Genomic DNA, 72,089 nt, shown 5'->3' with positions numbered 1-72,089 from the left:
ATGTGTTTGCCCTTGCGAGATTTTGAGTGATATCACCTGGTACTGAACAGCTGTGCTTCAGTTGAATTTGAAATCATATTTTCTCCATTTAAGCAAGAGATGGATTTTAAGCTGTTGGTTCAAATAAGCCTCTTTGTTAAATCTAACTTGCCACTATTTGACAAGTTGAAGTGCTGCAAGCATTTTAAAAGCATTTTCCAGTCACTTCTGATGCTTCGACGCAAAGCAATTCCTTTTTGTGTTGGCGTTGTGTTTCAATACCAAGTAAGAGCTGAGCGACAATATGAAAAAGCACACCATTAAACTCCAGCCCGATTTCAACCAAGCGCTTTCTCCTTCAGAATCCATTTTCATTACAAAACACGCCACCATCATCATATGCGACTAAGTATTTGCGTGTACTTTTCCTCTTTAATGATAGCAAAGTGCTTTGGTAGAAAATCGTTGCTTTATTTCAGATTTTTCCTGCAGGGTATGCACCAGCAAACGCTCGTTATGTGTTATTAGTATTGAATTATGTAGCATATATTTTGGCGCTGCGTATGTGAGAGGGTGGTTAGTAGTACTTTGTGTTCACGCTTGTTAAACATTTCAATACTAGTTTTGATATGAAATATTTTTGATCGTCAACCAGTTAATTTCTTATATTCATTGCAAAAAGTTATATTTTTGGCACAAATACGCATGAAATTGGAAAAACCTACTCACATAAATGTTTGTGAATAAATCTGATATTGTCGGAAATTCACGCTTCTACTACCGCACATGTGAGAAATTGTTAGAAAATATCTTAAATAAGGGTATTACATTTCGGAGTGAATAAAAAAAGTGAAATATAGTTCTTTTATTAGCTTTAAAAAAGTGCAGTATAGCTTCTTTAACTTATATGGCAAAGTTCCAGCTGCGGCTACAAAAATTTATCTAAAGCCTGTATAAACTTAGCTGAAATTATATTTGGTTTTATTAGCAAGTCATCAGTGTCTTCTAATAAAAATTTGTATCTATCATAAGAGTTGAGAACTCGTTAGAATATACAAATAAATCTCGAGTTACTTCTTTCTTGCATGCAAAGACTGGCTCACGCTTTTATTGTCTTCTCTTGAATCGCACCTTTTTTTCAGAGCTAAGCTTAACATTAATTTATCTAAAAGTGTAGCATTCATTTCTGCTTCATATATGCTTTTATTTGCACCCTTTTCGACAGCTGCTCCAAATAAGCGCCCAGTTGTCGAATGTCGAATTTAACCTGAAAAATTGTACCCAAAGTGCTTTCCCTTTTCGGAAGTTTTTTCCTTCACTATACCCAATGTTTTTTGTTGTTACATTTTTCTTCGGCTTTCACTTTGGCCGACTTTGCATATTTTTACACGACACTACCGGCTGGCTCTACACTTTACAAAAGCTCTACTACTTTTTTATGCAATGGCACTCATCTTCAACTGCATACCTCGGCGAGTGGCACATTTCCACCTGTTGTTGGGTGTCTGGGCGTAAGACGGTGGATTTTTAAAAGTGTGTTTGTATGTACGAGTAAATGTGTATGTGTGCAAATGCTGTGCTTTCGACACTGAAGTCTTTGCCACTATGCCATGAATTGGGGTTACCGAGCCAGCTGCGAACTGCCTACCATTTTCTTTGTTGAGATACTGGGACAGCATTCAAGCGCCTACTTAAATTTTATAAATTTTTTTGTGAAGCAGTAAGCATAGTTTTTAAGGTCATAAAGTATAAGAAAATATGTTTGTATGACTTCGGCAAGTCACTTCGATGCATTCTTATATAATTATTCATAGATCTTGTGATTTTTCTGAAAATTTTTTAGTATTTTTATTTATTAAATAGGAATGCTTGAATTATTAAATATTCGGCTAGCAATGGCAGGGGAATTTCGATGTCAGCCGAATGCATTTTTTTGTAAGAAAGAGTTAGCTTTTGACTGGTACTTTTTTGTTTTTTACTTTTATTTATTAATTTTTTGTTTGTTTAATTTTTAGTACGCCGAGCCGAAGGTCTTAGTTACTCGAGCTCCTATGTTGTAGTTAGGCGATTTATCGCTTAATTCCTGTACTAATTTTTAGTAATACCTACTTGCACAAAGAGGCCTAATAGGTTTTTAATACGGGCGTATATTTGTGCGTGTATACCGAGAGAACTGCCTACTTACCAAATGTGTGGCACTCGAGAGATGATAAATAGCAATGGGCCTTTAGACAATTCAAATTGAAATATTGAAAAATTGCCTACCAAGCAAAAGCGGAAACACTTCGCAGCATTCCGCTTTCATTCTTCCTATTTTATGCAACGTATATATGTGGATGTGTATCTACAGTAAGCGTCAAAAGAAAGTGTACTTCACATATAGTGCTCATAAGTTTGGCTATTTATTTATTTATTTTGACATTTAAATTTTTTTATTTATATATAATTTATTACATATAATATATTATTATTATTATTTATGAAGAAAAAAAAAAACAAAACAAATTTTTATTTATTATTTATTTATTAATTTGGAAGAAAACCTTGTTTGTTCTTGTCCTGCGTTGGCTAGAACCAGCTTGAAATGCTTAGGAGCTCTAAAATATGAGAAGTCAGAATGCCTCTCGGGGTTAGAGCTTCAGAGTATACTTAGATTCACAAAAGACGCAGACGTATTACAAGATGTTTACTACAAAGAAACGTAAAGGTCAAGCTCCATCTGGTAACACTAAGGACCAATACGTGATGGCTCTCAGTCAGCCAGCGCAACCTAATCTTATCTAACTTATTTTGTAATTTTCATCACTTTTTTATAAAAATATAGTTCATACTACAACAAAAACCATATAGAGCAAACTTTGTATAAAATTTAAAAAAATTCGGCAAATTTTTATGAAAAATTCAAACTTTTTACTCAGAATTGTTAGAAATATTTCGGGTATGCAGTTTTATAGATCCTTAAATTTTGATGTAATAAAGTGCAAGTTTCAAGTAGTTAAAAAATCGCGTTGATTTTTGACAATATTTTCTGTTGACGGTTTTTGGGTGTTTTCTTCCAAATAAAAAAATGTGGCGTAGGCGTTAAATGGAGAAAATTCACAATACTGCCACGAATAAAAATTCAAAAAAATCAGGTGAAAAATAATTACTTGAGACTACTTATTAAACCAAATTTTAATGAGGTATTAAATTACAAACAGCGATAACTTTTACAATTATTGTTATTTTTTTTGAAATTTTGCTAAAGTCAAGTCGAAACGTGAAGTATTCATGCTATGTTTTAATTTTTGAAAAATAAAGCAATTGACTAGCAACAAAAAAATTAAAAAACTATAATTTTTTCGGGTCTCTGACTACCGATTTTTTAATTAATTATTTTAATTCTTTAATTAAAAACTTTGAAATCTTCGTGGAATTTTATAAAAAATGTGAAACTTTGCTTAAATTGTTTTTGTTGTAGTATTAACTATATTTTTATAACAAGCTAATTGAAATTACAAAATTAATACATCATTTTTTTTTTCTTCGTCAATATGTGATGTACACCTTCTTTTGACGCTGCCTGTTTGTACCATTCGTTGTGCACTCTGGTGGACAGTGAATCGTTTTCTCGCACCTCGAAAGTAGCCAATTCAAACCAATCACTTGCAATTCAGCACACGTTCACTCGACCAGTCTCTTGTCCTTTGTCACTTGAATACGAAGTCCTTCAAAAGTTTTCCATCCCAAATTCGGTTACTGGCACAAGTGACACTCGGCCACTATTTTTTTTCGATCACTCTTGCTGTGTGCACCCTGATTACAATATAATTTTGTTGTTTGCTACTGCTTGGCTAAGGATTTGTATTTGCTTTTTAACTTGAGATTGTAAATTTAGACATTCGTTACAGTTTTGCATTTTTTATTCATTTCCCATTGAATAGATAAGTTTCTGTTTGAGCCATTGAATTGTTTGAGTTATTGAATTGCTTCTTGTACTCGACACCTTCTTTTAAGGACACATTTCTGAAGCGATCGAAGCTCAAGTACCTTGAGATAAGTTCAGACAAAAAGCTCAACTGAAACATGTAGCAACGGGCCAGGAGAACTATCATAGTCGTAAATACCTTTTAAGCGGCTAAGGGTAAAGAAATAAGGAATCAAATACACACCCAGTACACGTAGATTAATTGTGCGACTCTTTTTTTCTTTAAAACTCCTTCTAAATAACCTCTAAGACACACTTTAGGTTAAATGCAATGGGACCAGACTTAAAGCAAATAACACCTGAATAGTTTTCTGATTTGAAACGATTGAGGTAGTCTTCACAGAATTCAGGTTGCCCATAAACTACTGTCATTGAAAAGGCAAACCGCCGACTAGAGAATCACACGAAAACTGAACAATCCAATTTTAGTCAATAAGCCAGCTCAACCGCTCCTGCATCAACATAGTGGTTGATAATAAAATGGAAGCCGAAAAAATTCCTCGTCTAACAACAACGAAGCCGCGGAGACTTCCATCGTAAAGACAACTGCCCAACTTTGCCTGAAAGCGAAATCACTGGAATATTTCACAGAGCTAAACCTTGCAGTATTCTGAACTTTCTATTACTAGGTTGTTCAATAAGTTTTGCGGTTCGATAAGGGAGGGCGTTGCTACTAACCTATTTTTTTTTGTTATGTTGGTGCATTCTTCATAAGAAAGTATGTGAAGTTTCATAAAGGATTACGACGTTCAACATGATGGTGGATCGCAAGATATGAAATCTCTCACTTCTCGTAGTCAATCTCCTCTTTTCGCCTTTAAGTGGTGATACTGTTCAACGAATGCGGAGATCGAGTAACCAGTTTCCCCGAAAATTGAAAACCTCGATGGAAGCACTAGGATGTAAAGAACGGAGGCGAGCCCCCCGAAAGGGACTGGTCATTAGGTTGACGTCCTAATATTAGTTTAAAAAATAACTGTCACGAATCGGATAGGAAACAACAATCAACGACAAGAAAAAAGGTCTTAGGAAAATGCGGGTGTAATGTTGGAGGGCAGTGGCTATAAATCGAGAACGATGGCAAGAAGCTGTGAAGGAAGCAATGGTTCACCAAGGACTGTGACGCTAAGAAGAAGAAGAAGAAGAAGAAGAAGAAGAAGAAGAAGAAGAAGAAGAAGAAGAAGAAGAAGAAGTTTCATTTCAATCTGATTGTTTATAAACTATTTAGTATGGACGGGTCACAGTATTTTCTACAATGGAAAAAATCAAGTATTGTGCAGTGATTGAAGGGTTTAAAAGCAAAGGAAATGAACGAATGTATGCAAGTGAACAAAGACTTTTTGACACCAATTAGTACAGCAGAAAGATGAGTTACTGAATTTAAAAGTGGTAGTGAAAGTCTTGAAGGCTACCCAACTCATGGACGTCCAAAAACAGCAACAACACCAGAAATCGCAGCAAGAATACAGGATTTCATATTGGAAAATCGTCGAGTGGTTGAAAGAGATTTAGTAGAAATCCTAGGCATGTCATTGGGCAGTGTTAGCAATGGTTTGACTGAAGTATTGGGTTTCAGAAAATTGTGCGGCCGCATTCGCTAACAATGGAACATAACCGCATTTGAATGCGACTTTCCCAGAAACATTTAGAGCGTGTTCGAAAGCATAAAGTGGATTTTGTGCGTCGATTTATCAGTACAGATGAAACTTGGGGCTATCACCATAACAACAGGCTAAAAAGAGGTACGAATCTAGTTTTTTGGCTCTGAAACGAGCTCGAGTGCAGAAATCGGCCAAGAAGTTGTTAGAATCAGTTTTTTTGGGATGCGAAAGGAATTTTGTATGTGGATTACTTGAAAACTGGTAAAATAATAAATTCAGAATATTAAAATAATCTTTTAGACCAGCTAAAGGAAACAAATCGTAAAAAAAACTCAGTTTGCGAAAGAAAAAAATTGTTTTTCATCATGATAACGCACCGTGTCAAAAGAGCATTTTGGCAATGAGTAAAATCCGTGAATTAAAGTTCGAATTGTTAGAGCATCCACCAGATTTGGCCTCTAGCGACTTCCATCTGTTTCCAGACCTAAAAAAAATGCATGCGTGGAAAGCGTTTTTCCTCAAATGATGAGGTCGCAACAGCTGTGGAAGCGTATTTTGCAGCCCTGGAAAGATTCTCACTTCAGGGATGGAATTCATAAATTGGCATCTCATTGGAAAAAGAAGAGTGTTGTTCAGGGAGACTAAACTGAATAATAAAGTTTATTTCAAACCTAAAAATTGTGTTTTTCTTATTGAACCACAAAGCTTATTGAGCAATCTAGTAACTGCTAGTCTTTGAAAGGTCGCAGAAATGAAGCTCGTGGCATCCACAATTTTCTGCTAGTCAGATAGTCCCATTAGTCACGTAGATTTTCAAGGATTATTTACGTTTTTCTTTTATTTATACACCTGAATGTGAACTGCTTCAGGTGACTTTAAAAGCATTCACAATGTTTGTACATTAAAAAATACTCATAGCAATTTAACTAGCCAGTTTTATCACCTACAACTTTTACTCAAATTAATACGGGCATACTTGAACGAACATACGCAGCCTTGGCTATGCACGAATTCTATACGAATATATAAATTTTATGATATTTCGCATAATATTACGGCTTTAGCGATGGAGAGTGGGCGCATCGGAAATGCAGTGTTCCTTGCCACTGTCTAAGCTGCTTACTAAATCAGTGTTTTGCTTTAATCGGTTTTAAACTTTCAAATTTTCATTTACATTTTTCGTTGGCATCTCCGAAATTATTTCGTATTCTGTGAAAAGCAAACAAAAGCATTTACATGCAAACATACACAGGCATATATGTGTCTATATGCATGTTCACATATATGCACATTGTGCTCCCCCGAAAAGCGTTTGTTGATTGCGTAGTCTCCGTTCTGTCTGTAGGCTTCTCAGTAGAAATATCCGCAGCCATATTAAAAAATGTCAGCCCCTTAGGGAGTTTACCGTCTGCTGTTGGTTATAATTTTTCATTTATTCCACTTTCTTAGCGCAACAGAGGCAAATTTTTCAATACAATTGAATTTCGTATTTTAATTAATTCAGAATAAGCAAATAACAGAAGTCGATCTCTGCAACTTTAATGTAGCGGGTGAGCTGACTCGGGCGCTGAATGTAGCATACCAGCAGGCGCGTCTTGAATTGGCTGCTTTAATTGAATTGAAAAAAAAGCAAAACATTTTAGAGCGCAGACTTTAACTTCCAGGTGAAACTACAATTACAAGCAATTTAAAGACTACTTGACTTCTTTGCAAAAATAACAAAAACAACAAGTATTGTAAAATTTACTTTCGACGGAAAATTACCTGCTTTCATTGTGTCTGCGTAGAGGCATTGTGCTGTCTGTTTCTGCTGCTGTTTCTGTTCCTTCTTTTGTTTGCGTTTCTCTTTTGTTTTTACTTTTATTTCTACTTTGTAACTTTCGTTTTATTTAAATGACGCTGGTTTCGATTTCATTGTAATAAATCTGTTTTTTCATCATTTTGAATTCATTCCATTGTTTTCCTTTTTGATGCTGGCTGAGTGGCACGCTTGGCCGCACAAAGCGAATTTACGTGTGCAATTGTTGGCGCACAGCGCAGACAAGCATAGAAAGCAGAAGCATCGTAAATGCGCAAGGAAGTGGTTAAAACTGGTGGCTAAATAAAACTTATGAAACTTTTTTCACTTTGGCTGAGTGAAAAAGGCAAGAAGTGGTTGAAGTTAAAAGTAAAAAATAAATGCAAAAAATATATACACGCACATACATACTATACATGTGTGGGTCTATGTGCAAAACTAAAGTTAAGCCCAACAACGCGTTAAGTAACGAGAATACTTGTTGGTGTGTGTTATATTTACTTGAGACTGCAAAGGCGAACAGCAAACGGCAAACTTTTTACGAGCACTCTTTTTAGCGTTCGCTTTCTGGCGCGTGCTTGTGCCAAAAGGATACTGTTGCATAAAATTCGAGTAAACGAGAAGTTTTATGGCTTTCACGTCGAAAGCTTGCTCAACGAGCGGTGAAATACCACTGAAGCTGAAAGTACAAACGTAAAGGGTTTTCCAATAAAGGTGAGTCGAAAGCGAGCTGTGTGTACAAGAGAGTAACGAAATTATGACCTGTTTTTATTTGAAAAGCGTTTATGTACTGCAAATGGCATAGTTCATGATTCAATGATGAATAAATGTGGATGAATTTGAAAAAATGGGGTATTTGGGTCGACTGCCGCTTAGGTTAGGTTAGGTTATGGTGATAGTCGGTCTGTACGACCAACTCACGTATACCTTACAGGTCCGTTGTGGTACCACTGTGTGACGTGGGAACCTCATTAATTTTTCTTCGTGGAATCATTTTGTGGCTCTTAATCTAGCCTAAGTGCACTAGCCTGCCATCCCAGAGGTTGTGGATTTGAGACCCACGTAAAGTATGGTCCTCGTACTTTTCCAAATTTACCTACTTTCGCTCTTTCTAATTATTTTCCATTCCAAAAACATTTTCAAACTCACTGCTCAAATCCAAACTTATCCCCTAGTAATAGCGCAGACAAACCAAATTTAGCGAAGTTCTCAACCATCTGTGCGCTCCTTCTGCCAAAAAAATGTGAAACACAGATGGCGCTCCAAGCAGTAAGAAGGCGTTGTTCCTAAGCAATGACCGGTGGGCATTCCCACAATTTAGGACTGGTAGCGACAGGCGAATCACCTACCCTGCCAGAACTCAAAACAGATTCACGAAACCAACGCAAGACTGAGTCTTGTTGAGGCCCTATGCTCCTAAGAGGAGTGAACAAGGAAAAAAAATGAAGCGCAGAATTGGTGCCATCCCCACGCCAGAAGTTCCGTAAGCGAATTGAAAAAATATTTACTTGGAAAGCCTGCTCTGATTTTAGCTAATGCTGGACAATTGCAAAGGAAACCTGCTCTGAGTTAGCTAAAGCTGGACAATTGCAAAGGAGTGCTTAACTGTTTCTTCCTCTTCCTTTTCCTCAGCTCTACAACTTCTATAACTAAATTTTTCTTAGCAGAAAACTCCTAGTCTCAAGGAGTGCCTGCCAAATAGCCACTGACCGGTTATGAAAGCCACTACCTTCGAGATATCTTCTCTTGAAAGGCTAAGTAGTTCTTTTGTCTTTTTCTTGTTTATTTGCGGCCTTAGCAGCCTAGCTGTTATGCATGTGCCTTCATCTCTCCATGCCCTATTGGACTCTTGGAAAATGTTATTCTCAATTATTTATTTGCTCGTGACCACAGATACTTCTATTTCTATCACAGATCAGCTTAGGAGTAGTACCTTTCTGGCTAGCTCATCGGCTTTACAATTCCGCTCAATGCCTCTGTGCCCCGGAACCTAAATAAGGCTGATCTTGAATGCGACGTGGACATCAATTAGGGCTGCCCGGCATTCCTGTGTAACCTTTGATCTTAGTAAAGCCGCATTCATGGATTTAATGGCCGCCTAACTATCCAAATGCGGCTTATTGGCAGGGACCTGTAACTTCAGAAAATTTTACAAATATGTCTAGCGAGATCAAATTGCACGACATCAGTGGTAAATTCATCCATTTCCGCTTGAGATTACCATCACCTCACTATAGTTTTATCATTCGCAGTTGCTGCTAGTCCTGCAATTTGGCATCAGTTATTGAATAATAAAATTTTATACAGACGCCACCAAAGCAATATGGCTGCCATATCCTGCTAACATTAAGCCCTATTTGAAAACCTTTTATATCCTTGCTCGTAAACAGATGCCCATACATATCTGTTTTTCCGGGTTTAAATGAAAGTCTTATTTTCTCTCGTAGTTGCAGCTCCTTAATAGTAAAGTCGCATAAAAATATATGGAATGAAAGTTTTTAAGGGAGTTCGAAGTGCATTAAAAAAGCTTAATTTCTGGGATTAGCTATTTCAATTACTGCATTTTTCGTGCGTTTCTCACTCCACTCATGCCATAAAAGGCACAAATCGTAATAAAAAATGTGTGAAAGCCATGACGTTCATACTTTACAGTGCCATAAAAGTGAAAAAGGGAATTTTTTAAGTAACCTCTAAAGAGGAATATTTCTTAAATTTTAATAGGTTTGTGTAAGTGCCCTTATACTATTGTGGTAAATATATCAGAGTATAGGAAGCTAACCACTAACTTTCTACAGCACCATCAACATCCTCACTTATCAACAAGTAATGAAGATCTTCCCATAAGGATCAAAATAAATCGGCTAGGCACTCATTCGCACACAAGTAGATGTAGCGTTAGAATAGAATCTTAGCTAAAAAACAAATCTGGAAGCTTAGTAACAATTCTAAAAATGGAAGGCCTAGGGTTGTATACCAACACTTATCATTAAAAAACAGAATAGTGTCCGTTAGTTACTCGTAGGTTTTGCCATTTTGGTGGTCAAAGGCGGTTATATTTAGAAAAAAAATTAATATTTCTCATACCTCACTTTTCGAGCAAACACGTTTGCTACAGTGGCCACCGTCGATTTCAATACATATAGTAAATATTCTTAAAATTCTACGGAGTGAATTTGGCTCTATATGGGGAAGTAAAAACAAACCCATTCTTTCTCGAATATGTAGGCGCCTTCAATTCGCCACTGTTCCGCTCTCTATCTCTGCGCTCTGCTCATTTAGCGAAGAATTTTGTATGTGCAAGCAACAACAAAGTTAGAGAGCAAGATTCGCTGCTAGCGAGTAAAATTACACGTCTTAAAACTGGTATTACTCTTTCAAGAGAGTTTCATTAGATCGCGTTCCTACAGAGAGACTTCTGTTGTTTCAACTTTGCGATTTCTCTTTTGATTTTTCCTCGTATTTACACACCTTGCAAGGTGGATTTAATAAGGTGACAGCATTCACCCACCTGAACTTTTCGCCGTAGGTATGGCTTACGTCAAAATGATATGCTTTGTTTGTATGTATTGGTATGTTTACATTCGTATGTTTACATTTGCTTGCTGATTTTGACATGATGCTTGCACCAAACGCAACAACAAATACATGTAGGGTTTTACTTATATGTGTTTGCTGTCACCTGTAATAAATTCGCCTTGACACCTTGCAACCACATTGAGACGAATGAGAACAGACAGTTTGTTGAGCTCTTCACGAGCACCACAAGTAACGAGTTGAAGCAACAAATGTCTCCCTGTATGAAGGTTGTCTTACTAGTACTCAATAAATTTAGTTTTTGGCCGCTCATTTCTACTACTCCCAACATATGGTTATTTATACCAGCTGCTTCATTTATTCCCCACAACCCTCGACGCATCGAAGAGGCCTTATGACTTTCGAATCAATATCTTGCGTTGTATGAGTGCGGCCGGGTTACGCCAAGATTTCGTACTAAAAAAATAACAGTAGAAGGAAAATGTGCCATATTTAAGTTTTTCTTTGATAAAAGCAAAAACTGTAGTTTCTTCGATTCTGTTCCGGTCATTTTATTGCGAAATCTGGAAAGCCAATTTTCGAATATCCTGATCCCCATTTAACATTCCTTTGGTCGCACAAAAATGGTGCAGAATACTGTTTGGAACCGCTTGAATTAGGCTGCATAAAAAAAAAAGCTCGATACATTGGTGTTGTACGGGTTAATGCAAACTAACCTCGTGGACCGCATTTCCATCAGCAAATTACTGCTGAATCGCAATAAAATTGACCCATTTTCGAAGCGGCTGGTGAGTGGTGATAAAAATTGGTGAGTAATGAGAACGTGAAGTAAAAACGGTCTTGGCTAACCAGCAGTCAAATTGTGGCCAGGCCAACTTTGATGCTTAAGAAGGCTTTGTTTTGTGTTTCACCTCAAGAGAATCTTGTGCAAATCGGCTATCACAATTTTCTGTCAATAAAAATGAGGAATAAGGATAAGTGTTTTTCGAGAGAGTCATAATAGAATTCGCTTCAAGAGCGCAAGAAGTTGTCGAATAAAACGAGGCACATTGGGTCTAAATCGGAGCATTTTAACTATGCAATCCAGATCACTGCCCTCCTCTTATTGGTACCTAACACATTTAAATCCACTATGAGCAGATTTGCAAAATGTTACTGCATCCTTGATTTAATTTTTGCAATCGAAATGAATTTATTGTGCATCATAGATTCGTTTTATTTACAAAAATTTCTTCTCTTTTTAATTATGCGTAAATATTTTTTTCCATGCTTTGCATCACAATTTTTCGTAAGAGTAAGACTTTTGACGAGAACTACTCGGGCTGCAAAGATCAATAAATTTATTGGAGTGCACCCACAAGCCCTATCTTCTTCTTCTTGATGGGCGCGATAACCGCTTACGCGATTTTGGCCGAATTTAACAAAGCCAGTCATTTATTTCTCGTGTTTATCGGCGCCAATCGAACACACCAAATGAACCCAAGTCCTTCTCCACCTGATCTTCCCGACTCAGAGAAGGCCTTCCTCTTCCTTTGCTACCCCCAGCTGGTACCGCATTGAATACTTTCAAAGCCTTAGCGTTTGTATCCATTTGGACGAAATGACCCAGCCACCGAAGCCACTGGATCTTTATTCGCTGTGCATCATTGTTCTATCGCATATGATACTCGCCGTCACCAACGTGGATAAGTTCAAAAGTCTTCAGCAAAATATCTCTTTCAAACACTTCAAGGGATGCTTCATGGGATGTTGTCATCGTTCAAGCTTCTGCGCCATACGTTAGGACGGGCATAATGAGAGCCTTGTAGAGTGTTAGTTTTGTTCGCTATCAGTTATTCAAAAATCTCACACACATTTCTCTCTGTCTTCGGTCACCCACCGCTCTCTCGAAACTAACCTTACTGAACGGCTGGAATGTTTAAGTGCGTATCAATTTCAATCACCCCTAAAGTTGCTTAAAAACTAATTTGGAAAAATATTTGCTCAAATTAGGTTTAGTAAAATTACCTGGAATTATGACTACAACAAAAAACAAAAAAAGCTAAATTAAAAAAACAAGTTGCTTGCGCTGAGGATCAGCGAATGATTTAAATTGCATACCAACGTTTTGCAGTTTCTCCGAACTTTTAAAAGAGCAAAAAACTTTTGATTTGCAATTTTACTTTTTCCCCTTGTTTGCATAGACATAACTTTTTCAACCGCAAGCTAACAATGCCGTGTTTTCTAACATTACTTTGCCGTCAGTTTTGCTGCTACTCCTGGACCTCGTTAAGCCGCTACCTCTTGTTTTCTTGTCTAAAGCATTCCTACAGCCATTCGTTCATCTCTAAGACAATTGCGCTCTGTTCCTTGCAGATTTTTATCATTTTCCATTACAATTTTTTTTTGGTATTTAATACCTAAGTGGAAAATAGCACAAAGCTGTGCAGAAGCACTTTCGTGGCAACGCTGCTGATTTCAGCTCACTGCTGTTGATTTGCGTATTCAGTGCAAAGTTTTATTAAACGATAAAGCAAAGAAGAATCAAATTACGAAAACTTTTTCCTATATTTCATAATTCTTCCAGATTTATGTATGCAAATGTGAAAATATTTTAATTCTTGTAAATTGAATATTAAACTTTTACAGCATAATTTACTTAGTGCTAAACGCAACTTCAATTTTAAGCCAGCTCTTCTTGCTTTTTCTCACTCTAAGCAATAACAAAATGTAGAAATATTATGGAAAAGAATTTATTTTTCATGCTTTATGCATTTCACTTCAAAGAATTCGAATATTTTATATTAATAAATATGTTTGCAATTTCCCAACATATTCAGGTTGAAAATCATTAAAATCCATCAAACTACGAAATCAATAAATCCTACAACGTGTTCACATATGAATGTACATATACGAGTACATATATTAGGGTGGGCCAATTGTATTGAACGATTTTTTTAAGAACGATAGCAGATTCGGAGTCTACATGAACTTGTAAGAAAAAAGTCCATAAGGGTCTAAGCTTTAGGGTACCTGACCATTGAATTATGACCGATGATAAAAATTCCATGTTTATGGCTTTGAGAGCGAATAAAAAGCAAACCGTTTTAAAGCATTTAGAAAAGTTTACATATTTGTTTTTATTAAAAACTTCTTTACATTTTTGTACTAAAATATTTATTTTAAACTAATATTTCGTGGCTCCTCCTCTTGCTGGCCACAATCCGTTAAGGCATACGGGCTACGCACTGTGTTATCTTCATCTTAAGATTTTGGCCATTATACCACTCATTTTCGATGTTTTCCTTAAACTGTTGTATTGTGGTATTATTCCGCTGGTATATTACCAATTTCAGGTATGCTCAACAATCTCCGATGGGGTTAAGGTCAGATGAATTGCTAGGCCATGGCAAAACCAATATTTCCATTGAATTCAGACAATTCATGCTCATCATGGAGATGGAACTCCATCTTGCATAAACTTGTATTCGTCTCTCGGACACTTCAGGGTTTCTAAATATGGCAGCAAAACGTTTTCCAGCTCGTCCACGTACTGGACAGAGCGCATTGTTCCCTCAACAAAATGTAGCGGACCTGGTCCCTCTGAGGTATTACAGCCCCAAATCATAACACTGGGGGGAGTTTGACCTTTGGAAGCACACAATTTGCGCACAAAATTTGCTGTTTTTGTGACCGTTTCCAATCGGCATTCATCGCGATGATCTGTAACAAGAAAAACAAAACCACAAAAAAGTGCTGTTTGACAAAGGAACCAAATGTTTTTTTTAAACTCACTTTTTTCCAATATTCCGCGTCGAAGTCTCTGTGAAGTTGTGCCCAAAGTTTCCGCCGATGCCACTTGCACAACTAACTTTTCACTTATAAGCAAAAAAACCTGATCCTTTTCTAATCGTAGCAGGCCAATTGACCGGAAATTCTTAAAAACATCTAAGAACAGGTTAAAACCCCTTAATACCCTTTTTTATTTGGAAAAGCCCAAATTATATTCAAAATTGTACCTGTTATTTGAAGTTTTCGGAAAAAAATGCCATCAGTCATAATTCAATGGCGAGGTATGTAATAGGCGCACACGCCCAGAGGATGGTCATGCAAACACATGACTTCTGCAGAAGCTGTCTAATTAAAGAAGATCTCGCAACGTATGTGCCATTGTTCTGGTCTATCAAAACGTCGGTTCGCCATTAAGGTAGACAATTCTTTATTGGGTTGGCAGATCTTAGTACTTTGGAAATCAGGGATTTTCTAAAATGTTTGATAAGTTCAAACTGGTTTTAAGAGAGATAAAGATCACTGATGATGATGAAGGTGAATATCATTGTTTCGTATGTTGTATGGGCATTTACTATTCTTCGAAGAAGCTTGATCGGCAGGCGTCGAATGGAAGTTATGTACCATTTGCCTGCACATCCACAGAATTGGATGCCTTCGCTGCAGTCAGGTTTTAAGATTTATTTCTAGATAAATAATTTATTGAAACTTGAAAACCATCCAATTAAGTAATGTAGTCTTTCGAGATTCAAATCGAGCTCATCCCGCTTTTTTGAAAAAGCCTTATGAAATCGGCATGGAATTTTAGTCCACAATACTGCGGTAAGAGAAAGAATTTTGTTCCATTATACTGCAGTATTAGAAAGATGAATCCTATTGATTGAGTGATATGATCCTGAACGTGTTCATTTTCCAAAGACCAGTGGACGCCAACGCTCCCAGTCTGACGAGCCACCCCAACTTTATCATTTTTTCAGAGATAAAGAGTCACTATTCTGCACTTTTTTCAAAAAGTTCAAAATATATTGTATTTTTTTTTTACTTATTATGAATAATACCATAAAACCCTGCCTGAATGCTAATATTTTAAGGCACAAGTAAAGAACAGGCAGCTTTTCGCTAGAAAACCCCAAAAAGGGCGTTGCTGAACGGTGCCACGCCCTCCCCTTCACCCATACCACAATGTAGTAATGGGAAGTAAGGCCTTTGGTCAACATTAATTTTCATACCAACTTCGTTTTAAAGTTAGCTTCTTTAAAAATTTGTGGGCCTCGAAATTCACCTTAAAGCTTAAACTCTTACGGGCTTTTTTTCATTATTTTACGTAGAATCCGTAATCTGATTCTGCTAAGAAAGATTTCGCAAAAAAATTGACCCTCTCTAATATACACACACACACTTTTACGCCATTCTTGTGTGAGTATCAAAATTCACGCATTCATACAAAATTGAACAACAGGTCGACTGGCTAGCAAACATACAACCATAGTCAAATTTACAAATTTACATGCATATCTACCTACGTATGTACATTGGCAGCTTCCGAGTGGCAAAATAGAGCAAAGAAAATGAAATTGTTTGCGTATTTGATTTTCCGCCATACTCGCTGTATGCCACCGCATGCAAGAGGAGTTGAATTTTGTTTACGCTACGTGGCGAGAGTGCCTGGAAATATCCAGCATATTGGCTTTGTGGTTGAACATATTTCATCGAATTAGTAGCTAATGAATATCACGAAATGACCTGACATTCTTAATCACGGGTAATGTTTATGCAGCATTGAAAACATATTTTATATGTTTGACAACTTTAATTATAAAATTTTGCGGTTGAGAAAAATATCACTGGCCATAAAAATTGTGAAACTGCACACAGAATTGTTGAGCGCTTTGGAGTGAGGGGTTTAATTTTTATTTATTTTTTTTGTGATTGTAACCATTATACAGGGCTCCATATATAGGGTTTGAGGCTGTAAAACTTTTTGCAGGGTAGGATATTTGATCGCTGGCTTCTTTAGCATTTCCGAAGCATCGAATTTTTAGATTTGCGACAAAGCGAGTATTGCAAAAAAATGCTCAAATCACATCAGGAAAATGACCATCACGACCACGCTTACAGGACAATATCCTTTTCATGAAATTTTCCATAACCGAATTGCAAAGTGGCTGCCCTATGTCCTCGATAGCCTCACGAATTCCATCTTTGAGATCTTGAATCGACCCTGGGCTGTTGGCGTAGACCTTCTCTTTCACGTGGGTCCAAAGAAAAAAGTCACAAGGCCTCGGTGGTTAAATCACAAGATTTCGGTGGCCAATTGTGATCACCTCTTCGAGAGATGACACGGTTCGGAAACTTTTCCCGTAAAAGATCAATGGTTTCGTTGCTTGTGTCGCACGTAGGTCGTGTGGCCGTTTTGTTGAAAACAAACGTTGTCCAGATCAATACCATCCAATTCCGGTCATAAAAATCGTTAATCTTCTCTCAATAGCGCAATCCATTCACCGTTAATACCTGTTATTGTAAAACCCTTTATCTTACAAATAACTAAGTTTTATTTTGCCTTAGAATGCCCTGATACAGTTTCCATGAAAAATCGGTCACTGATTCTGAAAGCTCAAACCATTTCTAAAAGTTTTTGGAAAACCTCAATTAATTATTCGCTACAATAATGTAAGGCAGGTGGAACAATATCAAGACACACACCAGAAATAGGAGAGGGAGCTCGTCCAAACACCTAACAGAAGGGTATGCGTCAATTTACGTCAAATTTACAGAAAGCGAAAATTTTGAAATCCATTTTAATAAAAAAAAAAATTCTGTATATTTTTAATTTTTTCTCGTATTTTTATAAAAAATGTGTGTGGCATCAGGTAGAGATACACTCTCAACGTAATTTTAATTTATTTATTGTTTCATTTCCCACATTTATTGCATTTTTTTTATCTACCGATTCCTCGCATTTTTTGGTCTTTGCTCGCCTTTGACAGGATACTCGCTCGATTGCTCCGAGTTCATAAGCACAGAATTGGGTCTAGTATCCAGTTACGATGCATTTAGTAATGGACAAAAATTATTTACTTATAATTATTGGTACTTCTTCAAATGAATTTTGAGGCTTTGAGAATCAAATTAACTTACAAATCGTTTACAAAACGCTACTATGAAGCTAATGTTGGTAAATACCTCGAATTTGCCACAAAACTAACAGCCTAAAATTTCTTCCGAAATAGGTTTAAATTTGATGAGCATTTTTATACCGCAACACAATTTTTGGAAAATTTTGGTCAAAAATAATTTCGCAATTTTTCACCATCGATAGTGGATAAAAAAATTTGCGGACAATTTTTCTGTTACTCAGATTTTAAGCTAAAACTTTGCATAGTTGCTTATATTTGCTGAAAATTTGTGCACACGAACTGTTAACCTCTGTAAGCACTTAAAAGTAGGTGTTAACATAAAGCTGTAAACTTACATGTAATGCGAACGAACAAAGCCTGAAATAGTGCTCGAGAAAAAGTAAATAGCTGTACTGACTTAAAAGGCGTTTGTCGACATTTGAACCGAATTTTCTCACAACCGTGATATAATGGAGAGGTAAAGAACTAACGTGTGCCAATAAAGTAGCTAGACAAATTTGGTTAAAAATAAAAAACCATACTACTGTTCAAATTGTTTAATTTTTTTTATTTATAAAACATATGATTGTTACACAAAAAAAGCATTACTTGTATAGTTCTAAAGGACCATGGTCTTCTATTTTCCGAAGCTTTGATTTGATACCTCCAATCATCTTTTGGACGACGTTCATGTCCACTTTCCTTGCACATAATTTGATCCTGTTCTTCAGCTGTTGATTTGATTTAGCTTCCCAGCCATCTTCGTACACTTTCTGGCAAAGTAGAGTCCAAAAATTTTCAATTGGTCTGGCCTTTGGGATGTTTGGTGGGTTAGCACATTTCGGAACAAATTTTATATTATTTTCTGACATCCACTCTAAGGTCTTTTTAGCATAATGACTACTTGCTAAGTCAGGCCAAAAGATGTAATTACCATCAGAATGCTCGGATTTGATAAATTTTTTAAGTTTTGTAAGGCATTTTTGAATGTAAATGTCACTTCTTATGGCAGGAGCTGTGGAATCTTGAAGATAAAGTTGAGAGAGTCCTTTGGAAGATATGGCAGCCCAAACTAAAACTTTCGGTTCAAATTTAGCTTTAGGAGCAAACTTAATATTATCAGGAGTATTCCCTATGTTGTTTGTATAAAATCCACAGTTTTGGTCTCCGTTATTCCAAGCAAACGTAAAATATTTCTCATCATCGAGAATCACCTCAACATCGCCAACAAAATAGCTACGGCGGAGCAATCTACATTTCTTTGGTATTTCTTCTAGTTGTTTATCACTATATTTTGGAACCGTTACCCTTTTGTGATAATTAATACCACTTTTCAACAAATTTTGACGTACAGTCTCTTTAGAAATACCAAACTTTCGACCTAACTTGCGGTTTGATGCACCTTTTTTGTCAATAGCAGCTTTTTGCAGTTTTTTTAATTGTTTTGCGTTCAGAACTTTTGGGCGACCTGATTTTTTCACTCCTGAGGGAGCTATCCCACTATCAAAACGTTTAAAAATTGAATAAATTGTTGAACGTGCAATATTTTCCAGAAGAAAGTGTTGCAAAACCTCTTTTTTTGAATGCTGTCCAAGCATGTCATAAATGCGTTGACGTAAATGGTCTTGGTTTGCGACCTTCATGATAAAAAACTAATTTAAATAATTTTTTAATTAAAGGGCATAAACTAATAAATAATTTAAGGATTAAATGAAAAAGATATTATTCACCACTCTTAGGTTCTAATAAAAAGGAATTTGTCCAGCTACTTTATTGGCTCACGTTAAACTCGAATTTTGTGCATCACAGGCTATTAAATGCTACTAATCACTTCCTAGTGCTATCTAACTAACCTATTGAAATAAAATTTGGTGGAGAGTACTTTTTCGAATATTTTCAGATTTTCACAACTTTCTTAAATCATTTTTTTTTTGTTTTTTTTTCTTGTTTTGAGAGGTAGGGTTTAAAATGCCTTCGTACTTACAGTAACCGTCGTCCACTGCGCCGGATGGTGTGGCCACTAAAGCAATACCTCCTCTTCTTCTAAGGAGACTATCTTCCCGGAACTAGTTTCAGCATTACTTCGGGAGTGCCCAGAATAACGTCCATGATCCATGACCAGTTCTATTCGTCCACGTTTGGGTCCACCTTGCTTGTAGCCACCTTCGTGCTATTGACTCATCTTCTTATGTCTCTATCTGTTAGGCTTCGCTTTTTTGTGTGGCGTCGAGGTTTATATTCTTTCTCCGTAATGCGCCTTCAACGTAGCTTTTAACCGCATTTCAGTTATCGTCGCGGGAACGAATTTCACGCATTTTATTTTGAGTTGTTTTTTTTTTACATAAATTTCCTACGGGGTATTCATTCATATTCTACAGCATATGTTTATCAAGTAGTTCGTGTAGCACATTTTCCAATATTTAAATTGCTTTTTTGTATTTATATTTGTGGGTGACTAATAACAGGATTAAAGATTTGAATCTCGGAGACAAAAATAAAACTGAGTGAAGAGTTGTAAAATAACTAAAACATTTTAATCGCATATTTACAGATGAAGAAGCATTTAGCTCGATTTTCAATTTTGAATAAAAAGCAATGCTATTAAATATTTAAAAAAGAATTATCATAAATGCTGTACACTTTTTTTAATATTTATAGGTACACGAATGTGGAGTGGACGTAGTTGTTGTATAATTGTTTTAAGAATTTTTGAAATTGAAGATAAATAAAAATAAAAATTAAATTTCCTATATCTGAAGCGTACCAAAAATATGGCTGCAGATATAGAAATAAATATGTAATTTCATATGGAAATATGAGACTAAAAATAGGGTGATACGTCAACAGCATATTAGCAAATATATGTATCATACTTAGTTAAGTTTAAAAATATATATATATTTACACAAGTTGAAAAAAAAATCAGAAAATTAATATGAGCACTGAGCTTACCTAATCAATAGCAATCGAAAATAGTTTGCTAAAGCATCCGAAATCGCCATGAATTGCTTCATACGCACAGTTATTATTTGTATGTTTGTAAGGCTTCTGGGCTGTTAGCACAAAGAAGAGCCAGATGTGTTATTCTAAAATTTGCCAACGCTGAGCATTCAGTACAAAAAATCCTTAAGCAATATAAAATAATATAAACAGAAAAATGCCACTACGCTACGAAAGTATTTGTATGCCACAACCATGCACATATTTTTTATTATTGCATCATTTCGATGCAGGATTGGGAAATCATGCAATTTTTCGTAATTGAAGCTTTGGCAAAACTAGAAAACCACCACAGAATGCAAAGTGAGGAAAAATTTCATATGAATTCTCTCAAAATTCGTTTGGAATTTATGAACATCTTCTTGAATGTGAACATTTCTCAGCTCTGACACTCTGGCATACAAATTTAGTTTAAGTACAAATCGATTGCAATAATGAAACTCATCAAAGAATTTTGTGTGTTCTCTCCTTTTCTTTGTTTCCTTCTCCGCTACTCTTTTTCATTATATATAGCAGTTAATTTTACTTCGTATTCCGTGTTGCAAATTTGTTGCTGTATAAAATGGCGTGAAGACAATCAAATGAAGGATAAACAAACTGAGCCAGAAACGATACCCAAAACAACGATTTAATAAATATTCCCCGAAGGCAGAAAAATTACACAAGATTTTATTTGCCACTGAGACAATTCAGCAACGCAATGTAAACATCACAGCTGCAAGAATATAGCAACAACAATGATCATAGTTGGTAATCAAATCGTCGATAAGTTCAACGCAGCCTAAACGAAAGCAATTGAAAGACAAATCCACAGCGTGCCGTTACACCGAAAATGGGATTTGAAGTAGCCGAAATAGCTGTTACTTTCGCTCAGCTAAAACTTATTGATGCCGTTGCTACATGTTTTGCGTATCTAATTGCTGCTTATCGGCGGTCAGTGGTGATCGGTTGTGCAACGTTTAGGTTCGAGAGCAACGCCTTTACCAAAGCACTAATTTATTGCAAATCAAAGAAGGTTGTCAGTTTCAACGATAATAAGGGCAATCCAAACGAAATCAGCTACAGCAATAACAATAGCAACAGTACTACTAATTGCAACATGCGCTTGCAGCGACGGAAACAACAGCAACAGCAAGAGGAATTTAGGCGAGAAGCTATAAGCAGCAGCAGCAGCAGCGTTATTAGGCAAAGCAGAAGTCAAGCGATAGAAAAAGAGGTTACGCATACGCCCCGTAGTGCTCAACATCCGCCCAAAAAGCATAAATATCAGCGAGTGTTGATTAACAGTTAAAATGTTGACAGCGCGCGAAAAAGAACAAAGCAAACACGAATACAGATAATTACAAAAACAAGTATAAACAAGGAATCTAATCAAATAGGCTTACGACAGCTGAATTAATTTAAGTAAAAACAAAACGAGTGAACACAGAAACAAAAGAAACTATTTAAGAAAATTTTCAATTAAATCAGGGGAGTTTTAAGACAAAAGAAAGGGAAAACTACGGACCTACTCATTTGGGAATAAAAATTACCGTAGAATGCAACGATTGCGCACGACTTTCACGCGTTCGCGCACACCCACCGGCGCTGAGATGAAAACCCAAAATAGTCTCGAGGTGCCGAAACAGGTGCGAATGACTTAAGGATGTAATGAGTGGCTTTTCGTTTAGCCTGTTGTGTCACTGTTTTGTCAATATTTGCGGACTGCATGAATGATATATGGATTTATTTACCTAAAGTTGATTTAGTTTGCATGCGGAAAAAAATTATAAAAAAAATTAATTAAAAAAATTAAAGAAGTATAAAAATAAAGCAAAATTAAATTAAATAAAACAAAATAAACAAATATTAAAAAATTAAGTGAAATCACAAATTGAAATAAAAAGTAACTAAAAAATTATAAATTAAAATATAATAAGAAAAGGAAATGATATGAAATATTACAAAAAGAGATACATTTAAGTTACGAATAATTAAAAAAAAAAAAATTTAAATATAATAAAAAGTAAAAAAAATAGTATAAAATATTATAAAATAAATAAATATTTATCTACTTTGTAATAGTCAAACTGATTTAGTTTTCATGCGAAAAAAATTAGTAAAAGAAACTAAAAAATAACAGACTAAAAAAAAAAAATAAAAATAAATACATAAAATAAAGCAAAACTAAATTAAACAAAATAAAAGAAATAATATAAAAAATAATTAAATTTGTTTTTGTCAATATTTTGCGGACTGCATGTATGAAATATGGACAAATACTTATCTACTTTATTTATCTAAATTTTATTTAGTTTGCATGCGGAAAAATATTAAAAAAAAATTAAAAAAATATAAAAGTTAAGCAAAATTTAATTAAATAAAACAAAACAAAAAATTATTGAAAATTAAATAAAAATATAATAAGAAACCAAAATGGTGTGAAATATTAAAAAAAAATTAAATATAATAAAAAATAAAACAAAATATTATAAAATAAGTAAATGTTCATCTGCTGTATAATAGTAAAACTGATTTAGTTTGCATGCGAAAAAAATTATAAAGATAAGCTAAGAAAAATAAAAATAAATACATAAAATAAAGCAAAACCAAAATAAATTAAATTAAATGAAACAAAATCAAAAATAATTAAAAATTAAAATAAGAAGTAATTAAAAATTAAATAAAATAAATTCAAAATTGAAATATAATAAGAAAACAAAATAGTATGAAATATTACAGAATAAAATAAGTTTAAACTAAATAAAAAAATATATGTAATACTAATTTAGCCCATTTACAAAAATTGAAAAATAACAAAAAATGTGAAGTTTAAAATTTAAATACAACAAAAAAATAAAACAAAAGAGCAGTAAATATTATCTAATAAAAAAGATGAAACACAAATGAAAAGATGAATAAAATTTAATAAATTAAATTAAATTAAGTAATAAAAATATAGAAACAATGAAGTAAATTTAATTAAAAATTATTTTTTTTTTAACTGCATGAGAACTATCGATATTGATAACTATGGTTTAGCAGCTAAGAATGGCAAATTGTGTTGACATTTCTGTTCAGTAGTTTTGGAAAGTCATGCATGAATGAAATAAAAAAACTATTAAAAGAAATATAAAATTAATTTAAAACAATAAAAATAAATTAAATTAAATAAAGTAAAATAAAACGAAATTAAACAAAAAAAATATAAACAAATACCAAAAATCGAAAAACATATAACGAAATAAAACAAATTTAAAATTAAAAATAAAAACCAATAAAAAAACAAAATAAAATAATAGAATAATTTTTTGTAATAATAAAATTATAATAATGATTTTATTGTAAGGTATTGTGCTTTTTATTTTTGTTCGCTCCATCACACATTAATATTCAAAGTTAAGTTTTTATCGGTCGCACAGCAGTTTTGAACTAAGAACTCATAAGAAATCCTCACTCATACCATCACATTAATCGCTTGCAGTATAAGCCTGCATCATCCCGCGTAAATACCACCAGCCACTCTGATGCGTTGACCTATACATATCGCTCTTGTTACGTTAAAGCGTAACAACTCAAAATCTGAACATTTTCAGTAGAGACGAAAAACTGTTTCCGTAAATAGTAATAATATATTACAAGGAAAAAAATATATAATTGCACGAAAATATCATTAAAAACGATATAACGGTTGTTTCATTCTTATTTGTTTAGTAGTTGCGCTAAAATAACCAATTTTAGAGTTGCTACTCTTTTCCTGAAATTTTTTTATACACTAAGTGGTGTTATTTTGAGTTGTCTCTATTTAACTGAAAAAATAACACGTAACTTAAACAAACTTAAACAAACCGTTTGGTTGTAAACAGGCACAATTCAAAATGTTACACTTTATGTGACACAAATTTGTTCAAACACTTGGAGACAACTTAAAATGTAACTCTTTAGTTGAGACAAAAGAAGTCATTCTGAAAACAAAGAGAGAGTCATAACGGTTTTTTTAACGAAAGACTAGACAAACCACTGAACGATTTTTTCAGTGGGTAGAGATGACCACTGTACATTGTTTTCTTGCAAAAAACTAAAATTTGGAAATTTTGAGTTGTTACACTTTAACGTAACAAGTGCGATATCAAGAAAAAATCACCAACACACACACACATTAATTAACACCAGCGTTTGAATATATTCTAATTGCCTCTTTGGCACGATATTCTGCTTCCCCTGTCTATATTTAAGACGCTGAGTGAGGCCGTTACTTTCTCATCCTTTGTTATGACTTTGTTTGGTTTAATATTGCATATTTATGTGGGCACTTGTACAAATGTAAAAAAGTTGAAATTGAAACAGTTAAATCGGCGACTTAAGTTCTAGCAATCGGCTTATTGATATCGAGCAGAAAGCACTTTCTCATTTTTTATATGTAATTAGCAACTTGAGCTAAAATTGCAAAGCGACAACTTTTTCGCGCCGTTTCGCTAATAACTTTAAAATAGGCTCACAGAAAATAGGCTGGAGGCCCATATGTAGAGATAAGGTAATCGCCAAGGAATGCATCTGCAAAACATGTGACACTGCCCCCCTGGTAATGTTGAAGCATTGCCAACGGGCCTTATTTGCAGCTTACGCTCAACTATGTTACAGTTTAAATGCTCGAATTCACCTTGCTAGCAAAAGAGAAAATGTTATGTTAACAGTAATAGCACAATGGACAATGTAGACATTTTTATATGATACTTTCCGGCGCTTTCGGAGCCAACAGAAGCAATACAGGAATTGCTAATTAAGTTGTGTGTGCGACAACTTTTATACCGAGAACTAATTTTCTTCTTCTGTAATTAAATAATTAACGCGTACGTTTCTGTTGGGTGGTTTGCCGAGCTCCTCCTTCTAGCGAACCAAAGCATGGCACTTACACGTGACCCATTTTAAATAAAATTACGTACAGCGCATTGATGGCTAGCTGTTGTCAGCAAATCTCAAATGCAAGCAATTGTCAGCTCTTTGAGCTTACAGAGGAAATGACCGATATCCTTCAAACTTAGCAGAGCTCTTAATTGCCAATAAGTCCTTAGCAGAAATATTCTATAAGAATATTCCAGACTATGTGCACATATTTTCGTCCTCAAAATAATATTTATACTGGCCCACATTGTCGCTGGCAGCGGTTCTGCTGAAATATGCACCGCTTATGACCACAAACCCCACAAAACAGCAAATTTTTGAGTAGCCGATGAGTTGCTTGTGACCTAAATTCGCACCAAATGCGACTAATTTGCTTTCGCTCAGAGCCAGTCAGCCAGAAGTGAACAATATCACAGAAGCGCATAAACTAGGCAAACGGCTCTGTTCACATTTTTAACCGAACACTGATTTTGGAAATAAATTTCCACAATTTGTAACCGCACTGCGAGTGTAAGTCCCTAAATAATGAAATGTCAAGCCATGCTGAGCAAAAAGGTGTTTCAACTTGTCAAATTAACTGTCGCAGCGTCAACACAAGCATGAATATGAGAACAATAACAGTAAATGGCAACAATAAGAACAAAACATAATCACTCATAGCAAAAATATGATTCCATGTGCGTAGAGTGAGACTTTAATAGGTTGTGTACTTGTCATCATCCTGCTGAATGACGAGACAATCCCTTGAACATACAAATACATTTACATGTGTATGCGTGTACTTATGTGTACTTTCGGGTGTAATAAGTGTGAAAATCTGCACACATTTGCAAGAGCAAAAACCAGTTTGAGTGCAATCATAAATAAAATACGAGTACAGTACGACAAATAATGGCAAATGCCAAAAACAATGGCTTTGCGGGACTGCTGGCAACATTATGACAAATTGCGCATGTGAATCCTTTCTGGCACATGATCTGCATATTTAAACAAAAGCATGCAAAAACAAAAGCAGAAAAACACCTGCTAGCAACGACACTCCCGCTGATATCAGTTTATATGAATAAATATTTTTATGATTTTAGTGACAATTAATGTCTACAGCGTTGTAAACCACACGGGCAACATTTGTTGGCGGCATTAACACAACAATGGCGGTTGTCATTCATTTCGGACATTTTTCTGAGTTAAGCCACTTAAAGTAGCGGCCGTCGGCACTCCCCAACACATGCACACGTGCACGCATCACTTGATATTGTCATGCCTTTTTAGTCCTTTTTTGTTAAATGAGATTTCGGCGAAGCGTTGGAATTAGTTGGATGGTGGCAAAGTCTCGTATAAAAGAGCTTTTATCCTTCAGTTTGCTAAGATAAGTCAGCTCTCTATACGGAATAATTAAATCAGGGCACCGCAGCCGAATAGATTTATGCGTGACTGCCATACGGTAGGGCCCGAATTCGATAACCACTGTGAGAAGGAAACAACAAATTATTGAAAAGGTTTTACTTAATAACAGTCGCCCCTCGGTGGGGAATGGCAAACCTCCAAGTGTATGTTCTTAAGCTTTTACTCAGGGCTGATTTTACTTATACATACTTATAGGACCCGATCAAGGATCACAACCCGTTACTGGATTAAGGCCGACTGTAACAAGTCTCTCCAGGCGTCTCTGCTTTACGCGCCTTCTCCGATTTGTTAAACCAAGCGATGATGGAGATCCCTCGACTCGGTCGTTTCGTCGCAGGATGGTTCCGGATGGTGTAGAAGTGTACGCAAGCGAGGAAAGTCCTTGATCCCCATTAACTTGGGAGTGACCAGGACGATTCTTCTGCATACGATCCAAGCAGCTCACAACTTCCGGGCTCCGCCCAAGTATCCTCTGAATAGCTTCCAATCATCCGTTTGAGAGCGAGCTAAAGTCACAAGGTGAAGCAACTCAGAATATCTGGTTGTGCGCAGAGTTTGGGACCCGCCACATAAAAACACCGATTCCAGTGAAAACCAACAGCAAAGCCTCATACCTGATCTACTGCTCTATAATCGTTGAAGTCTTACCCTGAAAGCTGCTGTATTAAAATATCAACCGAACCTCCTTTAACCCTGCATACAAGCTCTGAGCTATCTCTATAAATATCTGAACTAACAGACCGAGCATTTCATTGCCACTGTCACTCTCTTTTGTTTAAATTTTTTAATAATATATATTATTGTAAAATCACCTTTAGGGGCCGCTACTAGACATAAGCAATTTATGTTCCTAGCAGGAGGGCTGCATAATTTTATGGCGCTAAAATATTTCTTGATTTCAAGAGCCTATCAGTATATCCTTCTCTCTCTCTGTTAAGCGGAGTGTAGCAAGGGCGGCCAGCTGACGCCCTACAACTAGTAGAAGCAGGATAGTTTAAAAAACGTTCGGTTAATCATTTAGCTACCTGTGCGCTTCATTTAATCAGATCGTACTAAATCTTTGCAAATCCCTCTTTGCCGGAGATCCGTCGGGAAATTTTGGCTTAGCACCCACTTTTTGCCCATGGTTCTTTTATAAGTATAGAATAACGCCCACACATTTAGCTTTGTTCGCGCAGCATTTAGCATATCAGGATACTGATTGACAATGTCACTTTCATTTCATCTTAAAAATTATTAGGTACACTTTCTACGAGGTGACGCTCAAACTGCAACGAGTGGACCACTTTGATGTTGTTTCGCAAATTGGGGGACCTACGGTTTCAAGCCGACTCCGAACGGCAGTTATTTTTAATGAGGACCTTTTTCATGGCAGAAATACACTCGGAGGTTTGCCATAGACTGCCGAGGGTCGACCGCTATTAGAACAAACTTTTTCTTTATTTTGATCTTCCACTGAAATTCGAACCTACGTTCTCTCTGAATTCCGAATGGCAGTCAGGTACCAACCCATTCGGCTACGGCGGTCGCCCATCTATGGTAACTAGCATTAACTGTCTTTTAGTTGGCCCTTCCTGTACGCAATCTCTAGGTACTCGATCCTGGATTATTTTAATATTTGTGCGAGGATGTGTGTTTTTGGCTTTAGGTTTTGGGCTCCGGTTGCCAATCTGACTAGAGCTGTAGGAGCTGCTATTGACATATTTAATATGTTCTTCCGTCACCACACGTAAGAGCTGCACCCAATAAAAGCAGTTGCGACATGCCGTTAACCTCACTTTTTATCACTTATTCTGGTGATTGCTAGATCCCCTTCCCATGTTAGCCGTTCGAAACGCTGCCCGCTCTCCACCACTTGGAGATATCAATTAGGAATTTTCCATCGACGGCATTTCCCAGACTATACGGAGCTTGAAAGACTAGCAGTATTTTTTTACGCCCTTGTCTGGTCGACTTGTTGGTCGGCGAAAGGTATTTAATATCTCCCCTACCCACCCAGAGAGGGATCTCCTATCCGCCACCTGGGGACGCGCCCTGTAGAGGTTGCGGCAACCGTTTACTTTGATTTCCAAAATTTATTTAAAAAACCAATGGAGTTTTTTTTAAATCTCTTTATTCGCAAGCTCACGGAAGCATCTCAAAAACCAACCTACTCCGAGTCGAACTAGACGACGTCATATCAGGTCATAAAAGATTATTTGAATACTCCCTTTAGCGCAAAACAGCTTCCATTTTCTTGAGTTCTCATTGCGACACTGAAGTTTTTTTAAGCTAAGACAATTATAGACCCTTTGTCAATTTTAAGGGTGCTGCCTTATACTGGCGCTCAGGTTATTAGAATTGAAATTTCAGCTCGCACATTCGTTTGAAACTATTTTCGTAGTCCTATCGTAATTTCTCTAATCAATGCTTTAATTGTTTCACCTCACTCATTTTCTGCATAATTATCCAGCTTGTGTTGCACTTAACAAATATCGACCAATTCCGTTCCAGTTACGAGCGTTGCATGTTGCATGTTGCTTATTCAACTTTATTACTCTTCCACAGTCTCACGTTGCGATTACACGTACACACTACACGATACCACAACAGCAGCACCACCCGGCATCCTATAATTGCATGTCCATACACCGCTATCCTCCTCCATCCGCTTGCAGCATTTCCGTTCTAAATTTTAAAATGTATTTAAAATATTTTTTTATTTAGATTTATTTCTATTCCAACCGAATCACGCACCTGAGCTGAGTGCATTTTTAGCGCTTGTGTAAGACTGTTTGCATGCAACCTCGTCGTAAATTATCGCAAATTATATACTTTAGTCGTGCAACAACACTACCACAAATGCGTGCGAAATTTAATAAGCTCAACATTTTCTCTCACTCTCTTCCATTCGCTTTTCGCTATTCGTGGTAATTATCGACGCCGTCGCCTTTTACCCGCCAGCAGGTGCGTTCCGCTTCGTTTGATGAAATGCAATTAGAGTCGCAACGTGTCTCGTCCCAACTCCTCAAGCAGCAATCATCGTCATCGACAGATGAACGTTCACTGGACACGGGTCTGTTGCAGGTGCCGCAGGCCACACACACGCAACGTTCGCATTCCTTTGACTCGGCGGCGGCTTCCGCGGGCAGTGATGATTCGGGTACATTCTTGGAAGTGCCGCGCCGTGGCAAGGCGCGTCGTAGCTCGTCAACAAAAACGCCACCACCCTGCATACACTGCTTGTATTTGGAGGAATACTTGAAGCAGCAGAAAGCGGAGCAAATCTACATTGCTGCCGATCGATGTGAATCGAGTTCATTCACCTACGGCTACAGCAGTTCCGATGATGATACTGACAACGATGGCGCCAGTGTTGCCGCCGACGACGACGTTGTGGAGGAAGACGAAGAGGATGAGGAGGATGCGGCCACTGGCGATGGCACTGAAACAGGCGGCGGCTCGTATGAGTACGATGATGCGGCTTTGGAAATGGACATCAGACTGGGTGGGCTTAGCACTGGCAGCAGCATTGAGGAGTCACGTGCGCGTCTGCCACGTCAAATGCGTCGCCACACTATAGGCAGCTCTGTGACCACCTCCGAGGATGAGGGACTCGACGAATCCGAACATGATTCCCCACATTTCGGTAATACGCTGCTGCCACCTTTGCCGACAACGCCATGTGGCATCACATTCACGCTCTCGCCCACGAACGGCGATTGCCCACCCTTTCCGTATGCCTTCCCCATCGACCCTGGCTCACCACCACCCTCACCATCTATTTCGTTCTCGGTTTGCGATAGCCCAATGTTGGAATTGCCACCACCACCGCCTATATCGCCACTTGAATTGCTGCCCCATTCGCCCATTTTCGATTTGCCGCTGCCACCACCACCTGGATTTAGCGGTGGTTTGAGTGCAGCTGGTGGAGATGATACGGCTGAGGTGCCGCCTTCGCCTACCGCCATGCGTCCTCGACGTCGCTCTATTTCTCGGCAGGAGGCTATTTTTGTGGAGCCAACAGGCAATTCGCTGGAGAATGTGTCACAGGGAGAAGATTTGAAATCATCGGTTGAGGCGGTGGATTCAGTGGATGAGGCATCCACAATAGCTACTTGCGGCTCGCCGACAGCAGCCAAACATGCGCTGGTTGTACGTGATATTTACCTAACTGTACCTGATTTGAAGCGCGACCGTGCAGCCTCCGTCGATTCGTGCTTTTCGAAAATGTCGTCGGCCGGCAAGACAGAAGAGCTCCAGCCAAGCGAGGATGGTTGCTTTCTCACCGTACCGAATATAAATGCCACGCGTTCGCGTTCCGTAGACATTGTGCTGCCGACGGATGAGCAGGCACGCTACAAAGCGCTCGCCATGACAGGCGTTTGCAGAGATGGGTATGTAGCGATGTTGTTGTTGTCTATTATTGTTCAGTTGGTTGATTGTCAAGTGTAAGTTTTCTTTGAGCTCAGTTTCCTTTTTGTATAATGAACACATTTTTTATTCATAACTTCTATTAGTTCGATTATTTATTGAATTAATTGGTTTTGTTGTCACATTTAAATTTTTGCATTATAAATTTTGACTAACTTTAAATCAAGTAACGAAGTTAATCAATATAATATTATGTGAACTATTCAACCAATAATGATCAGAATTTAAAATTAGGAAAAACATGAGGGGCCCACTTCTATTTAAAGAATTTTGCCTTTTAATGAAAAGAGCTCTGCTTCAGTCTAAATATACCAGGTGTTCACCAAAAGCTGTAAATCTCGAATTTTGGCTTAGCTCTGCCGTCTGTAATAGGTTTGTACATTGGATGGATAACATGGATTTTTGGTTTCTTTTTGTAAGAACATGAAAGTGTAGTAAGTGATTTATGAAAACACAAGCAGATACTAGAAAGCTTCGAACGAAAATAAAGGGTGACCAATTTAGAGATATGGGATTTTAAATTTAAATAAAAAAAAGGAAATTCGAAATGACTAGGCAATCTTTATTATTTTGGTGGTGAATAGTTCAATATTTTATTTATTTACGACATTTATTATTAACAAATAATCCCTTTGAAATGATGGCCACAACTACGCCGTAATTTGGCCATCCGTAAACAGTTTTGAATGACTCGCTGTTGGACTGCTGTCAGTATCTCGTGAATAACTTTAGTAATGTTGGCTTCCAATGCCTCCATGCAAGCTGGATTATCCACAAAGCATTTCGACTTTACGTACGCCCACGAATAAAAATCCAAAAGTGGGATATCACACCATCTTAGGTGCCAATTCACTGGTGATGAGAGAAAAATTGCTCACCGAAACGATGACGCAGTAAATCTATTGTTTCATGTGCTGTAGGGGAAGTAGCGCCTCCGCCGTCTGAAACCAAAATTTTGTGGAGATTATCGGCTTCGAATTCCGGCATCAAAAAAGTCGTTTATCATGACGCGATAGCGTTCTTCTTCTTCTTAATTGGTGCGATAACCGCTTACGCGATTTTGGCCGAGGTTAACAAAGCGCGCCAGTCCTTTCTTTCTCCTTCTAACGGGAGCCAGTTGGATACGCGACAGCGTTCGTCTTTCATTATTACATTGGCGCCAGCCTCGTCTTTGAAGAAATATGGGGCGATGATTACTTCAGCCCGTAGGCCGTGCCAAATGGCTTGGAGTTGCTCTTCAGCCCATATATGGCAATTTTCTTTAATTTTGCTTTCAGCCAAAAATGGGTCTCATAGCTGAACAAAATTCCTGGCGTGAGTGCGCGATGAACACTTTTTACAGATCGTCGATTTTTCTTGTGGTTTAAGTCTTTTCATGATGAAAAGTCAATGAATACTGAAAAAATTATATATTTAGTTTGACAGTAGTCACGCGTGCTCTGCCAAAAACCCCCTATTGGAAAGAGTATCTCCAATCTGATCACCCTTTATTTAATATAAGTAATAGGACTATCAATAAGTTCGTGCGGTTTTTTTTCGAAATTTGAAACTTTATTGACGTAAAATGGTTACAAATTTAATATTCAAAATATTGTCCATCGCTTACTACTACTTTTTCCCATCTTTCTGGCAATTCACGGATTCCCTTTGTGAAAAATTCGGTCGGTTTTGCCGCAATCCACGAATCGATCCATTTTTTGACTTCATCGTAATTACGGAAGTGCTGGTCAGCCAGGCCATGTTGCATCGATCGGAAGAGATAGTAATCGGATGGCGCAAGGTCTGGACTATACGGCGGGTGGGGTTGGACATCCCATTTGAGCGTTTCTAAGTATGTTTTGACCACTTGTGCAACATGTGGCCGAGCATTGTCATGTTGCAAAATAACTTTGTCGTGTCTATCGGCGTATTGCGGCCGTTTTTCTCGCAGTGCTCGGCTCAAACGCATCAATTGTCGTCGGTAGACATCCCCCGTAATCGTTTCATTCGGTTTCAGTAGCTCATAATACACAACACCCAGCTGGTCCCACCAGATACACAGCATAACCTTCAGGCCATGAATATTCTGCGCCGACGTCGATGTTGAAGCATGGCCAGGGTATCCATACGTTGCCCGACGTTTTGGATTGTCGTAATGGACCCACTTTTCATCGCCAGTCACAATTCGATGCAAAAAACCCTTTCTTTTGTGCCGTTGAAGCAGTTGTTCGCATGCCATAAAACGGCGTTCAACGTCTCTTGGCTTCAATTCATACGGCACCCAATGGCCTACCTTTCGGATCATTCCCATGGCTTTTAAACGTTTGGAAATGGTTGATTGATCAACTCCCAAAGTTTTTGCAACCTCTTCTTGCGTTTGAGCCGGATCTTGATCGAGCAATTCCTCCAATTCGGTATCCATGAACTTTGGCGGCGCACACTCGCGTTCTTCGTCTTCCAAGCCAAAATCACCACTTTTAAAGCGTGCAAACCACTTCTGGCACGTTCGCTCAGATAGAGCATGCTCACCATAAACTTTCACCAAGATACGATGACTTTCGGCTGCTTTTTTCTTCATATTAAAATAATGAAGAAGAATTCCCCGCAAAAACACATTATTTGGCACGAAATTCGACATTTTCAAGTGTGGTAAAAATATTGTTGTTTACGCTTCAAATAAAAAACTTATACTGACGTTTGTGCCTTACGACAGTAGCTCTCCAATGAATGTTTGGAAATGTGGATCGATGGAATAATAATCAAGTTACGCCATCTGTTGTAAAACCGCACGAACTTATTGATAGTCCTATTAAAAATAAATGTAATTTTTAAGCAAAATCCTTTCTGGTCAGTTCTCAAGTTAATTCTAGGGCATAATGGAGGCCTGCATATATTCAATAAACATTAGTAAATTTGTAGTCTAAAAATACAGTTGGATGGCCTGCCTTTATTTGACCCCTATTATAGCAGTTATCTGTCGTTGGAGTGGGTGAGTTCACCACTAAGTAGAGGTAGCTGGGAAGCTTCTGCATACCCTTTTTAAAATTTATACAAAATACACAAAAATATATAAAAGTATATTTGCATACCCATTTGAAGCATGTATCAATCAGCACGAACCTAAGTGCCATAAATGGGCACATCTTGTTTTGCAAATATATTTATTAGGGTGGGTCAGCTTTTTTTCGACATTTTTCTTAACAGATTCGGATTTTGGATTATAAAGGGTGGTTAAGTTTCAAGGGCCGGTGTTGATTTTGAATAAAATACAATTTTTTTAGGAAATTATTGTCATTTCCCTTTATAAGGATAATATTGGTATGACTCAATTACGTATAGCCGCGACCTCGGCGGCACACCTCCATCCGATGGGCCAAATTTTCGATGACGATGAGGCATAATTGAGGTTCTATGCCGTTAATGTACCGAATTATCTCATCCTTTAGTCCTTGAATTGTTGTTGGCTTATCGACGTACACCTTTTTTCTCAAATAACCCCAAAGAAAGAAGTCCAACGGTGTCAAATCACATGATCTTGGCGGCCAATTGACATCCCCGCGACGTGAGATTATTCGGCCATCAAATTTTTCGCGCAAAAGAGCCATTGTTTCGTTAGCTGTGTGACAAGTGGAACCGTCCTGTTAAAACCACATATCGTCCACATCCATATCTTCCAATTCGGGCCATAAAAAGTTCGTTATCATCTGGCGATCTGACCGGCCTTATTTTGGAAAAAATACGGCCCAATGATGCCGCGGCCCATAAACCGCACCGAGCAGTCACTTTTTCGGCAATCACTCTTGGATTATCATTCGCCCAAATGCGGCAATTCTGCTTATTGACGAATCCACTGAGGTGAAAATGTGCATCATCACTGAAGGCGAAGTGCGCGATATGCATTTTGATTTGAACGCCCGTTTTACATAATAAGCTTGAATAACTTTAACACGTTGCTCGATTGTGTATCTTTCCATGGTTCAAATTGAGTTAGTCTGAAATTGAAAAATGTCAAATGAAATGCAGAAAAAGCTTGACGTTTAGGTGTGGTTCACATTCAATATCGGCCCTTAAAGTGTAACCACCCTTTACATGAAATTCAAGGCAAAAATTCTACTAAAGCCAATTAATTTTAAAGCTTTAATTTAAAAAATACTTTTGATTCGTTTTGCTCTGACGAGTATACTTGACATAAACAGTTAAGAGGCTAATTATCATTTTACAGTTAATAACTTTTTTGCAATTATTTTAGTTTATGATCCATTCCATGACATTTTTTTTAATCATAAGTTTTTTTTCAATTATTTTGGTTTGAGATCTCTTTTACTTAATGCAGAAGGTAATTTTTTTCTACTCTCTATCTTCATTACCGTAACTCCCTCCCAGGTTTGATATGAATTAAAGGTTGTTTCTTTTAAAATTTGGGGACCCAAAATTGACTTCGTCTATCTATGCTCTAATGGAGTTTTCAATTGAATGTTTTTATTTTTATTTTATTTTTCTGAATCTTGCGACATCGTTCCATACAATTGGACCCACCCTAATATAAGTATATATATCTGCATATATATTTCAGAAAAAAGTATAGAACGAAGATCTTCATTCATTTCAATATTTCTGCTTTCGCTTTCCATTTCTCATACCACAAATATGGAAATTTTTAATACTGACCCTACTTAACCCTACTTGACCCTTTACATCGCACCATACAATTTCTTCAACTATTTATTATTATATTTTTTTCTTGTTTTTGTGTTTTTTATGTTTGCCCCAGTACTTGACACTGACATCGACTTTTACCCCTCTAACAGTAATCTCGCCACAACTATATGGTGTGATACATTTGTATGTATTTCGCGTTAATTCATTTGCACACACTTATTTCTATATTTGTGAGTATTTTTTTTTGTGGCGCATAAAACCAGCTTATCGCATTATACATGGAAACGACAGAGTTTGTTTAAGGATTGTAATTATTATTGCAAAGCTCTTTGGGGTCAGCTTTATGGGTCACTGCTGACTTATTTACTATGTATTTTATATGAATGAATGGTGAACTGCGAATGATCGAAACTTTTTCGTCTGAGTCAGAAAAGTATTCATTTGAAATTGAAAACAACAAAAAATGTTTGCAGTAGGATTAGCAAAAATGGGTTGCGCATTTGTACTATATTTATATATACTCACATGCACCCTCGGCCCATATTTTCTTTTCTACTTAAGGGGCAGAAATTGCAAAAAAGTTATATGGTTCTGCTTGAAAAATGAAAATAAAATACGCAAAGGTCTAAGTTGGGAAAATGTATGAAAGCCTCCATTTGAGTTTCGGTTCACTGAAAACTTTAAACGCATTTTGCTCGAAACTAAAGGATGACTAAATAACTTTAATAGTTATAGTTCTCCTATTCATTGTGTGTCTGAAACTGTGAAAATATTACCTTATCAAAATATTTATTAAAGTAGTAAGGTTTGCCTTTTCATTACACATTATTTTAGACCTGCCAAATGTTTTAAAATTATTAACAAATGTAATCAAAATTTGTGCCTTCTTTGTGAAGGCAGATGCCAATGACGAGTATCATCTTTGACTCAGCGCCTATGGAAATAAACAAAATTGCCATTACACTGCGTTACAAAAACGAACTTTTTTAACACACTTTTATTAGGTCAGGTTGTATGTATGTATGTACATATGTATGTAACGGAATCTTTGAGCTTAATTTTCACTGGCTTCTAAAAATCTGATCGACTTGGAATTTTGCACACCTATCAACGACCGATGACAATGCTATATTTTGATACAAGTTTTCCATTATCCTTATTAGGATTGCCAGGATTAATATTTTCTTTTTTTTACCTGCGGGCAAAAAGTAAGGTGAATTTGGTTGTAAAATGAAAAATCTTTATTTCTTCTTGTAAATCAATTTCATCCCCTTCAAAACAATCCCCTCTCGATGAAATACACTTATGCCAACGATTTTTTCAATCCCCGAAACATGCCAAATAGTCCACTTCCGGTATACCCATCAGCACCTTCTTCGATTCAGCTTTTATCTCCTCAATCGACTCGAAACGCGTTCCCCGGAGTGGTCTCTTGAGTTTTGGGAATAGCCAGAAGTCACACGGAGCCAAATCAGGCGAATACGGTGGTTGCGGAACGATATGCGTGGAATTTTTGACGAAATGGTCACGAAGAACGAGTGCAGTGTGAGACGGTGCATTATCGTGATGCAAAAACCAAGAGTTCTTGGCCCATAATTCTGGTCTTTTTAGATGAATTGCTTCACGTAAACGACGCATAACGCTCAAATAATATTCCTTATTAACAGTTTGGCCAGGTGGAAAGAATTCATAGTGCACCACACTACGAAAATCGAAAAAAAACTGGCCAATGGAGTGGGGTAGCCGTTTCTCAGGCTCCCTCCACGAAGTAAGTTCTTCATCCCGATTACTTCTTTATCACGGCCGATAACTGCATAGCTTTAGACTCACAGTCGATAAGAAAGGAATTAAATAATATATAGTACGAATATATCGAATCATTAATTCACTGACTGCAATGATAACAATAATTTTCATTCATAATAAAAAATAGTTTAAAAAAAACTAAAAAACACGCTTTTTTGCTAATTGCCATGGCAATAAAAGCGTGTTTTTTAGTTTTTTAAACTATTTTTTGTTTCTGTCCAATGAACCAAATATACTTTTTCGGAAAGGGGAGAAAAAATAAAAATACACGTGTATCGGCGATTTTCACGTCAGAATTTTTTTTTTATGTATAAAATATAGAGCTTGTAGTCCGCCTGTGTGAAAAACTTTGGATCAATTTTTAACCCTTTTTCCGTGATCCAATCGAGCTGAGTTTCTGCACGCAGACTCGTGGAAATGTTTTTATTATGTAAAATTAAAAAAAAAAAAATTTTATCAATTCTCAGATTTTCTTGAATTTTTTTTTTCTAAAAAAAAAAATTTATTTTCTAAATTTTCGGCATAACTTAAAGGGACTCCAAATTTTTAAACAACTTATTAACCTTTAATTTACGGGAAGGAAATTTGTCAAAGAGAACCGCCGAACTCTTTGCATCACGCTTTAAGCAGTGGAATATAGTAGCGGCTGATTTTAAAATAACAGCCGCTCGTGATCGACGTAGCAGTTTCCATATGACGAATTTTTTAAATTGCACGAAGATCGGGAAAAAAACCTGGCTTATGGTTGTGATATTGATTCGATGTTTGAAAAAATTGGTTACCCTCATATTTCAGAGGAGTGGCGACTTTTCATCGATGCATCGGTCAACAGCCTTAAAGTAGTGCTGCTTCATATCGGTAACAAACATCCAGCTGTCCCGCTCGCATATGCCACCAACCTCAAAGAAACATACGAAGGCATGGAATTAATATTACAGCTGATAAACTACCAAGAGCATAATTGGAAAATATGCTGCGATCTAAAAGTGTTCGGATTACTCATGGGTGTTAAGCGTGGATTTCCAACCCACCAGTGCTTTTTGTGTACATGGGAAGGTCGCAAAAGAGACCAGCATTACACTGAATTTAAGTGGAAGTCGCGAACATGCTACAAAGTAGGCGTAGAAAGTATAGAAAATCTACCATTAGTGCAGCCATCTCAAATCATTTTGCCATCACTACACATTAAGCTCGGTGTCGTATCAAATTTTGTTAAAAAACTGGATCGTGAGGGCGAGGCGATTGCAAGTTTGCGCAATATTTTTCCGAAACTGAGCAGCGCGAAGATTCATGCAGGTATTTTTTTTACGAAGGCTTTTAGTAACTTTATTTTTTTAACGATGTGTACAATTTAAGGTATTTTCAGTGGTCCGCAGATAAAAAAATAGTTGCAAGTTATGAATTTTCATCAAAATTGAATGCTATCAAACAACGTGCATGGAAAGGCACAGTGGCCGTTATTGAGCAGTTTCTTGGCAACAAACGAGCTGACAATTATAAAAATATTGTTGCAGAAATGATTTCGGCATATGGCGAAATGGGCATATCAATGTCGCTAAAGATTCATTTCCTTCACAATCATTTAGATTGTTTCTCTGGTGATTTAGGAGCTTGTAGCGATGAACATGGCGGAAGGTTCCATTAGGACACTGCGGCTATTGAAAAGCGCTTTAAAGGACAAGACATTACGCATATGCTTGGCGAATACTGTTGGTCTATTTGTCGCGATACTGACACAAATGCTTACAAACGCAAAAATAAAAGGCCTAAGTTTCTTTAAAAGCATTAAAGTTTTTAATTAACAATTTTTAATTTTAATATAATAAAATTAATAAAAAACTTCGGGGTTTTATATCTCTATTGTAATGCGGAGTGAAATACCTTTCTTTTGATACCCACATCGGCATATCTCATGCAATTTTTTTTTTAATTTCGAACAGGTGGCAACCCTGTGAAACATTGTCAGTGGCGAGTCTGGTGAAAAGTCTAGAAATGTGATACACTATATGTGTGCCCAATTTCATTCAAATCCGTTAAGCTAATCCTGAGATCGTGTGGCTATACAGATATGCATAGAAGAATTGCTCGTTTAAAGTTATAAAATACAAAAAAAAAAAACTGCGACGTGCACATTAAAATCGCCGATACACGTGTATTTTTATTTTTTATCCCCTTTCCGAAAAAGTATATTTGTTTCATAGGACAGAATGTGTGTTATTGGACACAGTCCACAAATGTTCGATCAGGCATCAATGCAAGCATAAAGAGTGGCAATTTGTTGCGGTGCCTATTGGGGCTGGATTATTAGACTCAATCTATTATTGGTTTTGAAATGAGGAGCGAGGCACTATTGCCGTCAATGGTTCTTGGTAACCGACTTTCTGTGACCAAAATGCGATTACACCAAATATATATCCGAGCTGTAGCCCCAACAAAGCGGCGCTACATGCCACACAAATGACGCAACTCTCGAAGTTGTGAAGGCACGATGTACAGAATGCAGAGGTGTGGCTAATATACGACCGCTAACCGGCTCATTGTGATTTGAAAGAAATCAGCTGATTAGCTGGCGTAACCAAGGGCATGACAGTTGTGCTCACAATTTTGCTGCGGACTGCCAAACCTGGTAAACTATCGCGCCTGGTGTGACAAGATAATTTGACGACGGCGTGTGCTCATCAATTCTCCTCCGCTATTATGCGACTTAACAGCAATCGATTATTATATTATTTTCTCTGAAGCTATGTCAAGTCCTATATTTACTCTAACAAGCCAACTACTTTGGACGAGCTGGAGACTCTTTTGTTTTCCTTGTTCACTCCTCTCGGGAGCATAGGGCATCGGCAAGAGGCTTAGGAACAGCACCTTCTTACTGCTTTGAGCGCCATCTGTGTTTCACATTTCTCTGGCAAAAGGATCACACAGATGGTAGAAGGTTTAGCTAAATTTGGTGTGCCAGCACTATTACCGCTGTTGCCCGCTTTCTCTTACTGGCGCCACTGATGCAATGTGTAACAAAGTGGTTTTCTTTGGTTTTTTTTTTTGCTTGTCTTAGCAGCCACAATGCAAATAATGCGCTGACTATTGTGCGAGCGTAAGGATGGAAAGAAATGAGATTTTTTTCACCGAAACAGGGCTTCTTTCCTAAATTTAGAAAAGTGCGAGGAGCGTGCTTTACGTGGGATTCGAACCCACAACCTTTGAGATGACAGGCTAGTGCACTTAGGCTAGACTACTGAAATTGGAGACTCTTACTATTGGCAAAATAACGCCTCACATAACTGGACCGAGTCATCAGTAGTTGAACGGACGTGTGAAGCCGGTGAAAGAAATATTTATATAACTTAAGTCATTCACAATAATTTTGACTTATGTCTTTCTCAAGCTGAAAAGATTTCCTACAATATCAATCATATCGTTGAATGCGTCGATGTTCCGCATTACGTATTTACATTTCCAGGGATTTATTCACGCATCCTCACGTATTTTAAAAAAGCGCGACTCTATAGCAAGGGATAAGTTCTTTGAACTTTTTTTGAAATAAAAATTGGCATGCCCTTCTTGCATGTGAAGGCCCTCGCCTCATTTGAAGTGGTGTTTTTTGGGTGTTTGTTTGAAAGCGTATAAAACGGAAAAGAAAAAAGATTTTTTTATTTTTGTTCTCAGTATTTTATTTTTTAATTCATTGTTAAAAAATAAAAACCTTTTTTGGACCATACGAGGTTCGTTCAAAAAGTTGTCAGTAGTCAAAAAATGGTCTTCCAAAAATAGGCGACACGGATTCCGGGACACACAGATGTCTGAACTCAAAAACACAAAAAGGTTCTTGTTGAGCAGGAGTGTTGTTATCGTGCGAACCACAATCTTCAAACAAAAAAAAACAAGAATTTGACAAAATGGCGGACGTTCAAAGATGAAAAACCGTTTTTTGACATTTTTTTTGATGTAAAGGTTCAGAAAAAATACTAAAAAATTTACTTTTCGAATGATCGTAGTTCACATGATAACGACATCAATTCTACGATATTTAAATTTTATTTAATCAAAATCGGTTCCGTAAAACCGGCTATATCTGTAAAAAGGTAGTGAAAAATTTAAAATTGGTCGATGTAAACCATTGAAAAGCTTTATGTTATTTTATGAATGGTACTCAATTATTTATATTTTTAACTTAGCCGTTCCCGTGGATTTGCCACATATACACATATATACATATATATATATAATTGGCGCGTACACCCTTTTTGGGTGTTTGGCCGAGCTCCTCCTCCTATTTGTGGTGTGCGTCTTGATGTTATTCCACGAATGGAGGGACCTACAGTTTCAAGCCGACTCCGAACGACAGATATTTTTATGAGGAGGTTTTCCATGGCAAAAATACACTCGGAGGTTTGCCATTGCCTGCCAAGGGGCGGCCGCTATTAGAAAAATCTTTTTCTTAATTTTGGCGTTTCACCGAGAGTCGAACCGACGTTCTCTTTGTGAATTCCGAATGGTAGTCACGCACCAACCCATTCGGCTACGACGGTCATTAAATTAGGTACCTCCACGTTTATACCAGAAATGCAGGTTCTGTAAAATAAAAATAACAGGTATTCAGTTGTATCTGGTGTTTATTTCATAGATTAATGTTTCCTTCCCGATTGGTGTCTTTTAATCTCGTCAAATGTTTTCAATGGGGATTAGGTCGGATGACTGGCTTGACCAATCTACAATCAAAAATTTACCACCATCGTATTTGACTTTTTTTTGTGCGAATTTTTTGTTTTTTGTTTTATTGCTTCAATACCCTCTGGTTCTCATCATGGCTTGTGCCCTTGATCAAAACTTTTCCTCTTCCTTAAATTTGTTTGTTTCAACAGCGTAACTTTATGAACTATACCTACCAGGCAGGTTCATGTTCATCAATCGATGCCGTTCAATACTTGCTGATGCTACGTTGCTTTATTCAGCTGAAATGGCCTCTTATGACTTACAAGGATCCCTCTTGGCGAGAGTCACAATTAAATTATCAGTAGTGGAAGTCGTTTTCTTTCTTCCACCACGTCGATCTGTGGATTTTTTTAGCTTAAGCGCATTTAGAACAACATTTTTTTAACATCCAAGTGACTCCCTTATTTTCTGTTTCGGACTCATTCCAGGAAAGCAAAATTTCGATAGGCATCGGAAGAACATCACTCTTCCGATCTGGCCCGTTGCCGATCTCGAAGTCCATTGCCGAAAAATTATATACGCAAACTTTTTCGCCTGGTTCGAATGAAGTGCCGCACGACTTTACCCAATATTTGCTCCTCATTTTGGCTTTTGCGACATGAACAAACTTAACTAAATTTTTAAGCAAAAGTTTTCATTTCTCTGCTTGTGAGTAATTTTTCTTTTGAATTTACTCTAAAGAAAAAAAATGTGTATTAACTAAACCAATATGACTGACCCTGGGTGAACATTAGACATCTTACAACACCTTTAGTTATCGCTTATTACTAAACAAAATTATTATTATTAGCAAAATGATTAAACTCCTTTCAAAATGTTTTCATTTAATTTCTGATTTATACTGAAGCCTACAAATAAACCAATTTTTAAGTGGCAGATACCTGTAAACGGCCATATTTTCCCTGATTTTTATTAAAATTATTTAAAATAAAGACGTCAATATATTTTTTTCAAAATTGGCATACAGTTAATTTATACATTAATATAATATAAACTTTTTTTTTTGTATTTTAATCATATAAAATGGGGGATGTACACTCAATTCTTCCAGAAAGATCGCAGCGGGGCTTCTCAATCGGCGGGCATCAGTGACCTAACCACAAAAAACCAAACATTTGTTGTTTATTAATGTCATAATTTCTATATGCATTAAATAAAAATGGAAAAAAATTCGTCACCTTAAACGAATTGGATCATTTCACGCGGCATCGTTCGCTACCAGCAACAGCCGTTTTTTATTACTCATTTATTTTGCGCAACTAAATGGCTTATTTATGTAAAAATATAAATTGCTTTGAAATGCCGAAGTCGATGACATTTCTATGTGACCACAATTTTTTGAAAAAATAAGCTGTGTGCTATTTCAAGCCGCTTAACGCCTCAAAGTGTGCGTGTAGCATTTTATGGTTGACATAACATAAGTTCGTGTTGTTGTTGTGGTCAGCATGTGGCTATGTATGTGTGAGGTTACATAAAACTGTTGAAGTGTGAACTCTGTAGTGAAAGCAAAATTTCACACTTCTGTTTTTTTTTTTTTTGCTTTTTTGTGGCCTCCACAGCATTAACACATCCTCGTTTATAATCTCTTGTGGGTGCACACACTCATCCCTACCCACACATATGTACTCACTTGTGTCCATTTCCCGTTTTGTACTTTGCCTGCACTTTTGACCCTTTGCTCATAGAACGGCGGCAAAAGTTAATATTTTCGACCTTTTCGCCTCTTTAACGCCACATGCCAAAATAACAAATGACTTTGGTGCTTTAGCTTTGGCTTGAACCTCGGCTTGTTTACAACTTTTTGGAACTGAAATGGCTGTCAGACACTTTTAACTACTTTAATAATGGACATGCGATACGCAAGGGCCACATTGCACATTTCAGCTTAAAATTACACTTTTCTACTTTAAATTAAGCCATCAAAACAAAACTGGCGAAGCATTGAACAGGAAACACACAGCCATACATATTTAGCTACCTTCAATGTGTAAGCGTTGATGAACCATTGGCACGTGCAACAAGCTCGTTATCATATTTAAAGCAAATCAGTTTGAACAAATTTCCAATCCCCCCATCGCCCAAATGCCGACAGAGAGCAGTGGCGTGTGGCAGCTGTGGGACCCGTTTTCCACGAAAAAAAAAGAAAAAACTCAATTCGTTTGAAGTTGCTATTTTGGAAATGGAAATGAGAATGGGAGTGGGAGTGCTAGTGCGAGTGCGAGGCAAGTATCCGAAACACATTTTAATGTAAATAATTCTGTGAATGATGGCAACGAGTTTCGGAATTACCAGTATAATACGCACATAATTGATGTAGTATATGCCCGTTAATATGTAGGCTACAATAACATGGCGCATGCTGTTGGCTTTGATGCTGCTGCTGCTAATATCCGCTGATGACGATGATAATGGGAAACGTGAAAGTAGATAATTAGAATGATTCAATTGCTGAGCGTGCGAGTGCTTGTGAACGCGCGCATGTGTATGTATGTGTGCCTGCGTGCGTGCCCGGCTGTGCGTAACAGACGCTCCCGTTGCGTTGACTGCCAATTTGTATTGAATTTCATCACACATTGGCTGCCTGGGGCTGGTCACTGCAGGAAAAACCCAAACTAGTGAAATAAATGTCTGGTTCAGAGCTGGTACGATTTTGGCAATTACGTTGTGCGCGATTAGCAACATCTACCTCCAGAGTGTGACAGTGAAAAGTAAATGAAAATAATCGTTCTCCACAAAGAGGCTATGTAGACGTGTGCGCTGCAATAAGTTGTTTGTTCGAGAGGGACTGGGGAGTTATAAGGTGGGCACTTCAAGTTCAATAAATGTTAATGTTTAATGTTATAGATATTAAATGTGTATAGGTGCAGGAAAGTCAAAATGTGGACAATTGTGTTTTTTTTTTTTTTTAAATAATACGCGACTTGCTTCGATGTATGTAAAGTTGCAACTTTCTAGTTTATATTATAGATAATCGATGGTAAAAAATTGCATCACGATCAAAACCAAAAGGTAAATGTGTGCCTCTATTTCCACGCCCATTAAAGCCATGTTAGCAAAATTCCATGTAGATACGAATTCTACCTTCTTCTTCCTCTTAATTGGCGTGATAACCGCTTACGCGATTTTGGCCGAGTTTAACAAAGCCCACCAGTCGTTTCTTTTTCGTGCTAACAGGCGCCAGTTAGACACACCTTATGAAGCCAAGTCCTCCACCTGATCTTTCCAACGCAGAGGAGGCCTTCCTCTTCCTCTGCTGTCACCGGCTGGGACCGCATCGAATACTTTCAGAGCCGAAGCCTTTTTTACCAAATTTTACCTTGGAATCAGCAAATCTGCCAGCAAGGGCAATTTTGTGTTTTTAGCTTCATTGAGTCACTACACCAAGATTTTAGGCTATACCCATTGGAAAATTGGCACATCCTCTATAAGCTACCAGTAATCTTTCCGAAATAGATATCTCACATACATACTTGGCCATAAATTTCACTATCAGTGTCCTCAAGAATTCAATATATGCATGTAAAGGGTCTTTCGAAAGTGGCGCCTAGTTCTCAGTAGTAAAAAATTCCTTGACGGTACCTTTTTTATGCCACATTTGACATTTGGCAAGTAGACAGATGTACAATTTTAACGATGGATACTTAACGTTAGAACATTTGAATTGATTCTATATTGATTCTAAATGGGTGATATTAGGTTACCTCACCGAAAGTACTGAAAGTATTTAGGTACCTGAGCTGAATCGATTTGAAAGGACTTATTTATTTTACCATAGAGATTTTTAATGTTATATTTGACTCTTTTTGGAAGACAGGTTTAAGGAAAACGTGAATAACTCATCCAAATATGAACAATTTAGACTTCTGAGCTATCACTGGAGAGGTATTTTCTCATAATTTGTACTTCATTATCTTTATTCTGTGGATGAAATTTTGAAACAGTTTTCGCAAACCTTTCAAGCATAAATCCTTTAATCATCTGAGGTGTTTTCTGAAAAAATTATTTTTGAAGACTAATTTTATTTATACACAACTTAATTTTTGGAGTTACCTTAAAATCGGTCAAGTTTAATATTCTTCCTTAATATTTTGGCGGAAGTCTTCAAATACCTTTCATTATTCCGATGGTTGGTTAGAGTGGTGATTACCAACCTCGTTACCAACTTGTTTAACAGTTATTTACAGCAAGGCTATATCCAGTCTGTGCGGTTTAGGAACCTTAATAGGCTGTTGACGTCTAAGCCAGACTGTTGCTCGAGACTCTCGAACAGCGGTTAACATTCTGTCCTTTCATAGGGCAGGGCATTCACAGAGGAAATGGAAGATTGTTTCCTTTTTCTCCGGTTGTTTACAACTGTGACAGTATTTGTTGTGAGGGCTGCCCATTTTGGCGGCTTGTTCTCCGATAGACCAGAAGCCAGTTATGACTGCCGTAAGTCTGCAGGTGTCCCGTCGTTTCATGTTTATTAATGTCGACGATTGCTTGAGGTTGTAGGTGGGCCATAACGTCCTGCTGATTTTGCATTTCGTCTGGTCTCTCCATCTAAAATCTGCGATTCGAAGGTCATTCCGATGGAGATTTTGTACGTAGCCTTAATCTCGCTGCATACTCCTCAACCTTCCAGTGTTCTCTGAGAAACGCAGTTAGTCGTGAAATGTTTGGTCGACCATGCCCAAATCGTTGTTCCGTCTTTGATGCGTTATGTGGTGGTGGTGGTAAAGGTGTTGTCTAAGTGACACAACCCGCACCACTTGTAGAACCACTACTTTTTTTAGTCGAGCCATCTTGATTTAGCTATGAATTTGCCTATGTCGTCTGTCTATTCGTATATTTTCTTTTCTGCAATTTCTTTCAAGTTAACCAACGAGATTTCCCTTAGCATTCTATGTCGTAGAGCACTCACACCGAAAGTGAAATACTGTTTCCTTAGATTCATATTGATGGCAGCTTCTACATCAGTCGTTCTACGGCCACCACTTCTTTTTGACATGGTTGTTGACGTAATTCTAAATAAAATATATCTGCTCGTGGCTTCCTTATAATTTCGTCAGTTCTGGTTTTGTTGAAATTGGGCCATCTTTGTTTAGTTATTTCACAGGTACCCGTGTTAGTCCATCTGTTAACGGCATACTTTTGGAATAGTGAGAAGATCTCGCTTTTGCGCACGCTTTGGGGGCAGCGTATTTCTATAGCTTCGGATTCGTTATAGGATGCCCCCTGTCTTGCCAGTTCATCCGCTTTTTGATTTCCTTCTCTACTCCTATGGCCAGAGACGCAGATGAGAGTGATGTCTGCGTACGCATTAAGTTCTTCTTTGCATTGTCTGACGGTTTTTTAATTGTTTATAGGTGACTTTAAAGCTAAGGTGGCTGCTTGATTATCTAAAAAAATGCATACTTCCGATAGTTGTTGTGAATGGCTTTTAATTATCCTGCAAGTTTCCCTTATCTGGAGAACATATGCTTGGAAAACACTATTCCAACTTCCTAGGCAAAAATACTTGAAAGTTTCGAGGTCTTGTGAATATAAACCGGCGCCAAAGCACCAATTAATTTTGAACAGTCAGGTTATGTCTTCCTGGACACCATTACACAGGTTGAGCGGCCCTTTCATTGTCCACTTGTAATGGTGTTATAGTGCGAATTTAGTAGTTTAGTAAACTCAGCCGGCTTCTCATTACCCTCGATGCTCCTATAGCTTGTAACCCATACTAGAGCGATAACGAGCCATTGACTAAATGACTTGAGTTCCTCTATAGTTAAGATAGTTCTGACGATTGAATTTACCGCTCTTATGACAGCCTGACTATCCGTGAAGATTGGTTCCAGCTCGCATGATAGCTGTCGTATAGAGCGATTTAGTTTGCAATTCTATTTTTCTTAATTAAAATTTGTCGATAAATCGAAAAACCTTTACATCAGCGCACAACTGACATTTTCTAGCACATCGCGGCTTGTACTTTAATTCCCCAGTCCCTTATAAGAAACTCACCAGCTCCAGACTAGATAATTTCCATACGGGGTTGTTTCCGCTTTATGGCCACCGGTGCTGGTTGCCAAGAAGCAGCAGTACCAAATACTACCGGCGCACACGTGCCCGCCTTGGACGTATTGTTTATTTTTATACAAACAGCAGCGCTCAGCAGTATTTATCATCACATTTGAAAACGAATATTTACGTAATCTAATCCACGACGGATGTTGTTAGGGAGACAAGTGGGATTGTCTACGCACTTATATACTACTTACTACATATATATCTCTTATGCAGATACTTACTTGAGCTGTTACATGCGTATATATTACTTGTGTCCCTATTTTTGTGTTTCTTTTATTATTGTGAGACTTTTCATATGCCAAAATATGCAGCTGGATTTCCACGTTTATTTGGTTTGAAATACGGCTTAAATTTTTTATCTTCAAAACTATAATAAACTTAGCCAAAGTAGTGCTCAAAGCAGGAGGAAGTGATGGGTGAGAGTTCCTTATTAAAAATCAATGTGCGCATTGCAAATGAATATGAAGCATAGCGTGGAGCGATTTGGTATATTGCCTACACTGCGTATACGCAATCAAAAGCGTGGTGCTGTTGCTTTAAAAACTTGTGGCTTTTGTATTCTGAGAAATTGTAATAACTAAAGAATATCTGTTTTTGTTGATAGCGAAGGCAGTGTCACGTGATGGTTCAGGTGCGCAATTTTTCACAAATAAGCATAAATAAAATATCGATTCCTTTTTAATCGCAATCCCCTTGAACCTAATCAAGAATTCATTTTATTTGCACCCTTATAGGAAAATGAAAGTGAATATTTACAAATTGAACTTTTCACTAGAAAGGAGGTACTAAATTCGGTTCGAACCGAAATTTTTATAACTGCAATTTAGTAAAATTTAATACGGGCTCGCTGTTAATTTTTGGAATCAGAGAAATTCATAGGCAATGAAAATTTCAATTATTTTATTAAAGAAACCTAACAAACAAAGGTGCAAAATGGATTAGAAATATATTAATATTTTAAAATTAAACATAAAAGTAATTTGGTTAGATAAAGATGGAGATAGAGATCTGGAAAGTGCAAAATCAAGATCAAGACTATTAAAAACTCGATTGATTTCATTAAGGGGGATATTCTGGTCTAGACGACTTGATTTTAGGTATTTTTAAAACTAAAATAAAAATCAAAATGAAAAACATTTTTACTAGCTTTTTTTTTGATGGTTTTTATTAATATCGGGAAAGTATAAAAAAAAATTAATAAAAAAATCGTGGAATTACAGGCCGGCGGAGTGGGGGCTACATAAAAAACGGTGTTCCATGGTTGACATGATTCCAACCCTTGTAGTGATCTAAAACAAACAAATTAAAAAAATTCTTCATTAGTTAGGGTGTCCCTATCGGATTACGCCAAATCATCAAAAAAAGAAATTACAAAATGGCGTCAACTTGAAAAAAAAAAATTTCCCTCTTTTTTTACCTTTTCACATTTTTTAAAAATACTTCAAACTCAAATTTTTCAAAATCCGAGGCAGGCGCGATAGACAGATGTATAATCAAAAATTCTTATCAAACTTCAAAGCGATCGGTCAAGTAGAACTTGAGATATCATGACGGCGTATTTTATAATATTTTATTTTTTTGGTTTTAGTATATTATAATACGCTTTAGGGTACATTCCAATAATATATTGCTAAGTTATTATATGTACAATAAATTGTACTTCACTCTATTATAGAGAATTGATTTAGAATCCGATAAGTTAAGTTCTAAAAAACTCGAGAAATAATTGAACTCAGACAAAGGTCTATTAATTGTAGCTTTGGTATAAACCTGAAAGCATCGAATGTATTCGATGCATCGTTCAAATAAAATAATTAAACCAAGAGGGGAAAAACAGTCGATTTTATCCGAAATGATGTCGAGAAGAAATGAAAAAGCCAAGAGAAATCGTCCATTGTTGAATGATAATAAGCCAATTAATTGGCCACGAGAATTAAGATGGAACGTAGAAATATTTTGTGTACCCTCTCCAATCGATTTATATGAATAGCGTGATAAGGTCTCCAGATAACAGCAGCGTACTTGAATTTAGACCGAAATGAAAAGTATAGAACCTGGAGTGTATATGGGTCAGAGGGTCTCTGTAGCTGTCCGGCGTTTTCTAAAATCAAACTTAGGCTATTGGAGTGCGATGTTCTGAGTATGGATAAAGTTTATACCCTTCCTCTTCCGGACCTCTTAAGGGGGCAGATACCTGTAAACGGTCATATTTTCTCTGATTTTCATTAAAATTATTTAAAATGAAGACGTCAATATATTTTTTTTTCAAAATTGGCATACAGTTTATTTATACATTAAAATAATATATATATTTTTTTATTTTAATCATTTAAAATGGCGGATGTACACTCAATTCTTCCACGAAGGTCGCAGGGGGGCTTCTTAATCGGCGGGCGTCAGTGACCTGAATACAAAAAGCCAAACATTTGTTTGTTTATTAATGTCATAATTCCTATATGAATTAAACAAAAATGGAAACAAAATTTGCGAAATAAAATGCTTAAAAAAAAATTATTTTTTCGGTAAATTTTCGAAACTGTAAACTCACATAGAAGGGAATATCATAAAAAAAGATGTGTGCAAAATTTTAGGGAGATCGGTCAATAACTTTTCGAGTTATCGTGTATGTCAATTCGAAAAATATAGTTTTGAGAAAAACTCGTCTAAAGTTTGAATATAATGTAACTATACCTCTCCCAGCGCACGAGCGCAAAGAATAGAGTCGCCACGGTTGACGATCTATAATATAAGAAATACTTAAATTTACGTTAACAAATTTTTTCACATATTCTTAAAGGATTATATTAACATTTTATGAAAAAAAATTATTTTTTCGAAATTTTACAGGTAAGGGGAGAGTCTTAAGATTCATCAATGAGTCCAAAAGATTCGCCGAAGAGTGACCTCAAATCAATTCTTCCGTCCTACCATCCATATATTATAATATCTCTCTTGTCTCCCTATTCCTTCTGTAATCTATCAGGGTGTAGCACAATGATCTTGCTGACTGAGTGCTTGGACTTGTCCAACCCCCCACAAATCTAATCTCATCTAAAAAAATGGGTCAGAGATTTGCGAAGAATGACGCCTAACAAGTGCCAGCATGGCAAGTGACTTTAAAATAATATAATTTAAAAGCAAAGTAAAAGTGGGGTTTGAATAAAAAAATACTCCTAAGTACTCGTCGTCCGATTAAAGAGTGGTATTCGATAAATTTACTTGCATTAGCGAGCAATCGATCGTAATTTTTTTTTTTAATTTAGTTATGGTATTTCAAATATATTGACAAGTTTTGCACAAGAATTTTGCAAGAATTCGTCAAGTCACATGAAACTTATTTCTATTGGCTCCAATTAAATGAAAATGAATAGCATCGCCTCTCGGCCTCTCGTTAAACAATCCTTTGTGGCAGCGCACCATTCGCGATTTCCACTCATCTTCACGCTTATAGTAAAGCTCAAATGTCAATTCAATCACTGCTCATTTCTATGCCTCCATTATTTGAGGTCAATGTGAGGATTTCTTCGCTTTTCGCACAGAAAAAAATCGATAAAAGCGCTTAGGCGTCACAATGTCATTGAACTCAAATCGAAATGGGATGCCTCAAATGTAGCTTTGATGGCTGTTATTAACTTTTTATGAGCGCACTGAACTTTGTAACTCGTTTTATGCTGCAATAAGCTTAAGAGCATAAAAAGTAAAATTTAATTAATGACTCTAAAAGCTTGAAAACAGCTATCAAACTATTAACTTTGAAAGTTGGCCATAAAAATGTGCCGCATTCAACCAATTCCAGTACCAAGGCGTTTAACTGAAGGAGGAAAATAGCCAAGTGCCATGCCTGCAATGGTTGTCATATCAGAAGAGTTGCAAAGTTTTTAAACTATGAGTAGCGGTTTTCTACGCAGAATGAAAAAGCGCTAAACTGGATTATCCCTTAAGCGGAAAAATACAGAATTTGCAGAAGTTGGCTCATCTACTGTACACATACATACATACAAATATATAATACAAATAAAATGAAGCATTTGCGTTAAAGTAAACGCAAGACAATGAATATCTGAGATACGCCGCGCCTAAAATGGCATTACCAGCCTACCAGCTCAGTAAAGCTCGGTAATAAGGTTGTACATTTTGAAGAGCGACTACTTGTCATGTGTCCGCCTCTGTTCATTTTCAGCACATAACGGCAACATTGTTCCAGCATCCACGCCTGTGCCGTACGCATTTCAGTGTTAACCACTTCAAACTTCCCCTAACTGCCAACTGGCAATTGCCAATAGCCGAAACATGCCTGCTACACAACGCATTTGTTGGCCTGTAACGGAAACCAGCCAGCCCTACGAAAGCTAGAAAAAGCGACGAGTATAAATGACAAGCCGTTACGTAAAATAAATTATTGCGAAATCTTTTGTGCAGACAGTTCAAGCGGCCAGATGCCCTGATTTTCACCCCTCGCTTAAATTACTGAGGCTGCACACAGAGTGGGCGCTATAAGTGGAGGGATAATGTGGTGTTTCAGATGATTAGAAAAATCTTATTTTGTATGCATTTTCTTATGACATCGCTTGGAGGGTGTGGAAGTGAGTGCGAAGATTGCGGAGCAGCTTCAGCTTTAAAGTGAGCCCAAAGCGATAAAGCAAGACGTCAAGCATGTTTTCGTTTCGTATTTGATTTATTTTTATTATTTTCTGTATTACTTTAAGGGAGGGGAGAGCAGGTATTTCATCTTTTTTTTTTTTGCATTTGCATTTTCCTATTTTTTTAAATGAGTACAAAATTGAATTTATGACTACCTGAACATCCATTATTCCAAGCTTGGTTTCTACAAGGATGATAAATTAGAAGGTTTGGCCATCCGATGCTAAATTGTGAGATTAACTGCCATGAAATCGAAGATTCGGCAGCACAATTCTGCTCGCTCATTCAGTCGCTCGTGCAATCAGTCGTTGTTCAGCCGGCAACTTAAGAAATGTGCATTGATTGCGTTGATTGTTTCTCATATATCACCAACACAATCTCAGTTTTTATGTAATAAAACGAGCTGATTTCGCCAATTCAACAGTTATTTGACCAATTCGACTCCAACAAACTGCATTGAAAGAGCTTATAATATTTCTAGACGCAAAAATGTATGGTCACCACCATTAGCTATAATGGCTTCACACCTCCGAGTCACATTTTGTGTTTATTTTGCACAAGTTATCGAAGTAATCAGCTCCAAATCAACCGACTTTGCCTCCATAACTGTTTGAGCGTCCATATTTGTTTTCTTCAGGCAATTGTGAAGGCTAATTCAACATTTCAATCTCATTTTGCTGTCTCTACTCTATACACCTTCGGCTTCGATACTTGGGACCGTTGTAATCTTGTAAAATCCAAGGTTAGCTATATATATATATAACACTCTTTTTGGGCGTTTGGCCGAGCTCCTCCTCCTATTTGTGGTGTGCGTTTTGATGTTGTTCCACAAATGGAGGGACCTACAGTTTAAAGTCGACTCCGAACGGCAGATATTTTTTATGAGAAGCTTTTTCATGGCAGAAATACACTCGGAGGTTTGCCATTGCCTGCCGAGGGGCGACCGCTATTAGAAAAATTTGTTTTCTTAATTTTGGTGTTTCACCGAGATTCGAACCGATGTTCTCTCTGTGAATTCCGAATGGTAGTCACGCACCAACCCATTCGGCTATGGCGGCAAGGTTAACTAGTTCTTCCAAATATCTCCGCACCTGATGGTAATAATTCTTTTCTTCAAGCAGCCCCAAGCATGAGCCTTAAATGGATGTTCAACAGTTCTTTGAAGTTGTCGATTATCAGCAGAACAGCAAGTCCAACTCTTGCAACTATTAGCCCAAAAGAAAGATTAATCCGCGAATATTACGTTTGCCCAATTTGGTTCTGAATTTGCCTTAGCCCATACAAGTCTTATTTCAATATTTATATTCATCTGATCCTCGTTGCGCGCATCCCTCACCTAGAACTGTGTACTAGGAGGTGTACAGACCACTGTAATCTCAAGTCGAAGAAGAATTGAAGAGAATGCCTAGTACTACTTTTGATAATTTTTATTTATTATTACTATTTAGTTTATGAACACAATCTGCTTACAGACTGATTACAATAAAAAGTAAAATGACTACCGACAAAGATTCAAATACCTACAAAATAGAATATAAAGTAATTAAAAATATACTTTTCGGAGATGCAAAATCTAGTAGGATAGATCCATAGATTGAATTACATTCACTTAAGGCGTCCCGGTGGTCTAGAGCTCGAAAATTTAGGGTATATTTTTTTTATAATAATAAAAATTAAAAATAATATTTAAATTTTTTATTTAACTTCTTATACAAACAAAAATTAAAATAAATTTTTAATTTTAATAATTTTAAAAATAGCGCTGAAGTTGACCCTCCCGAAAAATTGGACCTGGACATTGTTGTCCAATTTGGCTCTTCTATTTATCTGAAACACAAACACCGAAAACTATTTAATCAGTATAACTGTAGCAATGTCAAGTACTAGAATAAAAAATAGCGCGGTTTTGAATTTGACACTCTAAAGATCGGGCTTTTCACTTTTTTAATCAAAAAAATACGCAATAATGGAAATAATAATATGATTCTAGCACGGGCGATAGTCACTGATGTTGTGAACAACTTATTAAAATTTCAAACGATTCGGTTGCATAGTTCATTTTTATGTTTTGTTTTTTTTGTTTGACAACACTAGCCCGTTGCGAGCTAAATGAGTTTACGTTTGAGGTATAGGAGCGCTCTCTACCTAGTTACTCAGCTGTAGAAGCTATAACATTGGGAATTTCCGCATGAAAATTTCACAGTATATTCTTAAGATACTATTCTTTCGAAATATTGAAAAAACAAAAAATCGTTTCTTTCAAATTTCTAGACCATCGGCTTGAACGAGATAAGCAGTTTAGAATACTCCGATTTACATTTAGCACCAGAGAAAGGCCACGAAAATTGAGCAGTCAGTACTGCCATTGAAGATGTTATAAGCAAAATGAGTGAAATGAAAATGAAGGAGACGAGAGAATTGTACCTCCACAGACAATATTGGGTAGTCGAAAAAGTCTTTTCGTATTTCTAATCAAACTTCAACTCATTTTTTTTATGTTTATAATGAACTTTATTAAACCACATATGCACCATTTTGGTCTACCACCTTTTGCCATTTTTCTTCTAGAGACATTATTCCATCAGTGTAAAACTTTTGTTTTCTCCCAGTTTTTGCCAAGTCATCAAAGATGTGTGTGGCCTAGCGTTATCCTGATGGAAGACGACGCCCTTTCTGCTGATCAGTTCTGGCCGTTTTTTTTCGATTGCTTGCTTCAATCCCATCAGTTGTTGACAGTAAAGGGTAGAATCAATCGTTCGAGCAGGCTGGAGCAGCTCATAGTGGATGAATCCTTTCCAATCCGACCGAACACACAGCATAACCTTTCGAGACGTCAATCCTGACTTTGCGACCATTTGTTGAGCTTTACCACCCTTGCACCATGATCTTTTTCGCACATTCTTGTCGTATTTGATCCACTTTTCGTCTCCTGTTACTATTCGCTTCAGAAATGGTGCGATTTCATTTCGTTTCAGCAAAGAATCGCAGATGTTAATTCGGTCCATTAAATTTTTCACAGACAATTCATGTGGTACCCAAACATCGAGCTTCTTTTTGTAACCAGTCTTTTTTAAATGGTTCAAATCCGTTTGATGATAAATGTTTAGTGCCTTGGCGATGTAATGGCAGCTTATGTGACGGTCCTGGTCAATCTTTTCCATAATTTCATCGACTTTTTCAACGATAGGTCGACCGCAGCGAGGTGCATCTTTCACATCGAAATTTCCAGAACGGAAGCGAGCGGAACCATTGTTGTGCACGAACTGATACAGCATCGTCTCCGCAAACTTCACAAATTTCATTGGTGGCTTGCGTGGCAAATTTCAAAATATAGCGAATTTCTTCATTATTTTCACTCATTTTTGAACAGCTATAACTTTTTTTCAACTTCTCCGAATTAACTTTTTTTTGGTTAAATGAAGCTTAAAATGTCACCTTTCTAACACCATATGGTATGACCCAATGTGTTTGGTAGCACTGGAGATAGATGACTCCAACGACATCTGTTGGCAAAATACGAAAAAACTTTTTCGACTATCCAATATATTTGGTTCCTTACAATACAAATTAACTATTTCAAAAGTAAATATTTTCATTTATGCTAAGACCTTCATAGTCATTCGCTTTTCGATTTTACTAGAAATTGTTGTTAATGTTTTCCCTCAAAAAGAAATACCCATACTTAAAGGTTAACGTTTAAAGCATTCTTATTTAGTAAAAGAATATTTAGATTTTGCAAACAGTTCTAATTGGTAATTTTCCAACTGCTACAATTCTAGTCACTCTCAAGTTCGTCTGACTTTTTCCCTCGTATACAATTTCGCGCAGCAGAATGCTTGCTGGGTAGTTCTGCTTTTCGCAGCATAGTCTGTGAAGATGCCTAGCGACGCTAGCATGGCAACCACTCTGTAGTCAACCTTAGCTTGCTTCCGTTTCACAGTCAATTTTCTCGGGTTTTTTTATGTTGATGTGCGTTTGCCTCTAATTCGTTGTGATGCTTCCAGCACTTTGTTTCTGCGTTTTTATTTTTACTTTCGTTCACTCATCCACTCAAGTTCACTGAACTTCGTCCACAGATTGGCAATTTATTCCTTTCATTTCTTCAACATTCTTGAATGTTTGCCTGTAGTTATGCATATGAATGAGTGACATACTCCGCTGACTAGCATGGCGAAAACTGTGGACTAGGGACACTTTATGGGAGGGTGATACTTTATGGGTTTAAGAGTAAGTACACATACCTATATTATGCCATAAGTAAAGGGTTGTTCAAAAGTGACGCCTAGTTGTTAGTAGTGAATAATTACTAAACTGACCATTTTTATGTTAGCTTTGACATTTGTTAAGTAGGCAGATGTGCAATTTTACACGATAGAGCAAAGCTTTAAAAGTATTGAAACTTTTTATGAAAATGGTGGATCTTTAAGAACAACATATCACAAAATTCGTTAATGTTTTGGTAGAAATAATCATCGGGATGAGTCGACAATTCAAAAGTTGAAGACAAAATTTCGATAACTGCTTCTGTCGCGGGTAGAAAAAGGATAGGTAGACCAAAAACTGGTGCTTCTCTAAGGCGTTAAGTTCTGGAGAGTCAAACAATCAGATGCAGCCGCTTTAAGAGTTTTATAAAGGAAAGTACTTGGCAAGATGTTTTACCTTGTTTGCGTAGATGGCAGTTACCACATTCGAAGGAACCACGAGTTGTATGAGCAAAACGCGCCAGTAGTTTCTTTCTCGTGCTACCCGCCACCAGTTGGAAACAGCAAGTTAAGCCAAGTTCTTCTCCAACTGATCTTTCCAACACAGAGAAGTCCTTCCTCTGCTACCACCAACTGGTACCGCATCGAATGCTTTCAAAGCCGGAGCGCTTCTATCCATTCGGACGACATGACCCAGCCAATGAAGCCGCTGGATCTTTATTCGCTGCGCTATGTCTATGTCGTCGTAAAGCTCATACAGCTCATCGTTCCATCGCCTGTGATATGCGCCGTTGCCAACGTGCAAAGGTTCTAAAAACTTACGCAGAATCTTTCTCTCGAACACTCCAAGCGTCGCTTCATCGGGTGTTGTCATCGTCCACGCTTCTGCGCCATACGTTAAGACGGACATGATGAGAGCCTTGTAGAGTGTTAGTTTAGTTCATCGAGAGAGGGCTTTACTTCTCAGTTGCCTACTTAGTCCAAAGAAGCGCTTGTGGGCAATAGAGATTCTCTGTTGGATTTCAAGGCTGACATTTGTTGACAAGGCTGATATTTTAATAGGTCTATTTATAAGTTCGTGCGGTTTTACAACAGATGGCGTAACTTGATTATTATTCCATCGATCCACATTTCCAAACATTCATTGGAGAGCTACTGTCGTAAGGCACAAACGTCAGTATAAGTTTTTTATTTGAAGCGTAAACAACAATATTTTTACCACACTTGAAAATGTCGAATTTCGTGCCAAATAATGTGTTTTTGCGGGGAATTCTTCTTCATTATTTTAATATGAAGAAAAAAGCAGCCGAAAGTCATCGTATCTTGGTGGAAGTTTATGGTGAGCATGCTCTATCTGAGCGAACGTGCCAGAAGTGGTTTGCACGCTTTAAAAGTGGTGATTTTGGCTTGGAAGACGAAGAACGCGAGGGTGCGCCGCCAAAGTTCATGGATACCGAATTGGAGGAATTGCTCGATCAAGATCCGGCTCAAACGCAAGAAGAGGTTGCAAAAACTTTGGGAGTTGATCAATCAACCATTTCCAAACGTTTAAAAGCCATGGGAATGATCCGAAAGGTAGGCCATTGGGTGCCGTATGAATTGAAGCCAAAAGACGTTGAACGCCGTTTTATGGCATGCGAACAACTGCTTCAACGGCACAAAAGAAAGGGTTTTTTGCATCGAATTGTGACTGGCGATGAAAAGTGGGTCCATTACGACAATCCAAAACGTCGGGCAACGTATGGATACCCTGGCCATGCTTCAACATCGACGTCGGCGCAGAATATTCATGGCCTGAAGGTTATGCTGTGTATCTGGTGGGACCAGCTGGGTGTTGTGTATTATGAGCTACTGAAACCGAATGAAACGATTACGGGGGATGTCTACCGACGACAATTGATGCGTTTGAGCCGAGCACTGCGAGAAAAACGGCCGCAATACGCCGATAGACACGACAAAGTTATTTTGCAACATGACAATGCTCGGCCACATGTTGCACAAGTGGTCAAAACATACTTAGAAACGCTCAAATGGGATGTCCTACCCCACCCGCCGTATAGTCCAGACCTTGCGCCATCCGATTACTATCTCTTCCGATCGATGCAACATGGCCTGGCTGACCAGCACTTCCGTAATTACGATGAAGTCAAAAAATGGATCGATTCGTGGATTGCGGCAAAACCGACCGAATTTTTCACAAAGGGAATCCGTGAATTGCCAGAAAGATGGGAAAAAGTAGTAGTAAGCGATGGACAATATTTTGAATATTAAATTTGTAACCATTTTACGTCAATAAAGTTTCAAATTTCGAAAAAAAACCGCACGAACTTATTCATAGTCCTATTACCTGTAGACATTTAAATGATCTCACATATAAGAAAATATCCGTATTTTGAATGAAATAAGTGAAATCGCAAATAATCTAAATTTTTACATATTATATTTTAAAACAACATCTAGGCGCGTCGTTTGAAATACCCTGTATCATTGTGCTCATATGCTTTTTTGCTCTTTGGAATGTTGCTACTGTTTCTTTGTTTTTAATAACATAAATCACGTCACCTACTATTATTTAAGTGAGTTAGATTAAAAAGGTACATATTTTGTACCCTTACCCATAATTCTCCACCGGTTTATGAAATGCGCATGCAGTTGCTTATTACGACTTTAATCCAGGGCACCACTAGCCGTAAAGCTCTTCCTCTCACGGGTAGCCTGCTCAGCTATAGTACACATTTCACTAATCTTCCGTCTCTTACCCCAAATCCTCTGGATATCAGCCAAACCCTCTGACCACTACGAGCTCAATTGCACTTAGACCCTCCTAACCAGAAGCTCAAACGTACACACACCAAATGGAAGGCGAATTCTCCACCAATTACTGCTGGCTGCTTCTTTGTGTTATAAATAAATTTGAAATTATCGTAAAATATATGAAGATGTGACTACAACTTTTCTTGCAAAGAAATTACTTCATAGACAAATTTGCCACAACTGGCGCAAGAACGAAGCGATAAGCTTCATGGTTAAACCACAAGCCAGATAAACAAGAAAAGTTTAACAGAAATTTGAGTACTTGTTTGTGCAATGTATAATAATTGGTGCCATATGCGCGCACACACACACACACCCACTCAAACAGGGATCACGTACCATTTGTCTACGCAGTGTTTTGTATGTTATGCCACATAGGATACGGCGTTGGCAGCGGCAACTTACGCCACCAACTTTCGTTTTCCATTAAACGCTCAAATGGACGCACAAGCCGAGGCTGCCACCACCACCAGCACAAGTTAAATGCTGAGCTTGGAAATGCGCCTCCACTAAGGCAGTTTTCATTTATCGTAAATTTTATTACGTCGTTGAAATTTTTCACACATGTCTTGATTTTTACTGGCTTTTTGCGTGTATCAACACTCATTCTCTATTTGGCGGTTAAAAAACATGTTTGTTTATATGGTTGGCTGACATTAGATTTTATATCGATTGCCAGAAGTCTGCTTGTATTTGCAGAACAAATGCCAAATGCAGAGTAGTAAAATCTTGTCTCTGGTATAATAATAATGAATTGCAAAATATGTTTTCGAATAAAAGTTGATCACTAATTTCATTCTAATGATCATCGCATTCACCAAGGCGCAATTCATTATGTTTGTATGTATGGGAGCACATGGATTTTAAGATTTTTGCTACTGTAGAAAATGATATTTAACTTTTCATTCTCCCTAGTTAAGCTGTGTGAAGTAAAAAAAAAGAATGCAAAAATACAAAATCATCCCTATTAGAATATAACTATTATATTAATAGCCACAAGCAGGCACGTGCGCAGGAGTTTTGCATGTGAGAAGTTTCTACTTAATAAAATTTTCATAGAATAGACCATTCATAATGAATTAGTATCGTTCGTGGTCGAAAAGTCGAGCAATAACAATTCTCACTGTGAGTAGTAGGTTTATCCAATTTCAATTGAACTTTACGAACGGGTGGGGTTAAGGTAGTAGCATACGCCGATGACTTGGTCCTGATGGTATCAGGACCGTTTCCCTTAGTCATGGCTGATATTTTGGAAAGGTACTGTACTCAGTCGCTGGGCTGCCACTTGCGGCCAGAAAATATAAACCTGCACCCTTTTGACTTCCCAAATTAAACAATCACGTTCTCTCGCTCTCATCAGAAATTAGGTATCTTGGAGTGAGACTTGACTCCAAGCTCTATTGGAAGCCATTCATTGAAGTTCGGGTAAAAAAGGCAAGTATAGCCTTCTACTCCTGCAAATCTTTGTTCGGTAAAAAATGAGGGCTCAAGTCACAGGTCGTGCTGTGGATGTACAACGCAGTGGTTTTGCCAAATTTAACGTATGGATGCCTGATTTGGTGGGAAGCTCTTCGGAAGAGCTATAATATCACTAAACTGGGGAGGACATTGGCATCACCGGGGCATGTAAAACTAGCCCCAGTGCTGTCCTGAATGCCGTTTCCCACTTACTTCCGATTGACTTTTATCTTATTTCCATCACAGCTCAAAGTACAACCAGGTTAAAGGAGGTTGGCCTTTGGAGGTAATCTCTCAAGGGATATGGTAGCATTTTCGGGCAGATAACACCGTATCCCTCCGAACTTCGAACAAATTTCTCTATCTGCAAACTAGAGTTTGAGGGTAGTGCCAGGCCAATTTTTCCAAATAGGCAATATTGGTTCGAGGGGAAAAGCGCTGACGACGTAACATTTCTCTGATCTGGGTTGCAGGACATAGGAACATAGAGAGAAATGAAATTGCTGATGAGCTTGCCAGGAAGGGGACTGAATTGGCCTCAGAGACCTCCTACCCGGTCATCGGCATCCCCCCGATAGTTGTTAAAAGGGAACTGCACAAATTATTTCTCAGAAAAGCGGAGAAAAGATGGAGCTCCATTTCTTCATGTGCTATTTTGAAAACCCTTTGGCCCCAGTACAATACACGGAGGACTCAGAAAGTCCTTTGGAGTCCTCGCCATTCAATTTCCTAACTCGTAGCGGTGGTCACCTAAGGTTACCATTTAATCCTCATTGAAAAAGCTGTGAAGAACTTTCAGAGAAGGAGACTGTAGAGCACTTTCTCTGTAAATGTCCGGGTTTGGCAGCTAGACGATAAAGGTCACTGGGCGCTCCTTTCTTCGACAGCCTGAGGCAGTGTGCCAACCTAAATCTAATCAATCTTCTCCATTACATCAACAGCTCTGGCTGGCTGTAGATATCTGCCCGTTGGAGTACGCAATGAAAAAAAATGGTGTCGCAAGTATCCAGGTTTGCGAGAATCGAGTTTCTACTGCAATACCAATAAGTGGTTATAATGGCCCCGTATGCTTATAGGTCGTTGTAAGAATCTGAATATATTTTGGGTTTGCATAGTGTTATTGAGGTCATCGTTAATATTTCAGGTGAAATGGATTTTAGTTTTATTTGCGTTTTTTCGAATGAGTTTTTAAATTAAATTACTGAAACTTTTTTTACAAATAATTTCTGAATATGAATTGTTTACATTTTTATTCTATTTGCTTACTTGTACTTATTTATCAAAAATTAATTATTTTTTGTATAACTCTATCAGATCTGTATGTATGCATAGGTATATGAATACGAAATATTTATTTTCAACGTTTTTCTAATCCCTACTTTTTTCTTTTCTTTGCAGGTATGTATTGCATTCAAAGTCTACCTAAAATTTTTGAAAATTATTTAGTAAGAATTTCAAGGCCACCTACAGCAGCAGCTGCAATCTAATTTACTAGCTGGTAATTTTAATAGTCTCATGATTTTATTCACCTGATTTTTGCTCAAGACAAATTTAACAGTTTCCATTTTATTTATTACGTAAACTCAATACTCATCGCCCTTTTGATGTCTTAGCAAAAATAGGGAAATATATTACACTGCCCTTTGCCTTCGACCAGAACTCACTTTCATCCGAACTTAAAACTGGAAATAAAGATGTCGTGAATTTCCTTTTAAATCTGTGCTACTCAGCATAATGTGAAAAAGAGTAGATGTATGCGTGCTTTCGCAGATACAGAGTGATGAATCACAGCATCGCACAAAGGCAAAGTCAAGGACTCGCATACCTGCTGGCAGACCACCATAACCGCAGCATGCATATGTCAGCACACACGCACACACACACTTATCGCACACATACAAATCCCATATATGCATGACGACCTCTGGCACATTGACGACGCTGGATTTATCCCATGTGCTTGTGTGTGCGCGCACACCTGAAACCCACTCGGAAGCCATGCGCATGGCAGCCCAAAAACCACAAAAGACAATTTAGTCCAAAGAAAGTGGAATGTGTGAAGTGCAAAGCATGCGCCGTAGGAATAAAGCGATAAAAATTTCAACAAAAAAAAAACTTGAAAATGTGAAAATTGGCAAAGAGCTAGGCAAACGATGCGTTAAAAGCGAAAATGACGACTACTTTTACTCCGGCTGTGGTAATGCCGCTGCTGGTGCTGATGGTAAAGGGTATGAAAAAGTAAATTCAAAATTAAATCACGTATGCTTTAAGCCGTAGCTAATAATTCATGTACTCACTTGAATTTGAGTGTACACACGAGTATGTATGTATGTGTGTGCTGCGTCATTTGATACGCCTAAAAGGCTGTTGCGGCAACTTCCATTTTCACGCTTAAATGCCACACTTTCCAAACTGCCAAGACGTGTGCGCCACAGGCGACAAGCCAGTCAGTCAGTCAATAAGACAAGTGTGGGAAGGTATCTGACTTGTGTTGGCAGACGTTCTGTAAGTATGTATGCGTGTGTGCAGGTGGGTTTAACTGCTGAAAGAGTGGCTTATTGCACGTGCGATAAGAGTTTTAAAATAACTGGAAATTAAAACGCTACAAATTTTCATAGTTTTTACAACATAAACATTTCATGGCCGATGTGCCGGTGCTTTTGAGTATGTTCGGATAAAAGGTACCAAATTGTAAGGTAAGCAGTTCAGGTGCATATCAGACAAACCGCACAAAATGACGTAAATAAATGGTATTGGTATTTGTTTTGCTGTTTAGGGTGCAAAAACTTTAGCAAAATATTTCTGTGTTGGAAATGTTGTTAGACAACATTTTCTGCTCAATAGCTTACACTTTTTTGGAAAGTGACCGCTACTTTTGTTCGCGTCCGGTTAGTCTATCAAAACCCGCAAACGGTTCAACCCTTGGTGACCTCTACCTGACCCAGTTTTTGAGTTTGGATGCTTCAAAGCATATCTATACAGGTTTAACCACGAAAACAATCCTTATTGCGACTACTGCGATGGAAACATTTTAGAGGACGTTCACCACATATTCTTCACATGCTCGCGCTTCCGTTCTGCAAAAGAAAGACTCTATAGAACCTTTGGAGAACCTCCTTCGCCGGAAACATTCGTACATCACATGCTGCGCTCGAAGGAACAGTGGAATGCGGCAAGTGACTTAGTGGCCAAGATTATGAAAGAGATGAAGCGTCTAGAAAGACTGCGACACAGCAACGGCGACTAATCGCTTTCCCTCCCCTTATTGGAGGGAAACAGGTTCAGCCTGGTTTCAGAAGGCCACTTGAGGATAGAGCGCTACCATAACGCCTAAAAAACAAACAAAAATAAAAAAACCCCTTGGTGATCTAATTTCGAAAAATTGGAAAAATTGGAATTGAGCTAAGCTGCATATGAGACAAAATTTTCAGCAGAAATTTTTTTGCAAGAGACTTTAACCCATTATTGCTTCACACTATTTGACACTCTAATTGACATATACCTAAAATGATTTCTTGAAAATGAGCTAGACAGCTAAAAGATTCTATTAATATACAGGGTGTCCGGTGGGGAATTTGGAATTAAAAACTAAATTACAAAAACATTACTAATGACAAAACAAAGCTTAACTATTGCAAAGAAGCCAACTGCTGATTTTAGTTTTTTTTAATTATTTCCTTTAAAGATTGACACTCTTGAAATCTGGCGTCCGCATTCCGCCCCACTTGCTGGAGAAGTAATGTCGGGATGCCATTAACTTCGTGAACGATCATTTTTTTTTAATGCTCAGATGCTCGCTGGGTTTGTTTCATAGGCTTTACTTTTGAGAGAGTCCCAGGCAAAAGGTGTGTAGTGGTGACATCGAGCGACTTAGATGGCCAGGATATGTCACCGAACCGGCTTATCAGTTTCTTAAAGAAGAGCTCACTCTGCATAGTCGTGGTCTCTCTGGCCGTTTGCGGCACGGCGTCATCCTTCTTCTTCTTCTTCTTAGCTTCACAATCCGTGGTGGACCATAGCTTCTCCACGGCGTCATCCATACCACCTTAATCAAAAAGTTCTCGGAATATATTTTGAAAATTCAAAAATTGATATTATCGCCTTCAAAGTACTCCCCATCAACTGAAACCCACTTATGCCAACACACTTCATCTAGCTCTCGAAATAATTCTGGCACTCTATTTTCGGTATAACCATCAGAGTCGTCCTCGATTTTCCATTACTTCTTTACCGCTGTTAAAACGGGTTCCCCGTAGTATTTTTTCGACTCGATCAAACGAAAAAAAATCGCAGGGATATGGCTATATCAGGTGAATATCGAAATAACTTTTGCGAGGTATCCGTTTTGTTCTTGGTCGAAATTCACGAATAATGATGGCATTGTGCGAGGGCGACCTCTCATGTCGTGAAATCCACGAGTTGTTTTCCCACAAATTTTTTTTGGCTAATTAGTTCACGTAGTACCACAACTTTGCCAAGGAGAGAAGATTGGGATAATGGGGTAATGTACAATAGAAGTGGAATCAGTATCTCTACTGAGGGTTCCAAGTTAAATGAACAAATAGGCGGAGGCCTTTACTCTCAGGAAATGAGTGTCAACATTTCATTCCGGCTACCGGATCACTGTAGTGTATTTCAAGCTGAAATTCTGGCTATCACAAAAGGCCTGTTAGCCCTAAATAAAAGGGTTCTCACCACAAGAGTAGTAAATATATATTCAGATAGCCAATCGACCCTGAACGCATTACAATCAACTAATAATAACTCGAGGACAGTAAAAAAGTGTATCGAAGTTTTAACAGAACTAGCACAGTACTTTACAATAAACTTGATCTGGGTGCCGGGGCACAGCGACATAGCAGGCAACTGCAAAGCAGATGAACTAGCGAGATCGGGTACCACATTTCCGATCCAACCAGACAAAGCAAACATACCAATACCTTTAGCAACTTGTAAAATGCTTATAGACAAGCACACTATCAGAGCTGCTAACAGGGCATTGTCTGATTGGCAGGCATAGTCCCTTTAGGGACTATTGCAGAAGCTGTAAGGACATTGAAGAACAAAAGACTATAGAACACTTTCTATGCGGGTGCATGGCTCTGGATAGAAGAAGGTTCAATATTCTAGGAAAAAGTTCCTCGAAAAACTTGGCAGAAGTAGCCAATTAAAAAATAACAAGCCTTGTTAGATATATTAAAGCCACAGGATGGTTCCATGAAGACAATGTAGAGTGAGGAGAGGGGACAGCCTTGGTGGTATCACAATGGGCCTACAACAGGCCTAGGTGTGTCAATTGACAACCACTATACCTATTCTACCTACCTACCTAGCTCACGTAGACGTCTATAACGCCCAAATAATTGTCCTTATTAACTGTCTGATCTTCTGGAAAAGATTTGTGGTGTCAATATCGTTGTAATCCATAAAAACCGAGAGCATTGCTTTCTTTTTTGACGACGTAGTTTTGTTGGTCTTGCCTCACTCGTTGTCTTCACTCACTCGCCTGATGTCTAGATTGCGTGTTGTACTCATAAACCCATGTCTCGTCTCCGGTAATGATGCGGTTGATGAATGTTAGGATTGGATGTCGGAATCAGCCTTGGAAACCATGTCTTTGGCGATATCAACTTGGTCCCTTTTTTGCACGAAATTTAGCTCCTTTGGGATCTTTGCAGTAATGCGACGCAAACCCAAATCATTAACTATGTAGAATTACCTGAATGAATCTGCCAGGTCTCTAATGGTTAATTTGGGGTTACTGATCAACTTTTCTTTTATTTTATTGATGTTTTCATCAGTTTTCGATGTCGACGGCCTATCACTGTGTTCGTCATGGACTCTCGATTGACTCACAAACAAAAGAAAAAACACCCAACTCAAGCCGGTTGTCTTAGTTAACGCCAGATATTAAGAAAGTATATCGATTTTCGATATCAAGCCAAATAACATTTTCTGAATTCTGAAAAAGTTAAAATTCTACAATATTATCTCCGTAATTCAAAGTAGCTTTAAGTGTATGCAACACTTTTCAATTAGACTGTCGTTTAAATAACTTGTAGATCAACACCAACGACAAAAATTAGGGTTCGCCTGGATACACATTTTTTCATTGGCTTACTATGTGGCACTGGGGTCGAGTTATTTTGAAATTTTCCGTAACTATTATACGTTATGCACATGAACGATATTAGACCGTAAATACGATTATTCTAACTGACATGACTACAGCGGTTCATTATGCATGCATAGCAAAACTTGGGAACTAGGAAGCTGCAGTACTCAAGCAGACAAGCAATGGAGCGCGTAAAGGTCAAATTAAAGGTTACCATCACTCAAAATCAATTCGTGTTATTTAGTAAGAAAAGTTATTCAAAAAGAAAATTGGATGATTAATTTTGCGCCACTTTGTTTTGTGGGGAATAGGACCTTGAAGAGGAAATTCTTATTATTAACAGCTTCGAAGCTCTGCGCGCCTTAGCTCATAATAAATATGTTTTGCATGCGCGCAGATTCCTCTGTAAGAATTTTTTTTTTCGAAATACCCCGTGCCCTGAAAGGAATTGCGTTAGGTGGTAGTTTTTTCCTTTCTGGTTCCTTTCTAACCAAGTCGTACAAATGGGTATTAACTTATATGTCCATCTACGCTTAGGTGATCTGTTCCACCGATATTGTCAGAGGGCGATCGAACGACACCTCTCTTCTACTGCAATACCTGTACGCCTTGCTCTACCATCGAGTTTGGATAGTCTCTAGATATACTCTCGGCATTTCTTTTGCTAAAATGTCCACCGGGATTTTTTTGCCTACGCATTTACAGCGACTGTCGTCGCGTTGCGTGGCCACTAAAATGATCGCTCCTCTCCTTCTGAAGAGATACCCTTCCCGGAACTGCTTTCTATATTACTTCGAGAGGGCCCAGAACGGCATCAATAAAGGACCATTTCTATTCACCCACGCCTGGGCCCACCACATTTGTAGCCAGCTTTCATGCTATAGGCTCGCCTTCTTGAGTCTCTGTCTGTTAGGTTTTGCTTTGTTCCCCTGTCTCGAGGTAAATTTTTCGTAGTACGTTCTTGATGTTCCGCGTTCCAGCTGTCCCCGCGATCGAGTATTTAGCTGATTATGTTGCTCGGTGCGATGCCGCCAATCTGCTCCCTCAGAGCATTTCTTTCCGCGAGCCATCTGTTTGCACTTGGAATCGGTTATCTTACCCATACGGTATAGGTAACTCTGGAAGTATCCGTGGCCCGAGACGAACTGAGTTAAGAAGTAGTTCACTTCTCCGAAGTTCCTTTAGACCCATTTATCAATTGATGGAATAAGTTTCGCCGCCCATCTGCCACTTGATTCAGTGTCCCATCGGCATGGTTTGGGGTCTCCGTTCTGGGAAGCTACTGATGACGTGTTTCTTCTTGGAGTCCCATGCATCCATTCGTTCCCGCACTATGAGGTATATGGGTATCTGACCGCTGATCACGAAAATTGCAGCGCATGAGACAGTGCGGTAGGCTGAGGCAACTCTGAGTGCCGCTGTTCGTTGCGCAGCCTCCAGCGCTTTGCGCTTGGCTTTGCAGCTTAGCAAAATTCTCCATACTTCGCTGCCGTACAGGAGAATTGAGCTTGTGGCCGCCATAAGTAACTTGCTTTTGCTCTGTGTCGGCCCAACGATATTTGCCATTAATCTACTTAGCATACCCGTGACCTTTGCTTCTTTGGTAGCCGCATGGCGTATTTTACTACTTTTTGGGTCACTAAGGACGTGTGACCTCGTGTCATAAGGATGACTTCGGTTTTATGTTTGGCGAGTTCCAGGCCGTGGTCCTCAAACCATATTTGCGTCCTTATCATGGCTTGGTCCTCAGTGTCCTGAACTGGTATGACCACCACTATATCGTCCGCGTATCCCGCTAAATATGTATTTTCTGGAATTTCTATGCTCAATATCTCATTGTGCCTCAGATTCCAGAGATCGGGGCCAAGAATAGATCCCTGTCCACTGGGATTAGTACTGAAATGACGGAGAAAGCGCCATCGGAAGCTGTACGTAAGCCGCAGATAGTCCGCAAAGCGCTTACCCGATAAACGGCTATTAGTTTTCTTGCCGTGCGTTTCGAGCCATTTACTAACAACGGAAAGTGGTATCGTTTTATGTGTTTAGATTGCATGATTTTTGGTTTCATTCTTCTTCTTCTTAGCTTACGCAGTAACTCTCTAAGCGATTATGGCTGAGTTTAACAAAGCGCGCCAGTCGTTTCTGTTGTTTTTGCACCGACCGATGCCAGTTGGATTCTCAACAAGAAGTTAAGTCTTTCTCCACTTGATCTTTCCTACGCCAACGATACTTTCCTGTCTGATTTTTTGTGGTTTCCTCTTCACATAAAAGTAATGATGCAGCTAAAAAAAAAATGTTCTAACCAAAAAGTTCCCCTTGGTCTGTTTTCTAATGAAAAATGCTTCTACCTTCCGCCGATTTAAATGAAACTCAAAAATCATTTCCTCACCAAGCAAACATTCACACGCACTTAATAACCGCCAATGCAGTTTAATATCATTTATCACTTCGTTCTCAACAGGCGTTTATTTATTCTGCAAATTACTTTAATAAGTGGGCAGCCCAAGACGTCAAGAAGAATAAGAGTGGAAGAAGTAGAAATGAAAAGTCCAAAAGACATTGCCAGCAAAATAAGCATTTCCCACAGCTTATTAAACTTAACCAAAATGGTCAGAAATGTATAAACTTATGAGCGATTGCTTCCTGCTTGGCTGCTGGATGCCGGCACACCGAGTTGCCTGCTGTGGTTTTTATGATTACACTAAGCCCCTTCACGGCGTTGAATGACCTCCGCTGCACGCACAAGTACAAGGCGCGCACGAAGAAATTACCTACAACTCAGTAAGTCAACGCCCGCTTATAGCGGTTTCTCTCCCCTCTTCCGCCGGTATATCTAACACTTGAGATTCGATCGCCACGTTCATGTCTCGTAACAGCGCAATATGATTTACGACTTTTCAGTTGTGTGTCGTCGAGTTATCAACCGTTCATAAGGCGTGTGTTGGTTAACGCATAGCTGTGCGATATAAGGATTGAATGGCTGAAAGCATAAAAATATAAGATTTATTTTCGATTCCCCCATGCCTCCGAGTAAAAGTATTCCCTTTGCAATGGCGCAGCGTACGAAGCAATGTCGCGTATGCGCCATGTACGACTTTTCAGTGCTTAAATGTGTATGTGTATGAGTGCGCTTGACAACCGGCTGATTGTGAAGGAAGCATCTTATCTCCCAATAAGCAGTAAAAGTGAAATGTTCTTCAACCCTTGAGAATTTGTAATTGTCAAGTTTATGTCTAAATAAACAAGTAGCCAGAACTTGCGGTGCTTTTATGATTTTGCAATGGGGTATTTAAACAAAATGAGAGGCTGAGAAATGAGAGAAAATGAGAGACAGAAATCTCTGTGACTCCACCGGCATCGAGTAGGAAGCTCAGCTTACTCAATAAATCGCGCAAGCTGGAGAGTTTATTTAGTAAATTTATTATTATACGATTATTGGCTCGATTTTTAATTTATTTTTTGCCATCAAAATGTCTTTCTTTTCGGAGCAAAATAAAGAAAGAAAATTATTTGCTCATGTAAAAATTATCCAGTAACTTGCTAATAACTTGAATTTGCCTTGTGAATTTACTTTCAATGAGAAAAGTACAGTTGAGCTACGTTGCAAAAAAAAATTCAGTTGAGCTACGTCAGGACCTTGTCCCAATAGGTGGTAACTGTGAGTCTGGAAAAGCTTCACTTTAAAGCACAAAAAGCAAATATGGGTCACAATAAGAAAGCGAGCACATGTTCTTTGTGAAGCTTTGTAACCTAGAAAGGAAGCGCCATAACTCAAAAACGTCTTGGGCATATCTAACCACATTAGTTAATAATCAAGAAGCGCAAGCATAAAACACAAAAGACTCCGCCAATGCTTTCGATTTGTGTTCCGGAAACTGCAGCAACAGCGACTGGAGGCTGTGGCTCAGAAGTGCATATCTCTAAATCCTCGGCCGATTTCTATTTAACATATGACTTCACATTATATATACCTATATATGTGATCCTTTAACTCCTATTTGGGGCATAGGGCGTCAGCCAGTCCTCTTCGCCAACGAATACGGCTTTGTGCTAGAGGTCTTAGTTCGTTCAACGATAATCAAAGAGACTTTTCACCTTCTGTTGAACGCCGTCTGGTGGTACGTGGTCTGCCAATTCCTCTACCAGTTTGCTGAAATGGATTCCAGTGCAACGCTTTT

The 72,089-nt window shown here is 37.8% G+C and overlaps 1 protein-coding gene across 1 annotated transcript; it reads left to right on the top strand.

Moving 5' to 3' along the window:
* Positions 1-22,304: 22,304 nt before the first annotated feature.
* On the top strand, positions 22,305-65,043 carry LOC128856437 (eye-specific diacylglycerol kinase-like). The gene is made up of 3 exons (XM_054091740.1): positions 22,305-22,394; positions 29,998-31,430; positions 64,779-65,043. Exons 1-3 carry the CDS (start codon positions 22,305-22,307, stop codon positions 65,041-65,043), a joined length of 1,788 nt encoding a protein of 595 aa, XP_053947715.1.
* The last annotated feature ends 7,046 nt before the right edge of the window (positions 65,044-72,089 follow it).

Source organism: Anastrepha ludens, chromosome 3 (genome assembly GCF_028408465.1).
Source record: "Anastrepha ludens isolate Willacy chromosome 3, idAnaLude1.1, whole genome shotgun sequence".
Taxonomy (NCBI): domain Eukaryota; kingdom Metazoa; phylum Arthropoda; class Insecta; order Diptera; family Tephritidae; genus Anastrepha; species Anastrepha ludens.
The sequence above is the reverse complement of the archived record's forward strand: the minus strand, read 5'-3'. Positions and strand labels throughout refer to the sequence as shown.

Excerpts from the sequence above, each read along its gene's own strand:
- LOC128856437 (XM_054091740.1), top strand. The coding sequence starts at position 22,305 with ATGCAACGATTGCGCACGACTTTCACGCGTTCGCGCACACCCACCGGC. Across the intron at positions 22,395-29,997 it reads GTCTCGAGGTGCCGAAACAG|CAGGTGCGTTCCGCTTCGTT; the intron begins GTGCGAATGACT and ends TTTACCCGCCAG. Across the intron at positions 31,431-64,778 it reads ACAGGCGTTTGCAGAGATGG|GTTTAACCACGAAAACAATC; the intron begins GTATGTAGCGAT and ends ATATCTATACAG.